We start from the raw sequence: 60,948 nt of genomic DNA on the forward strand, positions 1-60,948 counted from the left end.
ATCAATATTCTGAAGAAAGATCTGATTATTAGCCACAACGCTGTAACCATCCAAGGAAGACTGTGTAACAATATTATGTGCTTCTGCTGAGTCCAAAAGCCCTGTGTAATATCAACTTTATTTTAAGAAAACACGCTTTGTTTCCAATGTCATATCACAGAGAAGCACTACATTACCCATAATCCTCATATTTATCAGCGACGTGTCTGATTGGTTGAGCTTGCTGTTACCAGCAAATGAAAAAATAAAACAAATTGAGCTTATATTATTTTCTTAGTAACTAAAAGGTCTTAACATCTTTTTTGTTTTCAACATTGAATAAAAAAAGGGTGCTATATTGTTAAAATTCAACAATAAAGTGCATAAAAGTTGGCTTGACTTCTTTCTTTTTTTTCATAATTTTCACCAGCATCTTTCTGGTCCACATCACATCATATTTATTGTAATTTTTAATTCAATGAGTGACATTTTATTTTTTATCTGAAAAACATTATTATGAATTCAAGGGTCAGAGGTCACTGATTAGTGTTAAATTTAACCTTTTTGACCCTGTTTCCTTGAATAAATCACTAAGACTTTGATGCGGGAAGCTGAGATTTTGATTTGATTTTGTTCAGAGCACTAGGGACAAAGTTTCTGTAGAATTTCAGACCTGTCGGACGTCCAGAAGGGTCACAGCTGACTGTCCAGGCTCGTTTCTCGGCCTTCAAAGCCTAGATTTAGAAGCCTCTGACATTAAAGGAGAAATGCAATTCTTTAATAGCTTCCAGGTGCTTTGGCCTATCGGGCTGAATTTTTAGCTAAAGGAGCTGGTGTACGATCAGGAAGTAGGGGAGCTGTGCATAAAGCCAATTGGTAAGGGTCAAAGGTCACAGGGGTCAAACATCAAAGTGAATCCAGCCATTCCTGCTTTTTCTCAACAAAACATACACGCTTTAAGTTATCATCATGAAATATTAATATGTTGTATATCAGAGAGTCCTCTATCAGAATATTTTGGTCCCGTTGCTCTAGGGGCCCCAGGGGGCCCCGGGGGGCCACTTGGCTTTCCCATGCTCCCACAGAGTTGGGTCTCGGGGTGATGGATAAGGGCCTCACCATGAGTCCACAGGCCAAGTTTCAAGTGATTTGGTCGGTTTCTATGGAAACGGCGGCCTCAAGGATACAGAGGAATGCGACTGTTTGAAGCCCCGCCTCTCGAAAAGTAATGGCTCAATCAGGACCAAACACACATCTACGCGTTTGTCTTGGGCCCCCGAACCATATATTACGAAATCAGAACTGTACGACTTTTGGAAATGTGTTTTGTTTATTTCGGCTTTTCTGACTAAGAGGGTCTCTCAAGCTTTAAGTCTGACAGACTCTGAGTCTGAAAAGCCGAAATAGACACTATTGACGTAAGGGGCCTTGACCAAGCGTCAACCGTTTGACGCAAAGGGGTGAGACTGTGTTGTCTATACACAAGTGCTCACTCCAGATGCATGGGAAGATGCCTTTTTAAGCCAACACTGCTGTAAGAGAACTTAGTCAATTCTTTCTATAGAAACGGTGGCTGATGACATGTGTATTTTGCAAAATGTAACATGGTTCTTTAAAAAGACATTTATTAATTCATTCATTTACTATACCGCTTATCCTCACTAGGGTCACAGGTGAGCTGGAGCCAATCTCAGCTGACTTCAGGTGAAAGGCAGGGTCTTTTAAAGACAGATCATCCTAAATTGTAGCTTGGAACCAAAAAAATGCATTTAAGGTCATCTGTGTCCACATAAACCAAGCTTCAATTTAATACTTTACTTTAGTAAAAAGCTCTGTCAGCCTCTGCTTTGTCTGTGTCAGTGTCATCTCAACAAAGAAGAAAGAGGGTCACTTACCCGTCTGTTGATTGGACCACATTTAAAAGCCAAGTGTATGCTGACAGACTAAGAAATGGCCACTGATGGCACACTGATGAGACCACTGAGGCACGTTGCTGTCAGGTCTGAACAGGGTCATTGTCTTTTTTCTCAGATTAGACTTTCTGAGGCCTTTATATTCAAACTTTAAACTCGTCTTTATGCGTACAGATTCAGTTAATTATTTATAATTTGATGGCATAAGGCCTGGTATTATCTTCCAAACTCTGAAAACCTAAAGATTTCAATTCAATTTTGTGTTTCCCTAACAGCCCATTTGTTTATTCCCTCAAAGCACATGAACATGTCTGTGAAGTTTTCCTCCATTGGCTGCATTAGAAATGTAGGTTTAAGGGGCGGTGCGTGGCGCAGTGGGTAATGCAATGCATGTAGAGGCTGCAGTCCTCACCGCAGACGGCCCTGGTTTGAATCCCGTGTCGGGCAGCCCTTTCCTGCATGTCATTCCCCCTTTCTCTGCCTCCCCCTTTCCTGTCTATCTCTACTGTGTATTATCGAATAAAGGCAAAAAAAAAAGCCAAAAAATATACTTTTAAAACAAAAAGAAAAAAAGAAATGTAGGTTTAAAGGGTGTCATATAGCTCATTGTGTTGAGCAGGTGCCCTATATACAGAGGCCCCAGTTCGACTCCTGACTACCTGGCGGCCCTTTGCTGCATGTCATTCCCCACTTCTCTGTCTCCCCATTTCCTTTCTCTTTCCAACTGTCCTTTAAAGTCATAAAAAAAACTTTAAAAAACAAAGAAAAAAAAGAAATGTAGGATTTAGTGATGTAATCCAGAGATTGACCGGGACTGGTTGTAAAGTCAGATTATTTCAGTATTTCAGCCTCTGCAGCTTGTTGGTGGTGGTTACCATTCCTATTTACACACAGTACTGTAATTACAGTGTAAAGATAAGGTGTGCGTGATAAAGAGTCACCATGCTCAGGATCTTGAAGTCAGTGTCTCTTTATTCAAGTGCACAGAATCCCCCACAACAAAACCTTGAGAGAGGAATGTGTAAAACAATTAATTCATTGTGAATGGTTTGATGATGACTGACAGTATGACAGACCCTGCTTCTTTGGATGGCTTGCACCATTAAATAATGCTGTAACCAAGGCATATAAAGTTTATATCAGTAGGCCCTACACTGTACATGTCATGGGCCCATTTTTCATTCTTAGATATAAGCACTGTTGCCCACTTTTGGAGGTTAGTCTATTGACTGGACACCCCAATAGCATCAGAGTAAATAGTCTTTGGAAGTGTTGTCCAGCTGTTATTTGGGACTGAATGATATACAATATGTTAACAAAATCTAAGACAGATTACATTTCAATAAAGATCTGATTTTAAATTAAAATATACTTGGAAGATGTTTACCATTTATTGTGGCATGAATTGTGTAAAGTGAATGAGTATGGGCTGTCAGTTAGATAAATAACAAATACCCATTTTATTGAACCAGCCAGTGTAGCATTTTGTGAATAAATATCAGCCAAATGAGCAAAAGGAGATGATGTCTACATTAGTTAATCTAAAACATTTATCTGTATCCAATATGTCGCTTTTAGAAGTCCACTTTAAACCGTTGGGCAATGGTATGTTTAGACATGAGGAAATTCACCTGAAATGAAACCAAAACTGTTAATGTTGTCAGTGCAATGTTCAGACCACATGAATATTACACACAGCAGTGTTATTCATCTGTATAAAAAGCCACAGCTTCTCCTCAGACTAACAGAGGCTGGACATGGTTGAACCCACACTCCTCTGCTACTGCATGTGTGTGTGTGACTGAAGCCATGTCACTCAGGTTTCTGATCCTGCTGTTTTGCCTGGGTTTGGTACGTAACTATAACATAGCATTCTGTGTTGCATTGTACGAAATATAGCCATTGTTTCGCTGTTGTGTTGACAGTCAGGACGCCACTTAATTCAATGTAAAATTAAAACATTTCTTCATTTTATTCTTTAAAATGTTGTGCTTTTGGCTTTTTTTTCTTCCTTTCTGTTTTTTTTTTTACAGGCAACAGCCAAACTAACAGGAGAAACAGGTGAGTCAGACCATGTGATGAGGTTTTGTTTCAGTTAACTGTAAGAGGATGTTAATCAGATTGAGGTACAATTACACTCAAGTCAAAGTCAGTGTATTTAGAGCTTATTGTTTAGTCATTAGCATTACTTTATGCTGCTCGCTTCTGTTCTCAATTAGCTCGGGAATACTTACATAGTGTGGGTGAGGGTGGTGTACACCCTGCCCCTGAACAGGTCACCCGTCTATCACAGGGTCGACATAGAGACATTCACACATTTACACCCATGAGCAGTTCTAAGAATGACCAATTGACTTCATGTACATGTCTTTGAACTATGAGAGGAAGCCAGAGAACCTAGAGAGAACCCACATGAGTAATGAGTAATAATGTTCTATCTCAGATTCTGATACAGTGTTTTGGTTTTTTACAATAAAGTGAAATACAGCGAAATATAATCTCATAATTATCAATTTTTCATTTGCAGAAATTGATGTTAATGAGGGCCATGACTGGGACATCTTTGAAATCAACCAAGGTTTGAAGGCTCTTTATTTCTGTTTTGTTCTGTCTGTTCTGTCTTCTGTTGTGTCTTTGATTCTGAAGAGTTTCATTGTCCTTTGAAGCGGCTGGGCTGGATCTGCTGGAGGGAGACATCAAACAGGAAGACGTAAGTTAGTGTAGACACATATTGGTGAAAAAACAGCCAATCATAAATTACATGTCTAAATAATGATCATTTATTAGCATAAAAAAAGCTGTGCTCATAGACCTAAAGCCTTTTCATATCTTGTTTTCTTCATTATTGTCAGGCATTTAGCAGAAACATCAGATTAGGTGATAAGTACCGCTGGCCAACAACCATTCCCTACTACCTGGAGAAAAGTCTGGGTAAGACACCGTGTTACAGAAACACACATTCATGTATCAAATCAGTTCATTCCTTCATGTTCTCTTGTCCTACATGTAGACATGAATGCAAAGGGAGTGATCCTGAAGGCCTTTGACCAGTACAGACTGAAGACCTGTTTTGACTTCACACCATGGAAAGGAGAAAAGAACTACATCTCAGTGTTCAAAGACAAGGGGTGAGTTAAATTCATTAACTGCTGTGATCTGTCTCAGACAGGGAAATCATATCTTTACTCTAAGTATACTTTTATAGTCACTATGCTACAGTAAAAAAAAAAAACAATCAACACATATGCAATGATATTATACCATCATACATGTACTTCATTGGAAGAAATGCAACCAAAGTGTTCTTTTAGGATCCATTTCTCATATGTCGCAATCGTTCCGTCATTCAAACCTTCACCAAAAGCACAGGCCAGAGATGAAAATGCAACATTTCATCAGTTGTGCCATATACTGTATCTGAAATGATACACAGGTCAGTATCAGCTCCACAGGAGAAATGCAGGTTGTCACACACTTCGAAGCCTCGACGTCCCATATAGCATCAATACAGCATTCATCCATGTTAATAATGCTACAATCAACAAACATTCAAACATGTGCAATGTGAAAGGCGTCACTGTCTTCATTCTGTGCAGATGCTACTCCTCTGTAGGCAACCAGCACGTGGGAAAGCAGCAGCTGTCCATTGGTGAAGGCTGTGATCGCCTTGGAACTGTTGAGCACGAGTTCCTGCATGCTCTTGGCTTCTGGCATGAGCAGTCCAGAGTTGACCGTGATGATTACGTCAACATCATGTGGAATCGCATTGAACCTAGTAACACCTTGTCAAGCATCTGAATAGATCAGATTTTTCTTACTGACAACTGTTGCTTCATCTTTATTTGTCAAAACAAAGAGTGAGTTCTTGGCATTATTTTTATGTTTGCAGAGAAAGAGCACAACTTCGACAAACACAATGACTCCAGTGCTCTGGGCGTTCCCTATGACTACAACTCTGTGATGCACTACCCTAAGACGGCCTTCAGCAAAGGCTCTGAGCCCACCATCGTAACCAAGATCCCCCAGTTCAGTGACGTGATTGGTCAGAGGATGGGGTTCAGTGCTGGTGACCTCACCAAACTCAATCGTCTTTACAACTGCAGTAAGTCATCTCACCTTGTCATTTTGTACAGAACACATCAGAACACATTCACTGGACAAACCATCAAGTTTCAGATGAGAAAACATCTGGTTAACTGTGATCCATATGATTAGAATACACTGTTTAATGTGTTGCAGGGCACTTAAAGCCTGTGGATCATGGTAGGTGGTTCAGTTCTCAGTTGTACCCATGTTGTACTGCCTTTGGCCAACAAACTGAACCCCACTTTGCTTCAAATGTATCACAAGTGTTTATGTGTGTATGAGAGAGAAGAAGCACTCTATTTTTACAGCCTGGCTTGGAGATTGCAGTAAAGGAGAGAGACCACACAGCTGGCCAGGGAAAAATAAGTACTTTGTTACTAAACTAAAACTAATCAAAAGGAAAGAACATGCTGCATGCCAGGGATGTAGTGTGTGTGTGTGTGTGTGTGTGTGTGTGTGTGTGTGTGTGTGTGTGTGTGTGTGTGTGTGTGTGTGTGTGTGTGTGTGTGTGTGTGTGTGTGTGTGTGTGTGTGTGTGTGTGTGTGTGTGTGTGTGTGTGTGTGTGTGTGTGTGTGTGTGTGTGTGTGTGACAAAGTGCATACATAATTAATGTTATATGAGCAAAATGAACAGAAATGAGAAACAAATAAAGAGATAAAGTGCAAAGTGATTCGGTAACAAATAGAGACAATATGTGTGTGTGTGTGTGTGTGTGTGTGTGTGTGTGTGTGTGTGTGTGTGTGTGTATGGATGTATAAACGAACAGAGAGAGAGAGAGCAGACTGACTATGACTGCCCTCTATAAAATTAGGCCCTGCCCTATTTTTTAATTTTGTGATGTGGCTTGACCTCAGGCTCCTAGGGGTGGAGCCTGGAAAGTGTTGTAGGGGAGAGGGATGGATGGATGGATGGATGGATGGATGGATGGATGGATGGATGGATGGATGGACGGATGGATGGATGGACGGATGGATGGATGGACGGATGGATGGATGGATGGATGGATGGATGGATGGATGGGATATTTGACAAAGAATATGCATTTGAAAAGCTTTCCAAGATAAAAGTAATAAAAAATGCATTGTACTGAAGTCCCTCAATGAATTTGTTCCCTCTGAACTGTTCCCTCTCCACAGCTAGGTCATCTACCTTTGTGGACAGCTGTAACTTTGAGGAGGAGAACATCTGTGGCATGATTCCAGGTCCTGGGAAGGCAAAGTGGGAAAGACGCTCGTGTGTGAAAGGAGGGCCTCAGACTGACTTCACCAACATGGGGCAATGCAAAGGTGAATACAAGTATATTTTGTCAGTCATTTGACAATCAGATCATGCACAAAATGACTTGTTTCATATAATATGACAACCTGTTGAGAATAAATATCACAGTTTTTTTGGCTGTTGTGCACAGGCAAAGGCTACTTCATGCACTTCAGCACAGCTTTTACCAAATCTGGTACACGGGCGTTTCTGGAAAGTCGTTGGCTTGACCCCAAACCTGGCGCCCAGTGTCTGCAGTTCTTCCTCTATAACACCGGGGCAGCTGATGATGTTCTCAATATCTGGGTGAGAGAGTACGACAAGGCTAACCCCAACGGTAAAATGAGGCTCTTCAAGACCATTTCAGGTAACATATAAAATAATGTGATTAGTGACATATTGGATTAACTAAACACTCCATGAGTAGCGTCATTACAGTAGCAGATGATTTTATGAGGCAGAGACTGCTTGAGTTTTCACTATTCAACAAACTGAAAAGCCCACACAGGCTATAGGACGACACTTTCTCCTATAATAAGCTTTTGATCAATAGGCTAGTGATTATTATCTATGATGTTTTCTGCCTGATACAGGAGGCCCCATGGGATCCTGGGAACCGCATAATGTTGATCTGAATGTGAAAAAAAGGGCCCGAGTGGTTTTTGAGGGTGTGAGGGGAAAGGGTCCATCAAAAGGGGGCTTCTCTCTGGATGACATTAACCTGTCGTCCACAAAGTGCCCTCAGCACATCTGGCACATCCGCAACATCACCGGCTTGATGGCCACCACACCAAAAGGAAAGAAACTGTACAGCCCTCGCTTTCTGTCTCCAGCAGGTTACTCCTTCCAGGTAAATGTCCTCTTTTTTTCAACATCCTTAATCAAGTACAGCACAGATAATAAGACAATGTTATATGATATCATTCAATTTTACTCAACACATGAAAAAAAGACTACGAGAAAATCAATTAAAGGATGAATGAACGGCATACTTCAAATCCTTCACTTGGACAGCAGGTGCATGGAACAAGCTGAGAACCATGGCTTCAGATTTTGGGATGCTGGCTCTCTCTGATGCTTTACACTTGGCTGCAAACTGTTGCAGTGAATTCTGGAGGTCACATTATGATTAAGCCAGTAGAACTACATCATTTACAAAGAGTTTCTGAAGTTCTCAATATGCACATTTCCTCACCTCGGTACCTCATGATCCAACAGACCACCAAGTGGTGATCAGTTGACCTCTCTGGGCCCCTCTCTTCTTCTTCTTCTGAGTGTCTAAATCATTTATATAGGCATATCTGATTATAGGACCTCAAATTTCATCACCATTGGTGCCCTGGTACATAATACACTTATAAACTACCTTATGATTGGTGTTTCTGGTGGCCAAATTGCTTGGAGAGTTGAATTCCTCAGGCAGAAATATAGATTAATTTGCTGCACAATCTGCATCACACTAACCCCCAGACCATCCCTGTCAGTCAGTTCAGGGTCTGCAAGGCTGAAGTTCACTGCTGAAGTCCCTTCCAAGGTCTGGCTTCAGGAAGGAGCTTGATTGTTGTCATTTACATTTAGAAAAGTAAAAAGTTAAAGTGTAATGCTTCTTTGCATGTGTCTGTAGGTAGGCGTGTACCTAAATGGAATAAGTGGTAATCCAGGATACATGGCCATCTACTTCTACCTGACCTCAGGGCCCAATGACCACCGCCTCAAGTGGCCGTGTCCATGGCAACAGGCCACCATGGCCCTCATGGATCAACAGTCTGACATCAGACAGCAAATGAATATGCACCATATGGTCACCACTGATCCCAACCAACTTGATGGTAACAAATTAGGAGAGAAGTTGTGGTGAAGCATGCTTGACTATCTTTCTATCAACTGATCATCCTACTGTCTGTGAGTTGTTGAGTTTATTCAGACACAGAATTACATTATCCTGTTTCTCTCAGGTACAGAGTACTACTGGGACAATCCAAAGAAAGTTGGCTCTAAAGTGACTGAGCCAGGCGGCAGCTATTATTATCGAGGCCCAGGCTTTGGAACAAGTTTATTCATCACCCACAGCAGATTGAGGAGCAGAAAATTCATCAAAGGGTGTGATGCTTTCTTCCTCTTGAGTCTGGAAGGTATGGAAGACACAAGTCTGTTAGAGAGGACCAGGATACCCCAAACTATACTTTATATCCAAGTTTCATCCTGCCTCTGAACCATCATGATTGTTGTCTGTTTGTCCTCAGATATCTCCAGTCTGCTGGCGCCTCAGCCTCTGCCTCACTCTGCAGCCCATGATGCTGCCAGTCTAATGAGAGCTGGAGACCAAGACGCTCCACAAGGAGAAGCTAATAACCCCACGGTGATCACAGCTGTGGCAGCATCTGTGGGTGCAGTCATGCTGGTGGTTGCTATGCTGATTGCAGTCAGCGCCTGGATGATGAGGAGGAGACAGCAGGAGAGCGATAAAGTAGCGATCATACAGGACATGCCTGGATTCATGGAGGTGAGCAAGAGTCACACTATTAAGGATCAACGCAAATCACATCACTGCAATTTAGGCTGGCAATAATTAGTTGTGCTTCATTAGCATCAGTGCACCTCAACTGTCCTTTGCATTACAGGAACAACGTCCTCTCACCAAGCAGAAACATCCTCACTGCCCAGAGGACAAGGTGCATTATTAAATGGCTACAACAACTGTTTCACCAGGTTGCTACCTTAATCTTTTTCATCTATCATCTTTATTTTTCATCTATCATCTGCTGCAGTGTATATGTAGTTGCATGTTAAAAAGACAATAAAAAAAAAAAAATATTCTAATTAATTGTTCCTGTGATTTAACAGACTGATTTGTTGTGGTCACATATCATGAAAAAACATTATCCAAGTCCTGGGAGCTCTGTAGGGGGAGAGTGGGGTAAAGTGAGACATTTTTTACATTTGCTCCCCTCTAAGCAAGCTAAAATGATTCAAAGTTTATAAATTTCCCATTAATTCAGGATGTTTGCAATGGAAATTATCAGAATGTATTCAGGACGAAGGACAGTGAAAATATGATATAAATATATATATATATATATAAAAAGTGGTCTTGTGTCTCACTTTACCCCAGCTCCACTTACTTTTTCCACTCTGAAACTACCATAAGAACACAGGTTGTAACAGTTAGAGTCCTGACAGCTAGCTTGACAACCACACATCCCAGAACTAATGTCGGACTAGTAACAGAATCATGGGGATTGGTCAATTAAGCACTTTTTTTTCTCAACACAAAGTGACTCAAGAACAAAATCAAATACAACAAAAAATGTTTTAATTAACATTCAAATGACAGATAGAACCAGTTAGATAGTCTGGGGGTCAGATTGTAGGTCCCGACAATTGTGAACATTTCGATCAAAAGTCCTCTTTTATGTGGGGGGAGCCGACAAAGTTGAATGTGACTAAAATTGAATGTAACCAATAAATAAGCGAGCTGAGAAAACAAAAGAAAACAAAAGAAAAATTCCAAGGCACTCTCTTACCTATAAAATGCCTTTATTAAATTATGGCATGGTCAACATGACAATTAAAAACTCCGACACGTTTCGGCATCTAGCCTTCATCAGGGAGTCAAATAAGCGAGCTGACTGAAGAGCACCTAGCATAACAAAGCAGTGTGGCTACAGATCATGTTTGATCACGCGAGATTTCTGGCTTGGGGGATGAGATTCTAGTGTAAATCTTTGTGTATGGTGTGCTCACAGTGTCTCACTCTTGGATTTATTATAATACATCCATGGTCTCACTTTACCCCGCAGCATTTCTCTCACTTTACCCCAACACCCCCATTTTAGAAAAAACGACCTCTCTTAGAAATTTAGGCTAATTTTCAGCCAGCATCATCACATGGTTTTATGTGTTGGTAGTTCATCATCATGTATCATATAAGTTTTTCTACCTGAATCAATTTGCTTTGGCACAACAGTTGATTAAATTGACACCAAGAAAATTTACTTTTACAGGCAAAAATCATATTTTTGTGAAAAAAACATGCTTTCCACAGCATCATGAGGAAATGGGAGGGGCTTGAAAACATAATGGTCAGAATGACCAAAAATGTATTCCGTTGCCTAGATACAGGGGGTGTCTTACATTACCCGGTGTCTCACATTACCCCACTCTCCCCTACCACAGAAATGCAACACATTTAGGGTGACATTTTTGGTAACTTACTACATATTCACTTTAACAGGTGGAAATTATATCACATTTTAACAGTTTACATTAATGCTGAGTTCCACAATGAGACTTCAATAGCACTTATAATATCTTATATTACTTATACTACTTACTTATAATAATCTATAGTTTAAAATACATTTACGTACAAATTATCTATCAGTTGAAAAAGGTGGTTACTTAACACCTTTTTTTAATTGTAATATAATTCACTTGGAGTGAAATTCATTCTTTATAACTAACTTTGGTAGGGTCAAAATAATGACAAATGTCTTGAAGTCTATATTGTCATTAATCTAGGAAACAGAACTGATGGGTGTAGTACAAACAGCAGCCACAGAGACGCAGCATACTCAATATAACTGTTCAGAGTGCCTCATGATCAGGAAACACCCACAATCTATTCTCCTGTTAAACTTTAACAACAGTAGCCTAGTCCTCACAGTCCGACTACCACTGCTTTCAACTGTTCAGTAGTTGAAAATAAATGTTATTGATTTTATGATTCATGATGTTTTTAAATGACATCCATGTACGTTGCTAATGCTGGTTGTACCTTCATGACAGATCTGAATTAGGTCTGAATGTTTTAATCTTTCCAAACGAACTGCACCATTGTTTATTAGTGTTATTAGAATACTTAGATAAGATAACTATTAATGATTAATTAAGCAGCCATGTAATCTAACCCCAACAGAAGTCATAAAAATGTTTGGATCATGTGAATGTTACGTGGACAGCTGCGTTCTTCTTCTGTATATATATAAAAAATAAAGCCATAGTTTCCCTCAGTCACACAGAGGCTGGACGAGGTTCAACCCACACTGCATGCGTGTGTGTGGCTGGAACCATGTCACTCAGGTTTCTGATCGTGCTCTTTGGCCTGGGCTTGGTATGTAACTGTAACGTTGCATTCTGTGTTGTTTGTGATGCAAAATATAGCCATTGTTTCACTGTGTTGATAGACAGGATGTCACTTACTTCAGTTTTAAATTCAATTGTTGTGCATTGGATTTATTTTACAGGCAGCAGCCAAACTAACAGGAGAAACAGGTGAGTCCAATCATATGATGAGGGTTTGCATCAGTTACGGACTTAGAAATTATTGGTTTTGCTTTGTGAGCACACTAGAGCACCATACAGTAATTTTCCATTGTGACAAAATAACAGTGTTGAAGATGTGATGTCATGTTGTGTCAAATGTATAATTAGGTTCAAATGTCCCACAGAGCAAGAAATTTGAATAGTCCTGTAGTATAGTATACTTCCAAGAAAACTAGAAAAGCTCAAACTCTCTGACATAAAAGTATGAATACTGACTGAAGTTGAATTCAAGCATTCAGGTCCAAGACTAAATGTGCTTTTAAAACTGATATATGATAAATATATATATATATATGTATCATGTCCACACATCTGCACGATGACAGTCTGATACTGGAGGTGGGACAGGTCATAAAACCAATGAGATAATGTCTTACCTCAGTTTCTGATACAGTGTTCTTGTTCTTAATTTTTTATTTTTTTTTTGGTTGCAGAAACTGATGTTGATGAAGGCCATGACTGGGACATCTTCAACATCAATGAAGGTTTGATAACTCTTTTTTTATATATTTTGTTCTGTTGTGTGTTGTGTCTTAGTTTCTGAAGAGTTTCCTTGTCCTTTGCAGCGGCTGGGCTGGATCTGCTGGAAGGAGACATCGAACTGGAGGAAGTAAGTTGGCACAAACATCAAGGACTCAGATGCAGATACTATTTAACACTGTTCATCCACTGCCTGTTGGTATCTGGCATCCTGGAAGCATGATCAGATGTTTGTGCACAGAAAAATATGTAATTCATAATTTGCAGTCCGTAGAGAGTAATTCCCTTTTGAGAGGTAGACTGACCTATTGGAGACAAAACCATTACCCAGGGTACAAAACAAGGATTCTTGTTTTCTTGAAAAACTTTTGTTCAAACACAAACATAATTCTACATTGAAACAGTAACACTGAAGTTGGGTAATATGGGCAATATTAGTGAGTTTACCTAAAAATACACTGAATAATTACAATATAGAAGCAAGAAATGGACTGATCCAATTCTGAAACAATCTAATTTGTTAAAACAACCAACCAACCGAAAACAAAATATACTACTGAGTTTTCTCCCGGCTGCGACAGGAATGGTACAAGCTTAAACATGGTAAAGGTAGCCCTCATTGTTTTGAAGCACATCTAAATTTGAAGTTTTGGTAACACTTTATTTGACGCCTATCTCTATAACGCACTATAACCATACTAAAAATGAGTTATAATGTAGTTATAGTACTGTATAACTATAATTATAAACACTCATAAATGATCATACTGCTTTATAACAATAGTTATAACACTCTATAAAGCATTTTATCTTGACTTATAAGGTCAGGTATTATAATGCGTTATAATTGTTAACTTGCTGACAATGCAAATTATCATAAGACTTTATAACAATAAGCATAACACATTATAGAGCGTTATAACTCTATTATAATACTTGACCTTATGAAATTAGGTCAAGTATTATAGCCATTATGAAATGCTCTATGATGTGTTATGCTTATTGTTATAAAGTCTTATGATGATTTATGAGTGTTTATAATGATAGTTATACACATCTATAACCCAATTATAACACATTATAACTATATTTATAATGCATTATCGATGTGGGCATCGTCAGCCAGTTACGAACAGTTATAGCGTATTATAATACCTGACCTTATAAGTCATGATAAAATGCTTTATAGTGTGTTGTAAAGGATTATGATCACTTATGAGTGTTTATAACTATAGTTATATAGCGCTATAACTGCATTATAAGTCTGGTTATAATGCGTTATAGAGATAGGCGTCAAATAAAGTGTTACCGAAGTGTTTCTTCTCTGTTTCATTCTTCATCGTCATCAGACATCCAGCAGAAACTCCATCAAAGGTGATAAGTACCGCTGGCCAACCACCATCCCCTACTACCTAGAGGACAGTCTGGGTAAGACACTGAGACATCCGTTCACAGCACTCATAATGGTTGGATACATCAAATCATCACATTTCTTCACATTTTTCTGTCCTGCATTTTTGCAACATGTAGACATGAATGCCAAAGGAGTGATCCTGAAAGCGTTTGACCAGTACAGACTGAAGACCTGCATTGACTTCGCACCATGGAAAGGAGAAAAGAACTACATCTCAGTGTACAAAGGCAGCGGGTGAGTAAAGTTTTTAACTGCTGTGATCTGTTTCAGACAAACCAGACCAAATACACACCTGGAACTGTAGAGAACTGAAAACAAATTCTCCACCTCATCTTATTCCAAGAGGCACAATAAGATAGGCTACATTCTTAATTCAGTATAGTATACTGTAGGTTTATACTGTATGTAACTCAAGTTTTAGGCTTATACTCACAATAATCATTACCCTCATACTAAAATAGGACATGAATGTTGTTCCACTGTCCAGAGCTTTGACTGGACAACCTTGCATGTTCCCTCCATTCTGTGTAGATGCTCCTCCTCTGTGGGAAAGCAGTATGTGGGAAAGCAGCGTCTGTCCATTGGTAGAAACTGTGATCGCCTTGGAACTGTTGAGCACGAGTTCCTGCATGCTCTTGGCTTCTGGCATGAGCAGTCCAGAGTTGACCGTGATGATTATGTCAACATCATATGGGATCGCATTGAACCTGGTAAGACCTTGAATTACAGCAGTAACACCATTGAATCAAGAGATGTACAGAAACTGTCCTGTCCTGCATGTTTCTCTTTATGCTTCTGAAGCCTCTGAATATATTTTTTGACCGACGCCTGGTGCTTCATCCATACTGGTCAAACCAAAAACAAAGACTGAATTCCTTATATTCTTTAAATGTCTTTTGCAGGGAAAGAGCACAACTTCAGAAAACGTGATGACACAGAGTCCAGTGCTCTGGGCGTTCCCTATGACTACGGCTCTGTGATGCATTACAGTAAGACATCCTTCAACATCGGATCTGAGCCCACCATCGTAACCAAGATCCCCCAGTTCAGTGATGTGATTGGTCAGAGGATGGGGTTCAGTGCTGGTGACCTCACCAAACTCAATCGTCTTTACAACTGCAGTAAGTCATCTCATCATTCTTGAAGGAGTTAACAGCTTTTTTACATACACCCTTTTGAAACTGTTTGCCTTCAATGCATACATGATCTTCAGTAAATGGGCAAAATGAACCTACACTGGGGGGTCATTTGAGTGTGTGTGAACTAAATTAATCACCTCATGAGATTATTGTAGTCTCATAATAACCTGGCAGATTTATTAGAGGGGTCAGAGTCTATGTGGTGTAAACAGGTGCCGGTATGTATCGATGATCTTGGGCAATAATCTTGGCCCTAATAGTGAAGTTGCAGAATGGTTTAGCCATAAATGCATGATCAGACTTTTGCTTACTGCAATAAAACTCTTTACTTATTAAGCTGTGGGCAATGCAATTTAACACCTTGTTCATTCTTGTCAGTCTCTCACTTTTTTTTTTTTTAAAGATTTGTTTTTTATTAACAGAATCTCTTACAGGATGTTTATGGTGCATAGCAAGCATCTACAGTTTGTTAATGAGATAGATCGTATTTTACAGAGAGAACGTACTGTACATAATTTTACAAATACACCACAAGGATGATTTCTAAACATCAGAAGAGATAATAAGAAAAGAAAAAATAATAATAATAAAAAATAAAATATATGAAATCTAAACAAAATAAAAAATTTCACATGACCCTTTCCCACCCTCTTCCCTTGTATGGTTCTCAATTTCCTTTCATTTACATACTTACACCGTCCATAATTTATACATAAACCCTTCTGTACACATTCATATATATATGAATCAGCGCACTACTCACAATAAATACATCAATGAGCAAATTTATACAGGAAGGATCACAGAGGGCTAATTTGAAGCTGATTCAGGAAGAGTCGCACCATCGTTATCAGCGAAGTCCAGTGAAGGCAGAATGTCTATGAAGGGGCCCCAGATTTTTTCAAAGGCTGCATGCTTCCCTCTCACATTATATAATATCTTTTCAGGCGTGCAGTAAGACACAAGCTCATTAATCCAGTGTCTAGTTGATGGAGAATTTTCAGATTTCCAGTTAGGATACATTTTTTCACTGCAGTGCCGTCAGTCTCTCACTTTAATAGTATTATTAGCTTTAAAACGCATAGAAAGGATTCGTACAATGAATCTATTATCATTTGCGGAAAAATATATGCACTTTATTCATTTTCCAGGATCATGAACTGTAATGAGTAAATCAAATGAAACAAGATAAAAGCAATTTATGTGCTCGATAAACTTGTTCACTGTTGCCTCTCTACAGCTAAATCATCTAACTTTGTGGACAGCTGCAACTTTGAGGAGGAGAACATCTGTGGCATGATTCAAGGTCCTGGGAAGGCAAAGTGGGAACAACAAAGTTCTGTGAGTGGAGGACCTCAGACTGACTTCACCAACATGGGGCAATGCAAAGGTGATCGTCACTCAACAAATGCATGTCATCTTGCCAGTGTTTTTGACTGACCGAGTGCATTCACTCAAGTAATCACATTATATAAACCTTTCTGTTCGGGTGCCCTCGGGGCCATGGGCCCTTGACAAAGTTGTGAAAAATGTTGATACATTATGATTTTTCAAACTACTTAAAAATGTGATCGTGAACTGATGACGTGTCAGAAGTGAGCTGCAGAAACAGAAACATTTGTCGTCAGTAGTTACATGAAGTTTTTTTATTAAAGTAAAAAAGTAAGTTTGCAGTTATTATCATAATTTACACACAAAGCAGGAGTGGTTCCAGAAAACACAAGGGTAAGAACGATACTGGAACCAGGCTGGGTGGGAGAACTTTTTGACATTTTGAATTGTTTATATGTTAAAACCGTGAATCAAAAGTACACAGAAATAAAGTCAGAATACACTACTGAGCAGAATATAAAAACACACTGCTTGAATAACACACACGATTATAAATATTACTGCATCTTATCTGATTTCATAGTTGCGTGGACTTGGTGCAGTGTCTGAAAAACACAAAAATCCCTGACAGACCAGCGATCATGCTGATATTGTTTGATGGTTCAAGATAAACATGAAAGTGCTTTATTAATACTGTTAGTAGTGATATGTTCTATCTATTAGATATGCTCTGTTATCTGCTGGATAAACAGCAGCACAGTCTATCACCTGTATGACACACTGTAGCCTATCATAGATCATTTCTCATCACAAATGTAGAAATGAAACATAGTCAGTGTGTTAAGATGAAGCCAAAAAACAGATTAAATACCCAAAGGCAGCCAGGGAGGCAGAGGCAGGTTAAGTGACTTTATTTTTTTTTTAAAATGGTGACGAGAAAAAGTGAAGCGGGATTGTGAATTACCATGGCTGGGGAAACACCAAGCTATGGGCAAAAACCAGGGAGGGAAGATGGTGAAGCAGGTTGGGTGAGGCAAAGGCAGGGCTGCAGACGGAGAGAAGAAACAACAGGTAAAAAAACAAAACAGGAACAAGCACAACCGAGAAAACACACACAAGGAAAGGGAGCTGAGCAGTTTACCATAAGAGGATTTAGAACAAACTGGTGGAGAGTGGAGTGAGAGACTGTGGTCCCTAAGCTGCAGGTGGTGGGAGTGGCAGGCAGTGAAGATGAACTGCAGGTGTGTCAGGAGGTCCAGTGGAGGATGAACAGGGAACAGCTGCATGTGCACAAACACACACACACACAGGGAAATGCAGACAGGATACAGAAGGACAGGGTAGAGGGAAACACTATAGGGAAAAAACAAAACCCTAACACAGTGTTAATTATTTAACATTTATGGGAGTGCAGAACCAAAATGACTTCTTTCCTATAATATGACAAACTGTTAAATACAACTGTCATTTTGGATGTTGTGCACAGGCAATGGCTACTTCATGCACTTCAGCACAGCTGTTGCTGAACCGGGTACGCGGACGTTTCTGGAAAGTCGTTGGCTTGACCCCAAACCTGGCGCCCAGTGTCTGCAGTTCTTCCTCTATAACACCGGGGCAGCTGATGATGTTCTCAATATCTGGGTGAGAGAGTACGACAAGGCTAACCCCAACGGTAAAATGAGGCTCTTCAAGGCCATTTCAGGTAACTTTCAATTTGAATTTCAAGACTTTATTTATCAACAAGGGGCAATTAAAAGTACATGTGCAGCAGCATCAATATCAAGAGGTGTAGAATAAATAATATAAAACTATGTAGAAAAATAATACAAACTATGATGATGATGATGATGATAATGATGATCAGTGCAAGATAAATTGTACAGTGCAAGGACATGTATGTTATATCCAAATGGAAAATTGAAATAAAATAATACTCACAAATACTCAGAAATGAGGACAGAAATAATGTGAAATAACAAGATGAGTGACATATTGGATTAACTAAAGGCTCTATGAGCAGTACCATTACAACAGCAGATGATTTTATGAGACAGAAAACAACAAAACAAAGAAGCAGGTCAAGGCAGCTTCCACACAGCAAGCATTAAGACTGCTCCACTTTTTACTGTTCACCATAAACTGAAAGGCCCATGGACAAAAGCTCCTCTTATTATCTGGTTGGAAAATCGATGATGTCATCTGTCTGTCACAGGTGGCCCCATGGGATCCTGGGAACTGCACAATGTCGATCTGAATGTGACACAAAAGGCCCGAGTGGTTTTTGAGGGTGTGAGGGGAAAGGGTCCATCAAAAGGGGGCTTCTCTCTGGATGACATTAACCTTTCGTCCACAAAGTGCCCTCAGCACATCTGGCACATCCGCAACATCACCGGCTTGATGGCCACCACACCAACCGAAGAGAAACTGTACAGCCCTCGCTTTCTGTCTCCAGCAGGTTACTCCTTCCAGGTAAATGTCCTTTTTTTTTTTTTTTTCAACATCCTTATTTTAAGTTTTCATCAAGTACAGCACAGAAAGCATGCATTTTTTTAGTGGTCAGACAATGGTATATGATATATAAAATGATAATAATAATTCAAATGTCACATTCATAATTCCATTCTACTCAACACATAGAAGATTAAATCAAAAAAATCCATTAAAGTAGTGATTGAACATAATCTGTAATGCTACGTACTCTGATGCTTTACTATGAGAGGCCGTTTAGGAAAGAGAGTATAATAGTGTGTGTAAGAGAGTATAGTAGTGTGTGTATAAGAGAGTATAGTAGTGTGTGTAAGAGAGTATAGTAGTGTGTGTATAAGAGAGTATAGTAGTGTGTGTATAAGAGAGTATAGTAGTGTGTGTAAGAGAGTATAATAGTGTGTGTAAGAGAGTATAGTAGTGCGTGTAAGAGAGTATAATAGTGTGTGTATAAGAGTATAGTAGTGTGTGTAAGAGAGTATAGTAGTGTGTGTAAGAGAGTATAATAATGTGTGTATAAGAGAGTATAGTAGTGTGTGTAAGAGAGTATAATAGTGTGTGTATAAGAGAGTATAGTAGTGTGTGTAAGAGAGTATAATAATGTGTGTATAAGAGAGTATAGTAGTGTGTGTATAAGAGAGTATAGTAGTGTGTGTATAAGAGAGTATAGTAGTGTGTATAAGAGAGTATAGTAGTGTGTGTAAGAGAGTATAATAGTGTGTGTAAGAGAGTATAATAGTGTGTGTATAAGAGAGTATAGTAGTGTGTGTATACGAGAGTATAGTAGTGTGTGTAAGAGAGTATAATAGTGTGTGTAAGAGAGTATAATAGTGTGTGTAAGAGAGTATAATAGTGTGTGTAAGAGAGTATAGTAGTGTGTGTAAGAGAGTATAATAGTGTGTGTAAGAGAGTATAGTAGTGTGTGTAAGAGAGTATAGTAGTGTGTGTAAGAGAGTATAATAATGTGTGTGTAAGAGAGTATAATAGTGTGTGTATAAGAGAGTATAATAATGTGTGTATAAGAGAGTATAGTAGTGTGTATAAGAGAGTATAGTAGTGTGTGTATACGAGAGTATAGTAGTGTGTGTAAGAGAGTATAATAGTGTGTGTAAGAGAGTATAATAATGTGTGTATAAGAGAGTATAGTAGTGTGTATAAGAGAGTATAGTAGTGTGTGTATAAGAGAGTATAGTAGTGTGTGTAAGAGAGTATAGTAGTGTGTGTATAAGAGAGTATAGTAGTGTGTGTAAGAGAGTATAATAATGTGTGTATAAGAGAGTATAGTAGTGTGTGTAAGAGAGTATAATAGTGTGTGTATAAGAGAGTATAGTAGTGTGTGTAAGAGAGTATAGTAGTGTGTGTAAGAGAGTATAATACTGTGTGTATAAGAGAGTATAGTAGTGTGTGTGTAAGAGAGTATAATAGTGTGTGTATAAGAGAGTATAATAATGTGTGTATAAGAGAGTATAGTAGTGTGTTTAAGAGAGTATAGTAGTGTGTGTATACGAGAGTATAGTAGTGTGTGTAAGAGAGTATAATAGTGTGTGTATAAGAGAGTATAGTAGTGTGTGTAAGAGAGTATAATAGTGTGTGTATAAGAGAGTATAGTAGTGTGTGTAAGAGAGTATAATAGTGTGTGTATAAGAGAGTATAGTAGTGTGTGTAAGAGAGTATAGTAGTGTGTGTAAGAGAGTATAATAGTGTGTGTATAAGAGAGTATAGTAGTGTGTGTAAGAGAGTATAGTAGTGTGTGTAAGAGAGTATAATAGTGTGTGTAAGAGAGTATAGTAGTGTGTGTAAGAGAGTATAATAGTGTGTGTATAAGAGAGTATAGTAGTGTGTGTAAGAGAGTATAATAGTGTGTGTAAGAGAGTATAATAGTCGGTGCATATTCTCATTTGTCTAGGTCATAGTATTTCAAAGGAGGTTAAATCGAAAGCAACTGGACTTAGTTATTTGTCTAGGAAGACGTTTCACCTCTCATCCAAGAGGCTTCATCAGTTCATGTACGCAGCTGACCAGGCTCGGACTGGTCCAACTATCTGGTGTGGAGACTCACTATTTAACCTCTTGTGTGGGCGTTCACAAGGGTGATGATGTCACTGGTTCCCTTTTGTGCTCCAAGTGCCAACGACAGAGAGGACAGATGGTTTGAAAGAGGAGTTAAAGAAGCCATCTATGTAAAAGTAGAGAAACCATCCCTCAACAGGGGAGGAGGTCTCAGACACCACCTATCTCCAATTTACAATGCTGCCCTTTCATCCCTTCCCAGGAGATTCAACAATCTAGCCTCAAAGAACAACTACTGTTCACAAGTGGCAAGTGACTCCAACGACTGTCGTTATAACAACATAGGGCACTAACGAAGTCGAAACCAACTTCCATCAAAGACAGTCATTTTAACGACTGTCATTGGCACTTGGAGCACAAAAGGGAACCAGTGACATCATCACCCTTGTGAACGCCCACACAAGAAAATAAATAAAAATAAATAGTGAGTCTCCACATCAGATAGTTGGACCAGTCGCAGCCTGGTCAGCTGCGTACATGAACTGATGAAGCCTCTTGGATGAGAGGTGAAACGTCTTCCTAGACAATAACTAAGTCCAGTTGCTTTCGATTTAACCTCCTTTGAAAAAAAAGAGTATAATAGTGTGTGCGTATGACTATACTAGTGTGTGTAAGAGAATATACTAGTGTGTGCAGTGTGTTAGAGTATAGTAGTGTGTGTGTGTGTGTGTGTGTGTGTGTGTGTGTGTAAGAGAGTATAGTAGTGTGTGTGTGGTGTGTGTGAGAGCAAATATGAATTATTTCCTAAACGGCCTCTCATACTTTACACTTGGCTGCAAACTGTTGCAGTGAGGTCTGGAGGTCACATTATGATTAAGCCAGTAGAACTACATCATTTACAAAGAGATCCTGAAGTCAATATGCACATTTCCTCACCTCGGTACCTCACATGCCACATGATGAAACTGTGTGGAGTTATAGTTCAAGCAGAACTATAGAGGGCAAAACCCATTTACATTTAGAAAAGTGCCTAATGCTTCTTTGCATGTGTCTGTAGGTAGGCGTGTACCTAAATGGAAGAAGTGATCGTCCAGGATACATGGCCCTCTACTTCTACCTGACCTCAGGGCCCAATGACCACCGCCTCAAGTGGCCGTGTCCATGGCAACAGGCCACCATGGCCCTCATGGATCAACAGTCTGACATCAGACAGCATATGAACATGCACCGAATGGTCACCACTGATCCCAACAAAATGTCCTCGGATGGTAACAGAAGGGGGGAGAAACCTTTTATCAACTGATCATCCTACTGTCTGTGAGTTGTTGAGTTTATTCAGACACAGAATTACATTATCCTGTTTCTCTCAGGTACAGAGTACTACTGGGACAATCCAAAGAAAGTTGGCTCTAAAGTGACTGAGCCAGACGGCAGCTATTATTATCGAGGCCCAGGCACTGGAACAAGTGTATTCATCACCCACAGCAGATTGAGGAGCAGAAAATTCATCAAAGGAGATGATGCTTTCTTCCTCTTGAGTCTGGAAGGTATGGAAGACACAAGTCTGTTAGAGAGGACCACCACACACTGTACCTTGTCCTAATTTCACTGTTGTCTGTATCCTGCCTCTGAACCATCATGATTGTTGTCTGCTCATCCTCAGATATCTCCAGTCTGCTGGCGCCTCAGCCTCTGCCTCACTCTGCAGCCCATGATGCTGCCAGTCTAATGAGAGCTGGAGACCAAGACGCTCCACAAGGAGAAGCTAATAACCCCACGGTGATCACAGCTGTGGCAGCATCTGTGGGTACAGTCATGCTGGTGGTCGCTATGCTGATTGCAGTCAGCGCCTGGAGGATGAGGAGGATGAGGAGGAGACAGCAGGAGGAGAGCGACAAAGTGGTGATCATACAGGACATGCCTGGATTCATGGAGGTGAGCAAGAGTCACACTTTAAGGAAACGAATCAACACAAATCGTTGCATCATCACCAATGCACCTCACCTGTCACCTGCCTTCTTCATTACAGGAGCAACTTTCTTGTACCACCCCCTAGTGTCTTCATTGTCCAGAGGACAGGGCTGCAACACCTGTTGGATCAAGATCTTTTTCATCTATTAATCTGAAGTAGCATGTTAAAAAGAAAATAAAAAAGTTGAAACATCTGCCTTCAAATCATTTGCTCACATCAATACAGTAATTTAGAGTGGTCACTTTAAAGTGCATGTTTTTAAAGGTTCCCACCACAAAAACCAATCAACCCCTAACTAGAGGACTATGTATGTAATATAATTAAATAATATAATAATATAGAAGGTGATGTTAACTTCTCTCGTTATAGGGGCATATAGCCTACAGTCTGTCATATTTTACATGTCTATATGGGTAAAGGCCTTTTTTACTTAACCAGTGTGTACACATACTACATGGGTTTCACCTCAAAGTGAATATGAGGAGTCTCTCCACCACTGGTTGTCGTGTGTTCTGTGTGATTTATGATTGAGTGTGCTACAGTAAAAGCTACACCACTTAAGTCATTCATCAACCTTGTCTTTTGGTGCACTGACCTGAGAAAATCTTGAACAATGGATCTCAGAGTTACAATAATTATTTAAAGGGACAACAAGGAGTTTTGGAAAAGCGAAGCGTTTTCACACTACATTTATGAGCCTCCGCGCACCGTGAAATTCTTTGACCGGTGCAAGACAGACTCATGTTTTCATTCATCAATAATTAAAGTCAGAGGTTCGAAGACGATCACATACCGTCGTAGTTCCGACCATAAACGGCAATTCAGCTGCGTTATTCTCATGACTCGCCACGAAACCGAAAGTAAAGAAACGCTGGTCGGCTCGACCAGCATTTCCACCACCACTAATAATAACAAAATAACGAATAACAAGACAAAACGATATATTTATCGAAAATGGGCCCATTAACAAGTGTGGGTAACGTAGATTCATCCACATTAACGTGAGACTTTTTTATAACCAAATAGAAACTCCTCGTTGTCCCTTTAAGCACATAATCATCACAGTCATACAACCTAATGACCCACTGGTAAAGTTACAATATTAATTACATTTCCCATGTGACACTTGTTCCGGCTGACCCGCGGGCTATGGGCGGGGCTATGTGGGTCAAGAAATGTTTACTTTATTTGACAGACTTAAAATAAATTATTAATGTGTATTAATGTCAGAATATTGGCTATGGCTACTCCTTACTGTTGATAGTTGTTGATTTTTATACTGGCTCAGGATTTAAGTTTGTTGGTGCCAGTTTCAAGTGTCACTCAGAGCTGTTTTTTCATATTGAATAAAAGATTAACGTGTGGCCCATTTAATAGCGGCGGGGCGGGTCGGGGCTGGTTGTGAAAATAGATGCAGTGGTGCGGGGCGGGCTGGGGCGGGACCCACGGGTTGGAAAAAAAACCCGACCCGCACATCACTAGTTCCAGCAGAAAAAAAAAAAGCCAAAGTCAAAACAACTCACTATTGATAGCCTAGTGCTAAACATGAGTAGTTTGAATGAAACAGTGTGATAAAAAACAACATAATGACAGTGGCTCATGTAGGACAGCCGAGCGCGTGATGATCCTGAAGTACTGATGGGTTCCACTGATCTGGTTACATCATCACATCCTTCAGTGATTCACTCAAAAACAGCAGTCAAACAACAGTTCAAGTCAAGCATCATTTTTATTATTATGAAATACTTTTACACAGTATTGTGAGTGATCTATGATTCATTCTCAACTAGCATGGACTTATTCACACATTTTAGACACTGTGTACGTGTCATGTACACAGGGACCTTCTCACATTGTGTTTCCTTTAAGCAGGACTTTCCAAACAAAATGTAACAATCGGTCCAGTATGAACTGTGGGACATTTCATGAGGCGGGACCAGTGAGTGAGGATATGCTACATGGAAACAGAAGTTTTCATGACCTCTTCACATTTTAATGTTTCATTGAGAAAAACCACTAGATTTAATCTGATCCAATCATACATCCCACGTCTTCAAACATCCCACTGTTCTCTGGAACATCATCGAGTGTTTAAATCCAACACAACACAACACAAACTACTTCTTGATCAAACTGGTTGAAACCAAAAGGAAGACCGAACAAGGCAACAATTGTCTTAAGGATTGTCTTTTGATATTTTTTAAATAGTACGCTGAAGACATGAGCTGTTCATACTCAAACTGTCAACAACAATAATAATTGTGCAACTTCTTATTGGTCATTAAATTGTTGTGTTTTGGTTGTCTAATCGTTCCGTCAGGAATTTGGTTTCTCTAGGCTCGCTGAGCTTGTGCAGCTTGACATTTTCTCTCAAACCTGATTTGATAACAGTAACAGGTCAGATTTGGTTTTCATTACGTTGAAAAAAATATGGGAAGAAACATCATTTCTTTAGAATTCAAATGAAAAATACTTAAATATTCAGACCCAACAGACATTTAAATCTGCATTTAATGTTTTCATATTAACAGCAGATCAAATCACCTTATGTAACATGGAGGTCGTTCACAGTGACAAACCCATAAAGAATTATCACCCAACTCTGCAGTGCTTGTTTTTGTTGTCTGACCTGTATAAATTAATACACTAAGCAACTTTAAGTTACAATAATGATTCATATGATATTACGGTTCTTTTGTACCACTAGGAACACCTTGTCATCTGTTTTTTTATTATTAATTATTCACCTTTCACCGATGTATTTAATCAACAAGCATTCACTCTTGGTGAACTGAAGTTAAAGATTTGTTTACCACTGCACTTCAGCTTTTTATCTACTGTGCTGTTTCAAGATAAGCCCATGTGATGTGTGCTTGTCATTAGGAATGCATACTACACACACACACAGCATATCAATGACTGACAATGACTTTTGCATATTAACTCCTCACTTTTACACTGACTCTAACTCACACTGTTCTCATGATTTTAATTTAGTCCAGATTGCCTTTTGCAAGCAAACAGGCTTACGCCACTTCAGCTACAACACCACAAACACACAGATGGAGGAAAAATAGTCCAGCACAGTGTTACACATCTGTCTCACACAGACATGCCATGCACTTAAGAAGACAGCTTTTGCAACTGATATAAGGCTGTCTCCAAAATACTACATTTCTCTACATGTGCACACACACACACACACCTACCTTGTCCGAATTATCTAGACACACACAAACGCACAAATGTGCTGAGACCTTATCGAAGTTAGGCCTAAAGGTCAGGTGCCATAAAATTAAAGCACAACCCTGAATCTGTCAGTGCACTATGGAGCCACGCTGAGCAGCAAAAGACAAAAACAACAAGGAAGTCAAATGTCTAAGTTGACAGATAATGGAAGGTAATCTGACTTAAAGGTGCTCTTAAGCTAAGTTGCAGACCCAAACAGAAGTAAGAAGAAAAAAAGACATGAACATCCAGATATCACAAAGTACACCTTTGCTGCATTTGAAAAAGACTGTTTGGATCTTTTCCAGGGGGCAGACATGTCCCTTTGGTGTCCACACAAAAACTAGATCTGGATTCAATAAGATGTAAAAAAAAAAAAAAAAAAGAAAAAGAAAAGAAAACTTTTGACAGCCTGAGAAGTAAAGACTGGAGAGGCTCATTTTACTCAGAGCCATGAAGACATGAAAACACAGGGACGCAGGAGGATGGAGGTAAGTATGCAGGTAAACTGAGAAACAAACTTCATCCTTAGAGGACAGAGGACTCGACCAGCACAGGTCAAGGCAGCTTCCACACATTCAACTCTATATGAAGACAACTGCTGTTGATTCATCAATCAGTGTCTGACAGAGCTCTTAAGGCGTGCTCTTCACCCTGCCTGCCTGCCTGCTGACCCATCATCAGCACTGCACTCCACCACATCACACACAAAATACCACAACACTGTTGGTGCTGCTCGGAGTGGACCTAATGCCAGTATGAACAAAAAGACAGAACACGTTGCCATCAGCTGGTTTGGAGCCAATAATCTCAGCTGTGTAGTGTTGGAATAAGCTACGTTGCACATCATGTCTGTATATAAATGGTAGAAGAGGGGGAGCTCGCAAACCTGACCACACTAGTTGTTTGCTAATGCGAAATCAATTTGTGAGCATTCATTTTCATTCATAAAGGCAGGACAATCACATTTTCTAGTGAGATATATACTGTATATATATATATATATATATATATATATATATATATGCTTAGCCCCTTTCTATGTAAACTAGAAACAGTACAAACCATAACTCCATACACAACCACTAACCTAATCAACAATAATACACACTCAAAACACTTGGTTTGGTACTGGTTCAGAGTCAGTACCACCCTCCAGTCTCTGACACAAGATGACAAACAAACCAATGCATCAATCAATTCTAAAGTGATCATATTGCAGTGCATTTAACAATGGCAGTGAGGCTTTAAACAGATTCAGTGGATGGTCTTCTTTATAAGTCATTAGCAAAAACGCTATAGTCACATTTGATTCCGTCCTTGGTCAGTCATCTCCAACAAGTCGACATCCATTACGTTTTTATCACGATGTAACAGGCAGCTTATGAAACGACAAGGCAGAAAACTACACACACAGATGTTTGCCTGAGAGACCAGATGAAGTAAGGATGGAATATTTTCAGATTATTATTGATTCATTTTCTGTATCAGGTCCTAGACAAACTGAAGTCATGTAAAAATTCAGGAAGAACATTTGTTGATTGGTTTGAAATTTGATGTCTGGTTACAAGTGATAACACTGACCAGTTGGTTAGGTACCACAGTTTGCTCATTTAAAAGTGCTTTATCGTTTGATTCAAGTTTCACACCAAATCTCTGGAATCTGGGTCCAAATATCAAAAAACTGTTGTTGAACAACTGTAACCTTCTGAAACTGTTGCGTTGTGTTTTCCTAAGTGTCGGCCGGCTTCAGCCCATTTATAATTTGCGTCTCTGTATAGGCCTACAGTATTTTAACATAGCCAATTCCTAATAAAGTAGTTTTCACTTACATGCTTTTCTGTTAATGTCGTCACAGCCAATTAAAGGGACAATGAGGAGTTTTGGAAAAGCGAAGTGTTTTCACACTACATTTATGAGCCTCTGCGTGCACTGTGAAATTCTTTGACCGCCGCAAGACAGACTCGTGTTTTCATTCATCAACAATTACTGTAAAGTGAAAGGTTGGAAGACGATCACATACCGTCGTAGTTCCAACCATAAACAGTGATTCGGCTGCCTTATTCTCATGACTCGCCACGAAACCGAAAGTAAAGAAACGTTGGTCGGCTCGACCAGCATTTCCACCACCACTAATAATAACAAAATAACGATAGAGACAAAACGATATATTTATCGAAAATGGGCCCATTAACAATTAATATGAGACTTTTTTATAACCAAATAGAAACTCCTCGTTGTCCCTTTAAGACTGAAAGTTCACTTCCAGGCTGTTTCCAAACCGCTGCTCTGCACTGACAAAATTACATTTATTTTTAAAATAATCACTCAGCGATGAAGTTTTTGTCTTTGTGATATTGTTTTTCACATCACACAGCCTGTTGTCTAGGTGACAAACTGCTCGTGCAGAGTGGACACAAAGAGCATCTATGGAAAGTGGCTAAGATGGCCAATTCATTTTTGAAAGACCAACAGCCAATGGAGAAGCTTCCTAACGTGATGTAACTTGATCATTCAGCTCGATCAGTCAGTCAGTCAGTCAGTCAGTCAGTCATCTAGTCAGTCAGTGATTTTCGCATTTATAGGGCTGGCCCCATTGTTGCTGTCCAGCCAAAAAAAAAAAAGCCTAATAAAGAAAAAGCTTTAGGCGACAAAATGTTCTTACTACACATGAATATTTAGGTTTTCTCATATACTCTCGTCACATTACCCATTTAGATGGAGCAGGACTCTATGCTTGTGCTCTCCTACATTAGTGCAGTTCTTCACACACTAGACTTTAAAGCAAGAATATGTAACTACCAGACACAAAATTCCTCTTACACATGAAACATCTAAATTCATAGCATTAAAACACTCCCTTGCTCAATTCAAGACACTTAAGGTTTTGCTGCTAAAGCCTTACTTGGTTTTGTTTAACCAATAGCTTGTGATAGTAAATTTCAGATGATATTAGCAACACACTTTACTAAATATGTTTTTTGACTTGATGAATCATCACAACTTGTGAGTATTACAATTATTCAGCATTAGCATCTAACTTAGCATTTTAGGTAAAGCGTAAGCTGTACTGCTAAATGCTAAACAGTAGCTTATACTACACAGATGTTTAGCATTTAGTGCAGCATTTACCTAATGCATCATTTTCACTTGTAGCTACTGGTCAGTTAAAGTTGTTTTGTCTGGCTTTAACAAGAATACAGTGAAATATAAGCGATCAACAGCTTTATGAAGAAAATGAAAGAGATTTCTGCTCCATTGTTATCATCCATAACAATCTGGGTTTTGCTTGTGGGCAGCACACTACATCTGCTGGAAGAGTGGTTGTTTTTTTTAAGGCATCTACAATGGCTTCAGCTATGTAAGGGACTCACACACACAGGTGGTAGCACAACCAGTTGTTATAGTAGCATTTTGGTTCGTTAGCTAGCTAGCTTGCGAATATCATAGGGCACTTGTGTAGAAACCATCTGATGCTTCAGTGTGACGGAGCGGGCTCAGTGGGCATTGGGCAATAATACATGTTGTCACAGTGGAAACAAGAGGGAGAAAGGTTTAACAAAAACAAGTGCATTTCCACTGTGACTGCTGTCCTGATCATGGACTCCATTAGTGCAGCTGTCTCACTGCCCTGATATAACCAATATAATGAAAACAACAAAAGGATTCAACTGTGTTGGCTCCAAAACTGCATATTTATGACATTTCTGTCACATTTGATTCAGAGGCATGAAACACTAGTTATATCCTGGATTTTTTGCGCTCAAACACCTTGTAGCGAGTCTACCTTTCAACTCAGTAGTTTAAGTACACAAGGCTAACTGAGAGCTGAACAATATCAGGTAAATCACTGGAAGATTGTATGGCATTATGCTGCCTCTGCACTCTACTTTCACAGTCCTTAAAGACACCGTGTGCAGGGTTTGAATATTTTTTGCAACATAAAACATCGAGTGCCATTCGAGTGATTTAAAAGATGCTACAAAAAAAAATAAAAATCAGCACACAGTGGCCTTGCATGACCGACTGTATATCTGGATTTTCTATTATCTTAGTGAGACTGAACAGTGATATACTACCTGACACTTTGACTCTAGGCTGGAATTCGAATGACATCGCTCCATGAGGCAACATGAAAGTGTACTTGGCTTTAGTCAGAAGACACCACTTGATCTGCTGCTCCTTTTGTTCACAGACTCATTTTTAAACAGGGAAAGGATTTGGATCAACATTAACAACATATTTAGATCTGTTGAACTTGTCACAAGCCAGACACATTCTCAAAAAACATGTTCATACATATGCCCTTTTCAGTGTTGCAGTCAAAACACAATACCTAGTGTAAGACACCACCAGTAGCTAAATTGATGCTAAAGAAGAATTCTCTGAGAAACTAACAAGCTACACAGCATAAGGCTACAGGACAGGGCAGTGGAGCCGGTGGAGGGGCCACTCAAAACTATTTCTACCTGAAAACTGCCAGCAAAAACGACCAGCATATCCCCTTGTACCACACTGTTTTCTCTCGTTAATGTTAAACGTAACAAATATAAATAAGCAAAAATAAAATAGTTCTTATCATCATTAATTTAAGAAACAGGATAGAATGCTAGTTTCACCACAGGACGTCTTCAGCTGACGGGGATTTGAGACATAAGACTCATCACATCCCTGACTCAACTGATGAGATAAAGTGTTTGAGTAAAGTTTATCTAGTGAGTTGCAGCTATTCTGATTCTCAAACCTCACAAAGGCTTTTGCTCTTACATCCCACACCACCGATTTTTCTCGTTGTAATTTCACATTCTCTCAGCATGGTTATTTCTATGAATGAAGTGTGGATGAATGAAAAGTAAAATGGAAGCTAAAGCAGGAAGTGCTTTTCCCCAGACCACAGATCTCTGACCTCGGGTCAGGTACTGAGAAACACACACTTCATCTTGAAGCACTAGATGGATGTGTTCTGATAAGAGCAGTGCAAAGACTGGAGCCAGCAGAAATAAAGTGCTGCGCTACACTCCTCACGACTGAGTTCAGTTTACACTCTGCATGAAACATAGATTTATAGTAGAAAACCACATGGCTAAACATGCAGAACTTTATACTACTTTATGCTAATGGCGTCTCCCTCGTGGTGCCCTTTGCAGTTGTGTTATTTTCATGCAAACAAAGGAGTGTTGAGGGTGAAACCAAACTTTAGGACTTCACTGCACAGTCTGATACAGGTAACCTCTTTTATAAGCACTGAGAGGGTAGAAGGTGGCCACCACAAACTTCCCATCGAAGGTGCGGCCAGTCAGCAGCCTCTGAGCCTCTTTGGAGTCACTGGAGTTGGCGTACTCGACAAACACCTGGTGGACACACAAAGGACACGGGTGATTTAGTGGGTCAGAGTGGCTGAGTTTTCTGCTGACAATTCTATATCCTACAAGCATAGTTAGACTGTGTGAAATAAGTATGTGTAAATCATTATTTCTGAGTGTGCTATTAGATTAATGACTATTGTAACACATTCGCCAAAACATTTATCGCTCTGTTGAACTGTGTGTATTACAGTTGCAGCAGAAAAGCTCATCCCTTTTAATCTTCTCTTCCCTTTGCTCTCTTTGCAAATAATAATCTTGGTAACAACAAATTAAACGCATCAATTTACAATTATTACAAATCATCTCATCATTTATTTACATTCACTAGTAAACAGCAGGGGATTGTCTCAAGAAGCACAGACAGAACTGGAGGACAAGGCAGCTGAGTACAGGAGAGGATACTGTACCGGTGAGTTTAAGTACTTCAACAGAATGAATGTCAACTGCTTTTAGACAGTTCAATACAGAAACAAGAGTACTCTTGCCCTCTTTCCCTAATATGTTACACAATATTTTCGACTTAAAGGGATAGTTCACCCAAAATTCAAATTTCATTATCTACTCACCCTCATGTCGACTAAGGGCTGGGAGAAGTTTCAGAGTCCTCTGTGGCTTCTCTGAGTTACGGGGGGCTCCGTGCAGCACTGCATGTCCATATGACGGTTGCGAATGGGGCTCACTTTTCTTCGTCCAAAAAGACACACCAAAAAACATCCAAATACCTCCATACTGCTTGTATGTAATGTCCCTCTTGTATTGAAGCCCCGACATGAGAAATTGTTCCGAAAAAAATTAAATAAGTATATGTTTTAAGCTTGTTTGGAGCGGAAGCTCCCAGCACTGCTCTTCCTGGTCCGTCCAAATCTTGCGCAATTTGCATTGACACCCAGTTCACGGCTCCGCAAATCGCGCGAGATTCCAGCAGAGCAACACTGGCTTAAAACAAGCTTAAAATATAGACTTATTTAATTTTTTTCGGAACAATTTCTCATGTCGGGGCTTCAATACAAGAGGGACAGACAGACGAGCAGTATGGAGGTATTTGGATGTTTTTTGGTGTGTCTTTTTGGACGAAGAAAAGTGAGCTGTGTTCGCAACCGTCATATGGACATGCAGTGCTGCACGGAGCCCTGCTGTAACTCAGAGAAGGCACGGAGGACTCTGAAACTTCTCCCAGCCCTTAGTCGACATGAGGGTGAGTAGATAATGAAATTTGAATTTTGGGTGAACTATCCCTTTAACTTCTTTGCACAGTTATGTGCATTTAGTCTGCTGTGACACTATTGAAGTCTGGTATATGGTTAAAGAGGGTTAGTTCATGTAGTTCCTTTTAGCTTCAGTCTCACCTGTCCTTTCCCGGGATTTTCCTTGGGGATGAGCAGAGAAACCACTGAGCCATACTTCTGACACTCTTCTTTCATGTCCTCCAGGATGTCTGAGAAACACAATGGACAATTTACCTAGATTAGAAAAAAAGGGTGAAGAGCAAAAAACGTCCAAACAAAATCTCTCCACAGCTACTGGATCAGAAATCAAACTAAGGCAAGAATCATTTGAATCATTTGAACATTTGTAAAAAAAAACAAAAAAAAAACAATCAATTCAGGAATTAAAAAATGCACCCATAATTTAAAGAAATAAAAAACAATGTTGTACCTTCGTACTCTTCTTCATTGTGCAGGTGACTGTCGTCAATCAGGTTGAGCAGACGCAGAACGGGAGAGGGCAGCAGAACAAGGTCCTCAATGTGAGGAGCTGACAGACACACACACACACACAAAAAAAGTGATGAATATTATCTATATAAAAAAATGTAATTTAGCATATAGGGAGCTATATTTATGAGATGTTGACATTTACCAAAGGGAATACTGAAGAACGGGCTCAGCAGGGCAGTTTCAGCTGTGCATCTTTGTTTTGGTTCGTTGAGAAGCATGCTGCAAGGAAACAGTCAGCAACTGAACTATAGTCCTTTGTGTGGCAAGATTGTGTTATTATACAATGCAGCTCATAGTCTACTAGATTAAATTTACCTTTTGATAAGGTCTCGGAGGTGATAGACAGGGATTGCAGGGCACACCAGACTGTTGCTGGCAAAGATATGGTCAACAATGGCAGCACTGTTATCCTGCAGGAGAGGAACACAGATTACACAACACCGTTTCAGTTTTGCAACAAAAGGTCTGCATTATTGAACTTCTCCTAGCTGTAAACTTTTAAAACTTGACAGTTTTTTTCCTTTTGCTACCAGACTTTATGTTTCATTACTTTGTTAAACCCTCAAAAACATCTTAAAGAGACCCCAAGGAGTTTGCTTTTGGTTATAAAAGAGTCTCATATTAATGTGGATGAATCTACGTTACCCACACTTGTTAATGGCTCCGTTTACGATAAATATATCGTTTTGTCTTTATAGTTATTTTGATATTATTATTTAGTGGTCGACTCGCCCCGCAATTCCTAGTTTCAGTTTCCCGGACGCTGCTCGGCGGGTCATGGGAATAACGCCGCCGGATCGTCGTTTATGGTCGGAACTACGACGGTATGTGATCGCCTTCGAACCTATGACTTTCGCTCTTGATTAATGAAAACATTCTTGGCCAAAAAACATCCAAATACCTCCATACTGCTCGTCTGTAATGTCCCTCTTGTATTGAAGCCCCAACATGAGAAATTGTTCTGCCGGTCAGTGCAAATCTCGACACAGGAAGAGCGGTGAACTGAGACAGTAGGAGCTTCCGCTACAAATAAGCTTAAAATATAGACTTATTTAATTTTTTTCGGAACAATTTCTCATGTCGGGGCTTCAATACAAGAGGGACATTACAGACGAGCAGTATGGAGGTATTTGGATGTTTTTTGGTGTGTCTTTTTAGACGAAGAAAGTTGGTATCCATTCACAACCATTATATGGACAAATACTGCTGCGCGGACCCCCCCGTAACTCAGAGAAGGGACGGAGGACTCTGAAAATTCTCACAGCTCTTAGTCGACATGAGGGTGAGTAGATAATGAGTGAAATTTGAATTTTGGGTGAACTATCCCTTTAAATATAATCGCATCAACCATCTAATCAACTTTGTCCCACCTTCCACTCCTGCGAGCGGACGGTGTCTTTGAGTTTGATTCCTGAGAACATCTCCAACAGGATGATGCCCAGGCTCCACAGGTCCACAGCAGCTGTGCAGCCCGAGTCTCCCTCCACCTCCACCCCGGCCTGAGCCAGGCTGTTCTGAAGCTCGGCCTCTGGAGCGCGATACCCGTCCGTCTGGATGTACTTGACGTCCTGAGGTGAGGTGAGGAACAGCAGGAGTTAGAAGAATGTACCTCAAATGATCCCAGCTTCTTTTGTCAGGGTCCTTCACGTTCTCAGACACACACACATACCTGGTTCCCCTCTTTGAAGCTGAGGCCGAAGTCGATGAGCTTGAAGCACTCGTCGTCAGCGCTCCAGAGGATGTTGCGCGGTTTGAGGTCGGCGTGGACATAACCCTCCTTGTGAAGGAAGGCGAGAGCTTCCAGGATGTCTCTGGCACAGTGCTGAACAAGCCACATGGAGTGGCCCTGCTGGGGTCTGACGGAGATACCAAAAAGTGAAAGCTTTCCTAAAGATGTAACAGCTTCACAGTGACTGCAATCGCTGTTATTAAAACTACTGGCACAATGGTTTTGGTACTTTGGTACTTCTTTTTCCACACAACATGTCAATATTAGAGTGAATGCCTCTAACACTGCGACATTCTGGGCCCGATTCCCAACAAATTTAAAGGGTAAATTTTTTATCACTTGTTATTAAGCATCATTAAGAATACTGACGCAAGACTTTCTGTGTGATGCTTTGTTAGCAAAAAGATATGGCATCATATGAAATGTGGGATGTAATCATGCAGGTTATTTGCAGTACAAATATTTCACCAGTAGATGGCAATGTGTACTTCTTTGAATTGAGCTTTGAGTAATTTATTACTTACTCCAAGCCCAGCGTTACCAGTGCTTCATTTTATTTCATTCATCTCCATTGTGTTGGGGAGGTAGTAGATGGTTTAGTGGAGGAAAAAAGGATGACACAAAGATAGGTGAGTAAGAACTGGACTCGAGAAACCTATATCATGTGAGTAGTTGTGTTTTTCCAGATGTATTTATGGACACATAGACTCCAGGAATATTCCCCCTCTTGCTCTTTTGCCTGAACTGCAATGCAAAACTGAAAGATCGCAGAGACCCAAATTTAGGCCATGAGTTAAACATGTGCTTCTGTTCACCTTTAGGCAGTGAATGCTGATTTACACAGCACAAACAACTGTGCAAATGAAAACACAGTCAGCAATGTGTGTGTACGGTATGTAATACTATTTGTAGAATCTGTATATGGCGGTGCTAGTCCGATAAACTGGCAAACTGCCACAGTCAGGGGTCATGTATCAGAGGAAATCACATTACTCACCTCCCACCCTGGGTACCACCGCTGCCTCTCACCAGCAGCTCCGACACACTGACATCCAGGAGCTCCAGCAGCAGACAGCGGGTGGAAACACCCATACAGCTGTGGTTAGTGAACACCCCGTACAGCGTCACTGGAGGGAGAGCAAATCTGCCGTTACATTCAGCAAGGCCTGTACTGCTGCCTGCAGTCACATTACAGAAAAGACAGCGAATTATGGTTTGTTCCTTAATGGAGTCATCTGATGAACTGTCTACTCAGATATAACTCTCTCCATTGTAATTTAAGTTGTGGGGCAGGATTTCAATGCAAACTGTTGTCAACCACCCTGTCAGTTTTCTCATATTCTTCATTTCACTGCAACATAAAAAGAGAGACAGGTGGAATTTGCTTTTGATTCATGGATTATACTGTGCAGAATTAACAAGCACATCGTATCTAGTTGTAGTTGGTCTTACAGCCTCACACACCACTGCTGACAAAGCAAGTGCAAGTTAAATTGATGGGTTTTCCTTCATAGGAATTTATCATTTGCTTGTTTAGACAAGATAACACAGTGCCAGACTCCACCATTAAATCTTTAAGGTGACAAACATTCATTTCCATGTCGGTGTGTTCATTAGTTAAGCTGTCTACTCTGTACATGTTCTCACATCAGTAGAAGTGGTAGCCTATGAATAATGTTGTTGTTACCGATGTTCTTGTGTCCCTGGATGTCCTCCAGCACGGATCTCTCCTTGTGAAAGCCGTAGTCGCCTCCCTGAGTGTCGGCCTGGAACTCCTTGACTGCGGCGGTGGTGGCTCTGCCGGAGCTGACCCGGTACACCGAGGCCGAGACTCCCTGGCCCAGACGGGACTGGACGGTCCATATCTCGCCGAAGATTTCGAACAGCACCGGTTTCATACTCTGGTCCACGGCACCGGCGGCGGCGGCGGCGGACGACGGCATGATGCTGTCCGCCGGACGCGGCGCCTGTGCCTGTGCCTTCGCGCTGGGCTCGGAGGAGCCGCAGTGAGCCATCGGGACGAGGAGACGAGGAGACGGGAGGAGGAGAGGAGAGGAAGCAGCTAGATGACAGGTGGGAGCAGCTGCAGGAGCATTGCGGGCGGACCGGGCTCTATCAGCGCCTCATAAAAACTAGCAGGTCGGGTCAACAGCAGCGAGCTGGCGCTGCGGCGACACCCGCGACCGTCTTGAAACCGATCACGGAGCAATATCCGAGCATATTAGACAGACTGTCTGCTCACTGTCCAAACACTGAGTCCCCCGCCAGCCGACTGACACACAAAGTTAGCAGACTTAACTTAGCTCCTGCACACGGACAAACTAGCCACCGAGTTGGAGCACTAAAAACAAACCACTTCCACGACGCGCGATAACGAGCTTCCCCATAATGAACCGGGAACTGCTACGACATTTCAACCGAGGATAACTAACTACATATTAGAGTTTATCGGCTTCGGGTGCAGTCAACTTATACTTGAGTAGTAAACTCAGGTTGTTGATATTAATCTCACTTCTGTTTCTGTTCTCCTCCCCGCTCGTCTGCGGCCCATCTACTCCTACACTCTGCCCCCTGTCGGTACGGAGTGGAACTGTTACTGCACCGCCTTCACTCATGGGCGTTTCCATCAAAACGTGTTTTTTTTTTTTTTTGTTCTGTTTTTTTTTGTTTGTTTGTTTTGTTTTACCAGTGTAGGCCTACTTAAAAATGTCTAAAGTAATTAAGATATTAAAGGGTCATTTTGAGTGTCATACAAATTAATTCTGCCTTTCTCCACAGACGTTTCCTGCCTCCTTCTCATTCTTCAAAGCTTCTCCATGTGCCTTTTGACTGTGGCATCAGAAGAAAGACTTTGTGCTCTGAACATTCATCCACCCTGAAAGCTGATATTGTGTATTCAGCATCAAATGGAAAATGTCTGTTTCTTTCCTATCATTCCTGTGATCTGTTTATTAAAATGTAGGACATTATGAATCTTAAAGTCGAGCAAACAACAAAACTTTCAATGAAATATTAATAATAGCCTTTCCTCCACTTTCATGGTGTACATTTCTCTGCCTTTTGTTTGCACTAGATGGACATACAATTAGGATTTAGACATAAAACACTATGAATGACAGTAGGCTGTCAAAATGAGAATGTTTTCAGCATAAAATAATCATGTAATAGCCCTACCTGGAGCTTTGAGGTGACATCTCAACATGCACTGATGCTTTCATGAGAACACAGAGCAAAGAGCATGGAGCCAGTGAGACAGACTTGGAGGAATTCTCTGTAAAATGTCTTCATGCTCACATCTAAAATAATTAGGTCACTTTGTGTTGATAAAAGGCATTCACAAACAATAATAGCCTTGATTGAATCTGTGTTCCAGCTGCTGGACAGAAGAGACAGGAAAGGCCAATTACATATCTGGACAGTGTCATTGGCTTTAATGTTAGATTTCAGCTGGCAGTATGAGTGGTACTGAGGCTCTGCAATATGCCTCATACACTGAGTTAACCTTCTTTGTTTGTATTGTGGTTGTTCTTATTTAGTGTCACCCTAAATTGCTTCATAAGTGCATGTGTTACTTTCTAATGCAATGCATTACCTATATGTTTTAACCCTCTTACACCTGAACATACCAACCTAATGCCTTTGATAGTCCAAATAACAAAAACTATGGTTTATTCGTCCTAAGGTGTAAAAAAAAAAGAAGAAAAAAAAAAGAAAGAAACATGTGCTGTTAAACTGTTGCCTATCTAAACTAGAATTACTTTATATTTTTTATCATATGTTTATCAAGCTTTTGTATTGCATTGTACAAGGTTAAATCATGTTAAACCATGCTGTATTTATTAGCCTACATATAAACGGTTTTTGTACCTCACAAATGTATGCTCATTACCTTAGAATTGTAGTTGGAGAATGCCACCCTACAAGCCCCTGGAGGGTTTTTTTGGCATTTCCCCTTCACATTGTCTTGGATTTTATACCGTATGTTAGGCTATATCTTTTTTTGAGACTGTGTGAATGAATGTTGCTACTTTTTTGTTCTCCACTCAGCTGCAAACCAAATCTCCTCAGGGCCACAGATAAAACAACCTGAACCTAACAAGAAAACCAGCCTGTCATATTTCCATCTTTCATTTGCTATCTGAAAACTCCCATAATCTCATTGAGTCATTTATTTTTCATTAGAAGCAGAGTCAGCTCCAGCTCCAGTGCACAGTCCATGTTAAAAACCAGACGTTTCCTCCTCTTCCTCACCGGAAACAGAGGAGTCATCACACCGGAAAGGGAAACGTCACAAGATGAGGTGGTGTTTTTGAACATTTGGCAGAAATCTGTTCTCCTGCACACTGGTGCTGCTCCGGAGGACTGAAGAACAAGCTCCCAGCGTGAGGTCTCAGGTTTTTTTTGGCATCTGTGCACGGTAAGTTTGGACCGGAAGTGACCAGGGAGAGATTACCGGGTGACGTTAGTTTACCAAACCGAGCCGAGCCGAGCCGACCGGGTCAGTGGCTCAGGTGTCAGTCAGACAAGACAGTCACACCGTCCTGACGATGATGTTCCGCCGTGTAGCCCGGTGTGTGTCCGCTGTGAGGGGGGTGAGTCATGAGAGGGGGGGTCCTCAGGTGTGGACCAGGTGAAGCTAACCTAGCTAACTTAAGTTAGCTGTGCTGTTGTTGTTGTTGTTGTTTTAGGGATATTTTTGAGGCTTTTTGCCTTTGCCTTTATTTGATAGGATAGTTGAGAGTGACAGGGAATGGGGAGGCAGACAGACAGGGAGAGAATGACAAAGGGCCGCCGAGTCGGGATTCGAACCGGAGCCCGGCTGCAGCGAGGACTGCAGCGCCTGAGCTAAGTTAAACGTTTCACTCGTCCTGTTGTTGTTGTTTTTTTAACCAGGCAGCTGTTTGTAATATGTGACAGACTCGGACCTCTGTCTACATTAATGTGATACGTAGTCAGCCATGTTTAACCTCCAGCGCCTCACCCGGTTCTCTAACTCGCTGACGTCAGCTCATATATCATGTTGGATCCCGCACCGCTCACTCTGATCACATCCATAGGTGTAGCTATATTATGACATGTATTATGTCTATGGATCTCACCGGCGTCACGTCTCGCGCTGTCAGAGCGCACGGGCGCTTTGTGCTGAGGCGTGGTGGTGGTCGCGCGTGACCGTCCAGGAAATCAGCTGACAGACCTGGGATCCAGGAAAGACCTGGAAAAATGTGATTTTTATTCCTTCAGTTATCGCAGAAACCGTCGGTGCTTCACGTAAACTTTGGCTTTTACTCGTCTCATCTGGTGTCTAGACGGTTTTTCATCTTGTTGAGATAAAACACCTGCAGTTGTTTCTCCTTAATCTTGTCTGAATATGACACTTGGCTGTTTTACTTATTGCACTGATGTAGCTTTAACAATCTGAACCCGTGAAAACAAAGGTTTTAAGATCTCTTGCTAGAATTGAGAGTACGGTAGGCTATGTCAGTAATATATTTTACTTCTAAGATAAAATAATGGGAAAATCTACATATCAGCAGCTCAAGCCTGTAGGTAGGAATCAGGTAAAACCACAATAAGATTAAGAATAGGGGAAGCGGGAGGCAACAACTGAAGCGACCAGACAGAAGGAGAACAAGGGGAAAAATTAAGTTCGACTGCAAAGTCAGACATTTATTAAATTAACTCAAAACAACAACATCGCTGGTCAGGAGCATGCACAGACAGCATTGATGACCCCGCTGCAGGATGGCCCACTGGCACCGGGGCCAACTTTCCAGGGGCCACAGCCTTATGATGCCACCACACACAGCTGTGGTTATCAGCCGAGGGAGGAGAGCAGTGCCTTACTAATACTAGTTGCAGTACAGGTTCATGTATGGTTCACTAGCTGAGAAAAAAATAGTGTTTCACAGTAACACTAACACTGATTCAGTACTTACACCTAAGTAATGACCTTTTCAGCAGGAGAAGAGTAAAATAAACACAGGCTTCACATGTTATATACACAACTTTGAGAATAATGGGGCCAGAAATGAAATACAACAGAATAGCATATTGCACCAGCTGCAACAGTGTGTTATTACTGATATTATTTTCTTTGTGTGTGTGTGTGTCTGTACCCAGGACATAGGGGGTTTATCTATTTATCTATTTGTTGGCAGGTTTTGTGTGTGTGAGAGCATCATGAATCTTCACAGGTTTTTGTGTTGAGATTAAGTTAAAGTTAAAGATGGACATGTTATGGCCCATGAGCACCGAGTACAGGACACTCATGCAAAAGTGTCATGACAATTGCAGCACTCATGTTGATTGTAGCTGCTGTAAACCCAGATTCTTCTTGCTGTTTTCTGTCTGGCAGAGATCGCCTCAGACAGTGTTGTGTGTTGTTAGTTTACAGTCAGTGTTATGTGCTTCTTCTTTTTTTTGTATAAAAGCTATGCTGAGTCTGGTGACTTTGAGGGAAATGAGACCAGGACTATTTCCTTCTTCCACATCAGAGTTGACATCTGTTTTTGTTCTGTGGCTGCAGGCTGACTCTGCATCAGTGAATATTTGTTTTTCTCTTTAGAAGGCCAAGTCTTAGATTTTCAGAGGTTAATCCTGGTATGTGTTTTCAAGACGCTGTCTGCATGAATCACACTGTGCACACAGTTACACGGAGACGCCTATTCTGCTACAGTGTTTCTCTGTTACAGTTTGTGGAATAATGAAACATAAATATCTCCTGTTAGAAAATCACTGTATCTGACCATGAAATTCTTGTTACTGCATCTTTAAGTATCCAGGGAAGCTGAGCAGCTCTTCACTGACTCAATCATGCTCTCCTCGTCCTTTTTAAGGTGATTCTGAGAGGCATGAATGACTTTGCAGTTCTCAACACGGGGCGGAAGATGCCCCTACTTGGACTGGGGACATGGAAGAGTGAGCCAGGAAAGGTAGAGGCTTCACTTTATTTTGTATTTTAATAATAAAATGTTTGATAAATTGTCTTCTTTTGTGTAATTTCTTTCTTAATAACAGACAACTTCTCTTTATGTTATGTTCCCACCAGTCCCTCGACCAAATGCAGATATATACATCTAATGTCACAGTCACACATTAGAAAATCAAGAGTTTTACAGTAAAAGTGGATCAAATTTATCTGTGTGATGTAAAATCCATTGCTTGATATTACAGCCTAGCTGTGTGGTGTGGTTGTGGCTTTATAACAGAGCTTTACTGTAAACTGATGTGGTCTGACAGCTCAGCACGTAGTCTCCAACCACTGCAGCTAAAAGTACTAAAATCCCACTGTATGCCAGCATGGTGGTGCAGCTCAGCACCAAATATAAAAAATACACACCACATAAGATGAGGGAGAGACAAAGTGTGTGACTAAGGGAAGTGGAGAAATCAGCAGAGCCAGATAGTTCATGGAGACCAAAATAAAGCTATAAATAAAGTTGATATTGGACCAACTCTTAACAGATGGTCAGACAAATGACTCCTAAATAAAGTTGCCAACAAATTCACCATGATAACCTTATTCGGGGATTATATTTAGATGTTGCGTGATACACAACTTTGACAGGCACCTAATTTCACTTGATGAGCACGTCTGTTGTATGTTTGTGCTTTTGTTTCCACTTATTTCTCCCTGTTTAAACGCTGAATGTGAAAAATCAAATTGGTACTAAATGAACGTAATGTTTAGTCCTTAAATCCCAGACTCTTTCAGTTCTGTGTTGAATTTAAACGTTGGTTTTGTTGTTGTTGGTCTGTTTTACTCATTTCACAGGTGAAACAAGCAGTCAATTGGGCCTTGGAGGCTGGTTATCGCCACATTGACTGTGCAGCCATTTATGGCAATGAGGTTGAGATCGGTGAAGCTCTACAGGAGTCTCTCGGCTCTGGGAAGGTAAAACAGCTTCTCCCAATCACATCAGAAGCTCAAAGTTTAAGCAAAAACATTTCCAGATATGTTTTCCAGACACTGAGCTCAGATTTTTGTCTGTACTTTATTATCTACTATGATATCCTAAAATTTCAAGACACTTACCACTCCTTCATAGAAAAATCTAGTTCAAACTTTATCTAACATGTCTGCACACCAGTCACTGAGACGAGAGGACGTGTTCATCACGTCCAAGCTGTGGAACACCCGACATCACCCAGAGGACGTGGAGCCGTCTCTTCTGAAGACCCTGAAGGACCTGAAGCTGGAGTACCTGGACCTCTACCTCATCCACTGGCCCTACGCCTTCCAGTGAGCTTTACCACTCTATCAAGACAACAAGATAATGATATCGTAGTCAGGAGAAAATATGTTTGTGAACCTAAGATAATAAGGTTATTAAAGCAGAAGTAAGCGATCCGGTGGTTTTGGTTAACTTCTTGTCAGCCGATGGAGTTGGCAGTCCCCGCCCTCGTCCCTACGTCACCACATTCACGCGCATCCCTTGGCTGCACACACAGAGAGGACCGCCCCTTTATGCTGTTCTCTCTCCTCATTGGATAAAGGATGTAGGATACAAGGAAAGTTTTCTCCTCGGCTTACAGCAGAGCAGAGTGACTGACAGACCCGTGTTTCAGACCAAACACTCTATATAAGTGATTGCTGTCGGAAGATATAACTATTTAAGACTTATATTAACACAAATATTCCGCTTACTTCTGCTTTAACACAAACATTCCACTTACTTCTGCTTTAAGTCACCCTCCAAGATTATTATTGTATTATAATTCAGGAAGTTATGACACCACATTCATTGGTAGACTATGTGTATCAAGTCTAACTTGTAAATGGACCATGTTTAAAAATAAAAGGACAAGGAAGCTTCAGCCTCTCCCTGATAGTCTTCTGTTTTAAATATGTCTCCATCTTTGTGTCCACCAGACGTGGAGATGATCCTTTCCCCAAAAAGGACGGCACCCTGTTGTATGATGACATAGACTACAAGCTGACCTGGGCCGCCATGGAGAAGCTCGTGGGGAAGGGTCTCGTCCGATCCATCGGCCTGTCCAACTTCAACAGTCGGCAGATAGATGACATCCTGTCTGTGGCCAGCATCAAACCAACTGTCCTACAGGTACAGGATGCTTCTGGCAGGAAAAAAAGAGATTTAGGAGGGATTTTACCCTTAGAGTGTTTCAAGTGGTATCTCATTTTGGTTCGACAGGTAGAGAGCCACCCCTACCTGGCCCAGGTGGAGCTCCTGGCCCACTGTCGGGACCGGGGCCTGGTGATGACGGCCTATAGCCCCCTGGGTTCCCCTGATCGAGCCTGGAAACAGCCAGACGAGCCCGTGCTGCTGGAGGAGCCTGGGATCACCAGCCTCGCCGAGAAATACAAGAAGAGCCCAGCGCAGATTATTCTGAGGTGATTTCACTGTTCATATACCTGCAGGTGTCCTGTGTTACCAGCTGATTTTGCTCACAGGGCCACAGTATTGTGAGGGTATGTGGGTCTCACTCTGAGAGAAACATTTCATTTCCAGAGGTTTTAAAGAGGAACTAAGCAGGATTTTACCCGTGGCTATGCTACATTTTTACCTTAATTAAAAAGCTCCAGAGTAATTGTGATAGTTAACTACATGACTTGTTACGAGTGGGAACGGAGGCTCTCTGCCTTCCACCTGGCGTCTCATGGCTGGAAACCAACCATGCAACATCAGTGTAGTACCTGGCCACCGCCCCGGTGTCCCAGCTCCCGCTGAACTCGAACCAACCAATTAACAGCCGGTAACTGTCTGCGAACCTGTCACTCAACGTAACCACCCCCCCATTTATGAAGCCTAACCAACATTTAAACGGTTGTGGTAAAAAAAAATTCACCCCCCCCCCCCCCCCCCAGAGTTGCTCACTTCTGGCACCAGCCCCCAGAGGCCGGACGGGAACTGCAGCTTTTAGAACCCACAACTCCCCCCTTGGTTATAAGCTACCTACCCCTTCATGTATTGATTTTTTGGCGGCTACATTGTAAAGAAATGCACATGACCGGGCGGAGGGTTAGCAAAACAACGGAAAAGCAACTTGCATAGTTCCTCTTTAACAAAAAGCACTTTAACCTCATTAACAAATATTACACACACTTTATGCAGTTTGTGAACTTCAGCCAAACACACCTGGTTTTAAAAGGTCTTGATTCTATGTAGATAAGAAGTTAGTTGTAGTAAAACCATCCTGCTGAACAGAAAAAAAACATGCAAATATGCTGCAAATTGAATGTAATACACAGTGTCCCTATTACATACTCAATCTCTTCTGTGATGCAGGGAATCAACAAACACTTTTCACCTCTTTTTCCTATATAAAAAAAAAAGCTTATACTCGCTGATATTATCTTAGCAGATTTTATTTCATTCTTTAATTATGCGTCTGTAACAGTCCTAGAACACCCACTATTAGGCCCTATTAAAAACAATGGTGGAAGCATGCTTTTGCAAACAGATTAGAGCATTGTCAGGTGGATTTGACTTGTGGTGACAGAGTTAAAATATGGTGCAATGGCAATGTAGGTAAGATTTTAAGATGTTAGGTTTGTTGTGTTTGCAGGTGGCAGACTCAGCGAGGTGTGGTGACGATCCCCAAGAGTGTGACAGAGTCGCGCATCAAAGAAAACATCCAGGTGGAAACCCGTCATCCAGCTTTTTGTGGCAGCTCTCCTTTTTATTGAGAACATGCTGATATATTTTTGTGTTGACAGGTGTTTGACTTCACCCTTGAGCCAGAGGAAATGAAGAGTATCACTGCACTTAACAAAGGCTGGCGCTACATCGTACCAATGATTGAAGTAAGTGGGTTTTATGCAGTGTGTATGTGAATCATAATGTCAGCTGGTTATAGTTCACATCCTGTCTGTTTCAGTTTGACTTTGTATTTGCATGACATACCGGAGCTGGATAGACTCATTTTTCAAATGTAGAGGGAAATGTTTCAGTTTTTGGTTTGGATATTGCAGGTGGAGGGAAAACGTGTTCCCAGGGATGCAGGACATCCTCACTACCCTTTCAACGACCCCTACTGACCACTCACACTACAACCCAAAATCTGTGCCTTCAACAGCTCCGTCAGCATCACGTCACCCTCCCACACCACCTCTACATCTCTCTGGATCCTGACAATGGAATTTTCGTCGTTAGATCATGTCGCATCATGTATCATTAGAACAAGTTACTGTTGATGATGAAGACTGCAAAGTCTTGTATGACTGTATACATAGTGTTTGTGTTATTTTTTAAATAAACAGTTTGTTACTTCATTTAGAAAGTGTCTTTATTTGACCACTTGATTCTTAAAGGATGAACCGTATTAGTGAAAAGTATAGACCTGTAGTTAAATAGTAGATGGACTCTTCTAGTCTCATAAGTTTAGTTTAGTTTATTTATTTAGCACACATTTAAATTAAATGGTGCACGGAGGGAACGAAGCCGGTTGGCTTGTACATAAGTTCCACCCCTATAACAAATTACAACAAGACAAATTTCTATGGCTAACAAATAAACGTAGAAAAAAAAGAGATAAAGTGCATACATAATCGACGTTATGAGCAAAATAAACAAAATGAGAAAAAATGGAGAGATAAAGAGCTAAGTGATCAGTAACAAATAGAGACAATAGAAATAAGGTACAAAAAATTAATTAATTGAAATCATAAAAGACAGAGTAAGGATGAGGAATATGGAGAGAGCGGGAAATTCAAGAGAAGTTGAGATGTATTTTTAGCTGCTTTATAAAAAGTGAATAAGAACAAATGGATCTTAGTGAAGGAGGTAGTCCATTCCAAAACGTAGGACCTCTATAAGTCATATTAAACTGATGGTGTGATGTGCGGGTGAAGGGTAAATATAAAGTAAGATTATTACTGTGTCTAGTGCGGTGAGAATGTACATTATGAGTGAAGGTAAAGACATTTTGAAAAGTGACAGGGAGATCTTGGTTCCTGTAAATAAACTTGTGAATAAACAAACAAATCTGATAGTTATTCAGTTTGTGAATTGGTAGAAGAGAATACTTTGTGAATAGTCACTCCACACCTTTCCTACACATATAGCACTTCTCTACCATACACACACTCACCCATGATACATGAAGAGACAGTTTGTGGTCCAGTATGTTGCCCGAGGGCACTTCAAAATGCAGACTGGAGGAGCCAGCAATTAAACTGCAATCTTTGAAATTAGTGAAGATGATTTCATTTTTTTAATACTCTATTCTCCTTGGGGCCTATTTCAACCAATGCATGAAGTTGTTAACACTTGTTTTATATTGTTGCACCAGCAAAATGCGAGGCAATCATCACCTTCATATCACTCAGTAAGTCTACATTCACACATGATTTACACTGAGAAATTTAAAGAAAATAAATGTATTGTGTGATTTTCTGGCTTTGGAGGCTCATGGTCTGAGAATGCACTTTACAGAGGAATCAGTTCAAATCTCCATGGTATGAAAATATAATTCAATAATAGAAAAACAGTATTTCATAATGTATAAATAAATACAAACTCTTCTTTCTTGCTCTGCACATGAGGGTTCAGTCATCAGCTGTCAGGCAGTTGCCGCCTCATCTCTTGCAACACCTCCTCCAAGGCTTCTTCCACTGTGAGTTTTGGAGATCTGTGCTTACGGATGTACTGTGGAAAGGATGAAGAACGTGTGTGTTAACATGTGTCAGCTTTAACAAATCCACTCTTTAGTCTTTTGCATGCTGTCTGCTTAACAGCTTGAATGAAATGCCCGTTTAAGCTCAATGTACTAGTAATGCTTTGACATTAAACAGTAATTTCCTTCGTTGTATTGGCTAAAAAACTGAACCATTCACAACTACATACTAGAATGTCATTGTGCCTAGAGGTAAGCAGAAGAGGACAGAGTACACAGCTCTGTTTCTTGGGTCAAAATAAAGATACTCCTGGTCAAATATGACTCCATTAATATAATTAATATAATGGAGTAGGCTACTTGATGGTAAATACTTAGGTATTCAAAAGTACATTTATTTTGTCGACAAATGGTTGTTCAGCTCCACATTTACACAACTTAATAACTTTGAAACAAGTTACGACACAAACTGAATGACAGTAGAACCTGTCGAGTAAAAACCTTGCAGGATACGAGACATAGACTGTAGACATGACATCAATGTATAATTGAATCAAAAAAAGTGAGCCACTGGTGTTTTCATATTTGCTGTGTGTGTTTGTGGGCAGTTTTTGGATTTTATTTTGTGATAAACACAGCAGACATTAAATGGGTTTAAAATAAGACTGCAGTGTTCTGGTGAAAAATCTTCTGCCTCATCTTGATCAAACGAAGCAGCATCGTTAGGGACACTGTCTGGTTCTCAGATTGACTCAGATTGTTAAAATAGCTGCAGCATCACATGACTGACAGTTTGGAAGTTGACTGTTTCTTCCCCCATGCAACAGGAAGACGGCACGTGGCTTGACACATGTTTCACAATAAAAGATTATTCATCCCACTGACTAAAAAGTTTCTCTTCACACTAATGGGCCCTTCATAGAAATGTAGTGGGGACAATATTTGTCTTTCAGCTGTAGTGGCAAGTAAGTCCACAGATACTCAGTAATAGTGGTCCAGCAGTGTGTGTAAGTATCAGACTTTACCTCCTTGGTGTCCTCCAGTGTGGTGTATCTGTAGTTGGGGGGCTCCAGGCTCTGCACCAGGCTGGAGTGAAGGTGTCGATTGCGTTCAATAAATCGTGTGGTCATGTCGAACTGCTGCTTCAGCATCTCATTCAGTACAAACACAGCTGGATTGAAGCTGCTGAGGGCTGGGCAGACATAACAACAGAGCTTTACTAAGCACCAAGTATCTTCACTTCTCCATAGGGTTCATTTCACATGCTGTGTTATTCCTATGAAGGATCCTACTACTACAGTATCATTACTACCAGACTGATATGACATCATCCATACAACAACAATAGCAGAGGACACTTTTAGGATTTACTCTTCTTTGTTACATGTGTGCTGCGGTGGCACAGTTTAGAGTCTCTGTTCTCTCCAGGCTTCAACTACACTGTTATAAATACTAAGAGACTTGGTTATTGTAAATAATAAATATATCAATGCAAAAAAATATTGGTTTTCTGATATAAGGTACTGTTTTACTATAACCAGAGTCTTGAAGGCTTGGTGTGAATCTACAATATTTAAAGCAGAAGTAAGTGGTCCGGTCGTTTTGGCTAATGCTGCGTTCCAGGCAGGCTTTTGAAATCGTAAATTACAGCTTCAAGTCACAGCTTACGACTTTGTAGCGTTTCAGGCAACCCACTCGTGTTTTTCCGACCTGTTTTACCGGTGAAAGTCACTATAACGGCCACTCGTAACTTCCGACCGGTGAACTCGTACCAGATCGAACTGGTACCACTTCACGGTCGGAAAAATACGAGTTTCCTTGAACGCACCATAACAGTCCTCGTCCCTACGTCGCCACATTCACGGCGTCCCTTGGCTGCACACACAGCCCTGCATGCCGTTCTCTCTCCTCATTGGATAAAAACTGTAGGATACGATAAATGTTTTCTCCTCGGCTCAGAGCAGAGCAGAGTGACTGACAGACCCGTGTTTCGGACCAAACACTCTATGTAAGTGATTGCTGTCGGAAGATATAACTATTTAAGACTTATATTAACACAAATATATCACTTACTTCTGCTTTAAAGCAACATTGCGGAGTTTCAGCTCAGTGCTTCCACCATCTGGTGGGAAAAACGAAATTTAACGAAAACGAAACTTATCAGCCAGCGCATCCAGCGTTTATTCCCATTAATAAACGACAGTATTTCCCACATGTTTGCAAGGAGACTGTGTGGGGGGTGGTCGGGGGAGGGGAGGAGGGGGTGAGGGGGGTGAGGGGGGTGGGGGGGCGGCAGCGGCTGCGACGACGACGACGATGACCGGAGGGGAACCGTAAGTTTCGCTTTTACCCACTACGTCTCTCTCCGACGCAGAGGGGAGGGGGGAGGAGGGGGGGCGGTGATTCGTACCCGTGCAGGGAAGTTACATAGTGCAGTTTCAGCCGACGTGACCCGGCTCAGGCTGCGGCGGCAACACCATTCATCCTATTAACCATTTTTCTACCATTGCAGTGAGTCTGGAAACATTATTTTAAGGCCGAAAAACTCTGCAATGTTACTTTAAACAACAGATGGTGCTAAAGCAACATGATAGATGGAAATGTCTGACGGATGAAATTTTCTTTCTTGTTGAACAAGACTCAGACTAGAGAGCCAGTAGAGCAGACAGGTGCAGATTTTTAAACTATTAAACATTTTCTACTACAAAAAAAATATGATAAAAGGATGAAGGATTGTTGTGACCAAAAGAGATTAGTTGAAAGAGTGTTTTCAGGATTTGTATGTGTTTAATCCTGTTGCGTCTCATTCTGTGTATTAACTGGGTCTTACCTTCCACTGTTTCTGCACTGACAGGGGTGGGATTGATGTAGGCCATGCCCAGTGGAGGTCCACATGTAGCCATACCTGCAGAGAGGGAGAGTCAGAAATCACAGACAAGCAGAGTTGTTGCATATTTACACCTTGGGTCAAACATCTTCGTTATACAGTACATCGTAACGTAAAGGCAGACTAACCAGTTGTCCATGTGTTGGTCTGTACTGCTGCTTCTTTTAAAACCTTCCTGGTTGAATCATGCCTGTCTGGCTGCTGACACAAGGTCCGGCTGCTGTGTGATTCTGAGGATCTGGAGTCGCTGCTTCTGCTGAATGATTGTGATGTTGGGCTGCCGTCTGAGGTCCGTGAGGTTGCGTCCGAGAGAGAGCTTGAGTAATCATCCTCTGTCCTCTGACAGGATATGACGGAGTTCAGAGCTTCTGAGACTTCCTCCACTTCGTCTCCGTCTCCTTGCAAGTGCTCTGAAACCTGACTCGCACTGTGATTTGGCCCTGTCCTGCTCTCACTCTCAAAGTCACTTTGGTAGTCCAGCACATCCTCCTCCTGCTGTTGATCCTCCTCCTCCTTCACTTCATCACTTGGTCTTGGTGGCTGCTGAAGTCTGCACGAGGCTCCAGGAACAGGGGCACTGTGTTTGACGTCTTTCTGTTAATGCAGAGAAAAGAAAGCAAATCCTCAGAGACTCCAAAAAGAGAAACAGCTCAAATGTACCATAATTAATGTGATTTTTTTTCCAAGCCTTGCATAAGAATAGCTGTAGTTGCTTTCTCCCCATATATAGTAAAGACAGTTTATTCGACTACAACAAGAAGCTTATGTAATGACAGTGCATGGGCTTATAATGTCACCTGCACTGTACTGTTACTGCTAATATCAGCTATGTAGCAAATTTTATTTTAAAACTTTAAGAAAAACTTAATGGAATATCTAACAATTGAGTTGCAAAATGCTGCACTGTACAGTATGTGTATCATGTGATGTTTGATGGGAAAGCAGTGTACAGTGGCTTTATATGAGCCTGTTATTAGGCTTCTCCAGTTTGCAGGAAGCAGGTGAATGAACCAGAACCACTGTAAATCAAAAAAAAGACTGACGCAGACTAAAAGACACTGGGTAAGTATTGATTTCACTGACAAATATCTATGGATTCATCACAATGACCATCAGTATGTAACAACAATGTATTTCAATACACCGCTCTGTTATTCCCTACCTCCTTTCTCTGCGTTGCTTCTGTAAATCCTAAGGTAGCGGGGACGAGGTCGTCTAACGTCATCACATTGATCTTGAAGTCTACAATAACACAAGATCACAACAGAATTTTAAAACATGACAGTGTAGAACTTGTGATTCCCTGCAAAACAACAAACATACAGATGAATACAGAGATTAATACAGAGGAAAGATGAATGTACCTTGTTTTTCATCTAGGATGCATAAGATAAGAGTGAAGAAAAAAATGATGAATGAACAGAGGAACTATTCTACTTCATAACATTCAAACTGAGCTTTTTAATAACATAATTAAAACAATAATCTTGTTACACTGATTTGAACTTCCACTGAATATTCTGTATCTAACAGTGATGACACCTGACAAACCTCTCTCACCTTCAGACGAAGCGAAACTCATCTCACTGTGGGGATCTTCAGAGCGAGGCCCTGCGGGGAAGAGCTCCTCCAGAGAGAGCACGTCACTGCGGCCCGACATAGACGAGAGGGAACGAGGTGGACTGGCCGCCCTGTGAGGAGGATTCAATCTCCTCTGAGGAGATGTGGAGACGCGGGGAGGAGAGGGGGATGGCGAGAGAACAGAGGGGCTGAAGTGGGCCTGAGCCTGGCCAGTGAATCGAAAAGGAGAACCACGGTGAGAGGCGGAAGCAGGGGAGTGAGGTGGAGGTGTCGGCGTGGCCTTGGTTTTACTCAACATCTGTAAGAGAGGAGAGCATAGAAATAATGCACACATAAATGTACTGTAAACAAATATCCTGTTAAAAATTGAGGTAATGTCATGTTAGAGGCAAATTATAATTGTTTTTCCAAATAAACATCATCTCATCATCTCAATTTTTAATAATCATCAATTTTTACCATGTTTTTAACTGTAGCACTTTGAGATTATTTGTGAATGAAAAGCACTTTATAAATTAAATCTTTTCAAACTGTGTAAAATATGTATTTTTTATTTTATTTTAATAAGAATCACCAGCATCATGTATATTGTGTATACTTGTGTTTATTTTTGCAGCTGTTGGGGATATGTATATTCCAAGGGTGGGGTTGGTGGTGTATTATTTTTATTTTGTTCTAGAAACATTTATCTACCTATGTCCTTGTTCTTTCCAACTCCTATGTATAATACGTTTCATTTTCTTTTTTTAATTTTTTAATTTAATTTTTTTTAATTTAATTTTTTAGTCACCACCTAAGAAGTGGTGACTAACTACAAATAAAGGGAGACTAAGCAAAAGACCTGGGTGAAAGTTGATATGTACCTTGTCCACTGTTCTCTTTGAGGAGGGTCTCTCTGGTCTCAACAAGCTGTCATCTGTTGAATCCAAAGAGTCTCCAAGCAGTTTCCTCATGTCCTCCTCATCACTCTCCAGGCTTACACCACTCACTACTCTCAGTGTTTTCCTCTCCATAACTGCTGGAGGAACTACACGACCAGCATCTCTGGACCTGGACATGATACCAACATCTGGGCCTTTTGGAGACCCAGAGGGAGCGATGTTAGAGCTATCAACAGTCACAGCCGCTTTGTTCTTGAGGAAACGTTTCCCCTTTGGACTCTGGTCACTGCTAGACTGTGATGAGACTGGCAGAGAGGCCTCCGGGGACTTTAACACTGCTTCTGGCTGCGGTGAGCTTCCCCTTCCGGCCTGTCTCAGGGCCTGCTGGCGGCTGCGGATACGCATCTCAATTTGATCCAGTCTGCTCTTTGCAGCAGTCTGGGAGCTGAGCCGGGATGACGACACATATCTGTTCAAATGGGGTAAGAGGGATACATAAAGAGAAAACATATTTCAGCGATAATCAACTGAACAGGACTTGTTTTATTTTGTAAAATGTATGAATTCTTTACACTGCTGTGGTTGTTATGAATTCTGTTTCTCTCTGTACCCTGGTTCAGGATTGTGCTGCATCTGGTTGCCTCTGACAGGTGACTGGCTGCCGCTGGGTGCAGGTGGTGGAGCCCTCTTCAGGAACCTGCTCCCTCCACCTCCCAGAGAGCTCTGAGGTCTGAGGTCCTGACAGAACAAAACACAACAAGCTCAGACAACATCACGGAAAGCGGATTGTCGAACTGGCCTTACAACACATTTCAATGTGATGTTCTCGGCATCAAGTAGGCTACAATCATTTGTTTACCTTTGTAGAGCCCCCCTCTCTTCCTTGGATCTTTTCAGGAGCAACAGAGCGCACTGTGTCGGCTTCATATTCAGGAGCCGAGCTGACTGAGGACAGGTCGCTCACATCTGAGAGTACGGTCTGGGTATTTGGAGGAAAAGATCCACCCACAGCACCCTTAGGATGACAGAAGTGACAATACAAGTTTATATTCTTCTTTTTTGTAAATTCCAACTACCGGTAAATACTTACAAACATACAATCAACATATTATATGATTCTTTATTGCAAATCAATCTACGGTAACATTTTACACATTAATGCATCAGTACTGACAGGTTTCATTTGTACTTTTTGTACTTAAAGGGATAGTAGCATTTTTTTTAAAGTGGGGTTTTATGATCTACAAATAGCCCCTAAGTAATTCAATCGCAGTAGAAGACTCTCTGCACTCCTCCCGTTAGCAACGCCAGCCCATAGCCCTGCCCAGAGATTTACAACATACAGTGTTGTGAACAGACCCAAAGAAACAGCCTATTTTCGCAGCCTAAAAGAGGTTTTACCTGAAAAAAAATACACAGTTCCATTGTCGCTCTAATATAACTTTTTCCAGCCCCTCAAAGTGCAGGAAAAACGCAGTTTTCATTTGGACCCAACCAACTGCTGATCAGCGGAGGGATACGTGAGTTGATTAGGTCCAAATAAAAACTGCGTTTTTCCTGCACTTTGAAGGGCTGGAAAAAAAATATATTATAGCGAACAATGGAATTTTTTTTTTTTTTTCCCAGGTAAAACCTTTTTTAGGCCACGAAAATAGGCCGTTTCTTTGGGTCTGTTCACAACAATGTATGTTGTAAATCTCTGGGCAGGGCTATGGGCTGGCGTTGCTAACGGGAGGAGTGCAGAGAGTCTTCTACTGCAATTAAAGTACTTAGGGGCTATTTGGAGATCATACAACCCCACTTTTAAAAAATAATACTATCCCTTTAACTATATTTAGAGATGACACTTGCATTGTTGATGAGGTTTTATTTTGAAAACTGGACCTTAGCTGTTTCATGTGAATTTGTAAGCACCTAAACATTTTCTTAGCGCAACTTTGTGAACACTTCTTCTGGCACCCTTATGTGTTCATCTCTCTGAGTCCATTCAACTCGCCACAGACTCACCGTGTGTCCGTCTCCTCTGCTGCTCCTCTTGGCGGACAGCAGCGCCTGAGCTCGGTCCAGAGCTGAGGTTCGGCCGCCTCGTCTCCACATCCTCAGGCCCAGACCCTGGTGCTCCCCTTCTGCTGTTCAGCTGCCTCTCACTGAATACACTAACCTACAGCCCATACACAACACTGCTGCGGAGCTTCAACCATAGGTTTCAACGGTGGCCAACACAATCTGGTATCGTTTCATCCTGCGGTAACGTTATGATGTTAGGTCGCTAGTGGCTACAGGCGGTGCACACTAAGTCCAGTCATAGTAATTCGGAGACTTTTGTGATCCTCTATAAATATAAAATGATTCCCAGTGTAGTCAGCTTCGACCTGCAGCCTGCCTGTTAGCTACATGGACGTGTTATGGTTGTAGACTGGCTCTGTTATGGTTGTTAGCTACCTACAGCTACAGCCATGGCTACAGCGCGTCCCTTGTTTCCATGGAGGAACGCCTTGCTCTTCTTCTGGTTTATTGGTGGTGTGAACCCAGAGTCTATGCGCTTCACCGCCATCTAGTGTCAGGAACATCAGCTCGGTAGGGAAAACAAATCCATTTTTTCCCCTTTTTTTTTTTTTTTAGCTTAGTAAAAAAAAAAAAAAAAAGACAACACTTTGCTAGGACCCATGAAAAATAATATTTAAACTGAGGATAAAGTAACTTTGAGCTTCTTTATGCGACTTTTTTGATTCATATGTCAAAATTGAAAATACTTTTTTTCTGACGTTTTGCACCACAGTAGCCTATGTATCATTATAACGATAAAAAACCTTTTAAAATAAATCTTTAGGCTTTAGGCCTATGTTACATACTGGTTCTTCTTTTAAAAATAAAAATCACCAGCAGACCCCATTTAATTATCTATTAATAAATGATAATGAATAATAATGAAAGACACCTCTGAATAAGAAAAACCTTAAAACGAACTTTGAGTAAAATGATAATTAGTTTTTATTGTAGCTTCACAACACAATCTTAATAAGAGTTACTGGTCCATGTATAAAAGAGCTTTATTTACCTGTTAGAATCACATCAAAGGCAAGAGGGTTTTATTTACATGTAGGGATAAAATGTTTGATTTTGTGGCTTTAAAAAGAATATGATGATTATATTCATTAATGCTTGTTCTCAGTTTGGGATGAGAGTCACTGAGGAGTCGGAGAACATCAGCGAGGTACGGCCTTCATCTTGAATTGCTCTGGAGCATTGGTGAATCCCAGCACCCCCTCCAAGCTGGGCATTTCACCCGGAGCAGGAGAGAAGGTGAAGCGCTGGAGCAGAGATGCAAAGAAAAGGAACAGCTCCATTCTGGCCAGGTGCTCCCCTAAACACACACGTTTACCTTTTGGGGGAAGAAATAGTCCACACATTTGATTTATGGTCGTATTATGAATTATGTTGGCACCAAATTATGTGAGTCAGATAGTGTTAGTGTTAAAATATTGAGCAAACCTGCTGAAAAGGGCAGAAAGGCATCTCTGCGTTGGAACTGGCCCTTTGAATCCAAGAAATGCTCGGGGTTGAAGGTCTCTGGAGCCTCCCACTCATTCTTATCAAACAGCACAGATGCTAGCATTGCCGTAATACTTGTGCCCTGGAAAAGGAGTGACAAGATGTTTTGGCTATCAGCTGTGTATTAATAATTTGCCTTTTTTTTCAGCCAATTGCCCCTTACTTTTGGTATGAAGTATCCTCCCAGTGTAGTGTCTTTGCTGGCCATTTTGGGGAATCCCAGTGGAACAATATTTCCCATCCTCTGGACCTCATGGATGACTGCGTCAGTATAGGGCATGTTAGGTCTGTCAGTTATGGTGGGTAGGCGAGACTGTCCGATCACTCTGTCTATCTCCTCCTGGACTTTCTCTGAGTTGGGAAGCAGAAGCAGTCAGTAGGCTACACAACAGAAACCTCACTGGCCATTATACACTTTAAACAGCCAAAATAAAACACCGTCAATGTGGATAAATGGACTAACTCTGGATCTCTGGGTAGTGCATCATGTATACGATCGCCCAGCGTAAAGTGGTGGCGGATGTTTCTGTCCCAGCCTCAATCAGGTCAAGGGTGCAAACAAGCAGAGTTTCGAGGTTGAAGCCAGCATGTGGATCATCTTTTTTCTAGCAGTGTGTTAACAGGAAAAAAAACATTTATTATTATCTTCTGGCATAGTGGGGCTATGCCTAGAGGTTCTTTGTACTTTAGTAGGATGGAGCATGATATCTTACAGCAATTATTTACTGTGTTGTGGACTTTGTGTCACACAAATTTAACCATTTACTTTATCAGTTAAAAATTAAAGCAGAAGTAAGCGATCCGGTCGTTTTGGCTAATGCTGTGTTCCAGGCAGGCTTTTGAAACCGTAAATTACAGCTTCAAGTCACAACTTATGACTTTGTAGCGTTCCACGCAACCCACAACTCGCGTTTTTCCGACCTGTTGCCTGTGAAAGTCACTATAACGGCCACTCGTAACTTCCGACCCGTGAACTCGTACCAGATCGAACTGGTACCACTTCACAGGGCGGAAAAACATGAGTTACGAGTTGCCTTGAACGCACCATAAAGTCTTGTCAGCCGATGGAGTTAGCAGCCCCCGCCCTCGTCATGGATCTATTGGTCCTCGTCCCTACGTCACCACATTCATGCGCATCCCTTGGCTGCACACACAGCCCTTCATGCCGTTCTCTCTCCTCATTGGATAAAACTTGTAGGATACAAGGAAAGTTTTCTCCTCGGCTCAGAGCAGAGCAGAGCGACTGACAGACCCGTGTTTCAGACCAAACACTCTATGTAAGTGATTGCCATCGAAGATAGAACTATTTAAGACTTATATTAACACAAAAATCCCGCTTACTTCTGCTTTAAGTGTGTATTCACACCTGTGTCTTTCAACATGGTTCACTGAAACTACGGTATACATACGGTGCACATGTTTTACCTTCTCCATCTCTGCCAGGTACACATCGATAAAATCACGGGGATCATCGGGGTTCCACTCTTCCTGATGCTTCTGTATTTCCTCCCGCAGAAAATTTGTGATTTGGTTGTAGTTGGAGAGGAAAGTTTGGTGAGGTCCTGGCAGGTGCTTCATCAAGCCAGGGAAGGCATCATACAGCTGTGTGATTGGGATAAATCCTCAACTCAGTTGATCAGCAGTACACGTTGTTTTGTCATCACATGATAATAATCCAACAGGATTTACCTGCGTTTGGGGCAAGCCAGCAAGCATAACAGCCTCATTGTCCAACTGCAGCACCTTGCGAAAGCTTTGATCGCTGTATTCGAAGCGATGTCCAAAGACCACAGAGGAGATGACATTACTCAGTGCATTATTTATGGTGTACTGAGGGTTGAATGGTCTCCCTGGGAATATAGTAAAAACTTAAAATTACATACGAAATATGACTTGAAACCAAACAAGGCAAGTCACATGAGGTAACTACTTGCCTTGTTCCTCTTGGAAAGCCTCACAAAGAAAGTTGCTCTCCACTTCAATATATTTTTCCAGTGACTTCTGGCCCTCTCCAAAGTAACGCAGGTGAGTGTTGGCAAACTTCCTCTGTTTCTTCCACAGGTAACCATTGCTCAAAGCTATGCCTGTGAAAAGATGATATCAAATTATACCAAAGCAAACTGGCTCTGCACAAAGACCGGTACATGATGAATTGAAACAGTTGTTGTCACTGCCTAGTCTTTGCTGAGCTGACTTTGGTGCATCCATGTAAGACAGAGGGATGAGTTGTAGACACCAACACATCAAAGCTACACATATTCTGCATTGACAGTACTGTATAATCACTTGTGATTTTGGTTGTCTAAAGCATAAACATTGTATTCATGGGAAAAAATATTTATTTTACAATTTTTTTTTAACCTACCAATTCCTTTGAAGACGGCATGGAAGAGGGGAATAATAGGCCGGTCAACAAAGCTGTCCAGCTGATTGATGAGAGCCTCTTTGACCATCTTGTATCCTGAAATAAACACGATCCTCTCGCTGCCTTTCCTCAAGCTAAACACAGGGCCATACTCCTGAGCGAGCTGTATTTAAAAAACAAAATGCTTTACAACAAAAGAAATGTTTGGCAAAGACATGAAAAATCTTTCAGTATGTGAATGATACAGACTATATAGAATGAATAATGCCTGATGGCAGCAGGGAGAAGAGTGAGTTTCCAGGGTGGTTGGGCTTTCTGAGGATCTTTGAAGCCCTTAACCTGCATCACAGGTCGGGGACCGTTCTGATAGCTTGCTCGGCTGAACAGACTACCTAACATCATTGTTACCATTGTTAAAAAATGTTGGACTTATACTGTCCTATATATCGTTTGTAAATTCTTGCTATAGCTTTTAGTGTTTAAAATGATCCTTTCTGATGTACTAAATGAAGCAAGTAAGCTGATTATTTGGGATGTTTTTTTTTGTTGTTTTTTTTGTTTTAGCTCTATTGAACTTTGTGTTTCTCATGTTGACAACACTACCCACTTTGAACCCCCTGCACCATGGATATACTGTAAAAATAAATAAATAAATAAATAAAAACTCAGATGCACATTATTTGTTACTGTTCACCTCACCTTCTCCATTGTTTTGAAGTCAACTCCTGTGAAGATATTTCCAAGAAAGGGCACAGCCCAGGGTCCAGGTGGGAAGCTGGAAGGCCTCCAGTTTCTAACCACATCATTCAAAAGCAACAACACAAAACCAAACAAGAGCCAACCAGTAAAGTCCATACAATCAAAAATAGCTTGAAAAAACATGATGAAGTTGAAACAAAAAGCACCTCTGACTGATCCTGCAGACACGTTATCCAAGTGAGGACTGGAAAACAACAACGGGCCCTGCAAAGGAATGTCCTGTTATGTAACACTGGGGGCCTCATGGGACCTATGAGGTCAAAAACAAGGCTGGGGCTTGAACTTTTCCCCTGTATTTCTAAATTCAGTCAATAAATCAAGAAAGGTAACAATGTAAAGTCACACTCAAAAACACATTAATCTTCCAGCATGAGTATCTGTCAAATGTGTGTATAGCTATTTCATGATATCAAAATACACACATAGCTGCCACACATTTGACCCAGTATCAAAGGGTGCAGCAATAAAACAGTAAAGTAGGCTACTTTGAACCATATAGCCTGCTTGTGATATCTCATTGCATATACCACAAGTACTGCAGGTGACTGACAGAAGACCAACTTTTTTACTATTTACTATTATATTCTAGCCTGCATATGAATGAAAAATCCCAAAAGTGAAAAACTACATTTCACAGGTGCTAGAGATGAACGTAAACAGGCTCTGGAAATTAGAAAAAATCCTTAACTAATGTGCAAGCTGATGTATATGATGGATATGGACTTATCCTTCAAAAAACTCCAACACACAGTTTGGTCCAGTTCAAATGGTCAAATGTCCCCTGTGTTATATAAAGATCAGGAATTGTGCCATTAGGTTTTGATACTGGGCCAAAGGGGTTAGATAACACCAACATTTCAAGTCATCGCATGAATTGTTGACCAAGAATTCACTGGCATATATATGTATGTA

The 60,948-nt window shown here is 40.9% G+C and overlaps 6 protein-coding genes across 8 annotated transcripts; 3 read left to right on the top strand and 3 right to left on the bottom strand.

The window, feature by feature from the left end:
• Window positions 1–3,464: 3,464 nt before the first annotated feature.
• Window positions 3,465–10,136, top strand: LOC146988461 (meprin A subunit beta-like). The gene is made up of 15 exons (XM_085773824.1): window positions 3,465–3,743; window positions 3,926–3,953; window positions 4,420–4,470; window positions 4,559–4,602; window positions 4,745–4,823; window positions 4,903–5,020; window positions 5,489–5,667; window positions 5,782–5,994; window positions 7,115–7,264; window positions 7,387–7,602; window positions 7,829–8,085; window positions 8,860–9,064; window positions 9,191–9,367; window positions 9,479–9,738; window positions 9,857–10,136. The coding sequence occupies exons 1-15, from the start codon at window positions 3,702–3,704 to the stop codon at window positions 9,917–9,919; spliced, it is 2,082 nt and encodes a 693-aa protein (XP_085629950.1). The 5' UTR covers window positions 3,465–3,701; the 3' UTR covers window positions 9,920–10,136.
• Window positions 3,651–23,580, top strand: LOC146988462 (meprin A subunit beta-like). 2 transcript variants are annotated; one of them, XM_085773826.1, is made up of 16 exons: window positions 3,651–3,712; window positions 12,318–12,348; window positions 12,482–12,509; window positions 12,995–13,045; window positions 13,127–13,170; window positions 14,390–14,468; window positions 14,571–14,688; window positions 14,986–15,164; window positions 15,357–15,575; window positions 16,834–16,983; window positions 18,412–18,627; window positions 19,138–19,394; window positions 22,477–22,687; window positions 22,790–22,966; window positions 23,083–23,354; window positions 23,449–23,580. In XM_085773826.1, exons 1-16 carry the CDS (start codon window positions 3,702–3,704, stop codon window positions 23,473–23,475), a joined length of 2,070 nt encoding a protein of 689 aa, XP_085629952.1. In that variant the 5' UTR covers window positions 3,651–3,701; the 3' UTR covers window positions 23,476–23,580. The 2 variants fall into 2 exon arrangements, with proteins under 2 accessions (XP_085629952.1, XP_085629953.1); XM_085773827.1 differs by lacking the exon at window positions 3,651–3,712 and having other exon boundaries at window positions 12,289–12,348.
• A 1,521-nt stretch (window positions 23,581–25,101) lies between these two features.
• On the bottom strand, window positions 25,102–37,986 carry uhmk1 (U2AF homology motif (UHM) kinase 1). The gene is made up of 9 exons (XM_085773833.1): window positions 37,120–37,986; window positions 36,430–36,559; window positions 35,373–35,559; window positions 35,074–35,271; window positions 34,019–34,113; window positions 33,846–33,922; window positions 33,642–33,740; window positions 33,332–33,420; window positions 25,102–31,970 (listed from the first exon to the last, which is right to left on the bottom strand). The coding sequence occupies exons 1-9, from the start codon at window positions 37,445–37,447 to the stop codon at window positions 31,824–31,826; spliced, it is 1,350 nt and encodes a 449-aa protein (XP_085629959.1). The 5' UTR covers window positions 37,448–37,986; the 3' UTR covers window positions 25,102–31,823.
• Window positions 37,987–39,702: 1,716 nt separating this feature from the next.
• On the top strand, window positions 39,703–46,668 carry akr1a1b (aldo-keto reductase family 1, member A1b (aldehyde reductase)). Of its 2 annotated transcripts, none has more exons than XM_085773837.1 (9): window positions 39,703–39,849; window positions 42,269–42,364; window positions 43,207–43,326; window positions 43,523–43,674; window positions 44,305–44,497; window positions 44,588–44,787; window positions 45,963–46,035; window positions 46,114–46,200; window positions 46,369–46,668. In XM_085773837.1, exons 2-9 carry the CDS (start codon window positions 42,284–42,286, stop codon window positions 46,432–46,434), a joined length of 972 nt encoding a protein of 323 aa, XP_085629963.1. In that variant the 5' UTR covers window positions 39,703–39,849; window positions 42,269–42,283; the 3' UTR covers window positions 46,435–46,668. The 2 variants fall into 2 exon arrangements, with proteins under 2 accessions (XP_085629963.1, XP_085629962.1); XM_085773836.1 differs by lacking the exon at window positions 39,703–39,849 and adding an exon at window positions 39,875–40,024.
• Window positions 46,669–46,678: 10 nt separating this feature from the next.
• Window positions 46,679–55,508, bottom strand: c4h19orf44 (chromosome 4 C19orf44 homolog). Its single transcript, XM_085773838.1, has 11 exons — window positions 55,368–55,508; window positions 54,220–54,375; window positions 53,971–54,098; window positions 53,343–53,829; window positions 52,459–52,777; window positions 52,061–52,140; window positions 51,027–51,492; window positions 50,842–50,916; window positions 49,037–49,203; window positions 47,444–48,043; window positions 46,679–46,760 (listed from the first exon to the last, which is right to left on the bottom strand). Exons 1-10 carry the CDS (start codon window positions 55,455–55,457, stop codon window positions 47,951–47,953), a joined length of 2,061 nt encoding a protein of 686 aa, XP_085629964.1. The 5' UTR covers window positions 55,458–55,508; the 3' UTR covers window positions 46,679–46,760; window positions 47,444–47,950.
• A 710-nt stretch (window positions 55,509–56,218) lies between these two features.
• Window positions 56,219–60,333, bottom strand: LOC146988466 (cytochrome P450 2J2-like). Its single transcript, XM_085773832.1, has 9 exons — window positions 59,977–60,333; window positions 59,278–59,440; window positions 58,843–58,996; window positions 58,602–58,758; window positions 58,338–58,514; window positions 57,376–57,517; window positions 57,076–57,263; window positions 56,853–56,994; window positions 56,219–56,742 (listed from the first exon to the last, which is right to left on the bottom strand). The coding sequence occupies exons 1-9, from the start codon at window positions 60,157–60,159 to the stop codon at window positions 56,567–56,569; spliced, it is 1,482 nt and encodes a 493-aa protein (XP_085629958.1). The 5' UTR covers window positions 60,160–60,333; the 3' UTR covers window positions 56,219–56,566.
• Window positions 60,334–60,948: the final 615 nt, after the last annotated feature.

The sequence above is a fragment of the Trachurus japonicus genome, chromosome 4 (genome assembly GCF_045865225.1).
Source record: "Trachurus japonicus isolate A0001 chromosome 4, Traja_1.0".
In the NCBI taxonomy this organism is placed as follows: domain Eukaryota; kingdom Metazoa; phylum Chordata; class Actinopteri; order Carangiformes; family Carangidae; genus Trachurus; species Trachurus japonicus.

Coding starts and splice junctions, on each gene's coding strand:
- LOC146988461 (XM_085773824.1), top strand. CDS start 3,702: ATGTCACTCAGGTTTCTGATCCTGCTGTTTTGCCTGGGTTTG. Junction 5,668..5,781: donor GTGGAATCGCATTGAACCTA/GTAACACCTTGT, acceptor TTATGTTTGCAG/AGAAAGAGCACAACTTCGAC. Junction 5,995..7,114: donor CAATCGTCTTTACAACTGCA/GTAAGTCATCTC, acceptor CCCTCTCCACAG/CTAGGTCATCTACCTTTGTG.
- LOC146988462 (XM_085773826.1), top strand. Junction 12,349..12,481: donor TGCTCTTTGGCCTGGGCTTG/GTATGTAACTGT, acceptor TTTATTTTACAG/GCAGCAGCCAAACTAACAGG. Junction 12,510..12,994: donor CAAACTAACAGGAGAAACAG/GTGAGTCCAATC, acceptor TTTTGGTTGCAG/AAACTGATGTTGATGAAGGC.
- uhmk1 (XM_085773833.1), bottom strand. CDS start 37,447: ATGGCTCACTGCGGCTCCTCCGAGCCCAGCGCGAAGGCACAGGCACAG. Junction 36,560..37,119: donor CCAGGGACACAAGAACATCG/GTAACAACAACA, acceptor CTCTCCCTCCAG/TGACGCTGTACGGGGTGTTC. Junction 34,114..35,073: donor TCCGCTCGCAGGAGTGGAAG/GTGGGACAAAGT, acceptor CCTCTCCTGCAG/GATAACAGTGCTGCCATTGT.
- akr1a1b (XM_085773836.1), top strand. CDS start 39,980: ATGATGTTCCGCCGTGTAGCCCGGTGTGTGTCCGCTGTGAGGGGG. Junction 44,498..44,587: donor TCAAACCAACTGTCCTACAG/GTACAGGATGCT, acceptor TTGGTTCGACAG/GTAGAGAGCCACCCCTACCT. Junction 46,201..46,368: donor ACATCGTACCAATGATTGAA/GTAAGTGGGTTT, acceptor TGGATATTGCAG/GTGGAGGGAAAACGTGTTCC.
- c4h19orf44 (XM_085773838.1), bottom strand. CDS start 55,457: ATGTGGAGACGAGGCGGCCGAACCTCAGCTCTGGACCGAGCTCAGGCG. Junction 54,376..55,367: donor GCAGAGGAGACGGACACACG/GTGAGTCTGTGG, acceptor TGTCATCCTAAG/GGTGCTGTGGGTGGATCTTT. Junction 48,044..49,036: donor CACTGGAGGACACCAAGGAG/GTAAAGTCTGAT, acceptor TCCTTTCCACAG/TACATCCGTAAGCACAGATC.
- LOC146988466 (XM_085773832.1), bottom strand. CDS start 60,159: ATGTTTTTTCAAGCTATTTTTGATTGTATGGACTTTACTGGTTGGCTC. Junction 58,759..58,842: donor TTCCAAGAGGAACAAGGCAA/GTAGTTACCTCA, acceptor ATTCCCAGGGAG/ACCATTCAACCCTCAGTACA. Junction 57,518..58,337: donor ACCTGGCAGAGATGGAGAAG/GTAAAACATGTG, acceptor ACACACTGCTAG/AAAAAAGATGATCCACATGC.